Consider the following 71215-nt stretch of genomic DNA (forward strand, 5'->3'; position numbering starts at 1 on the left):
TCCACTGCTTGTTGAAGTGAAGTCCAGCGTGGGCTCTGGTGTTACAAGGTGCCCAGGACACAGCCCCTTCCTGCACCTCACAGGGACATCCCGCTCCTCTGTCTGACCTCAGCCTGCTGTGCCCACCCATCCTGGTGACCCCTCGAGCGTGCTCAGGCTTGGAAAGGCACGTCTGTGGGTGTGAGAGACGAAGCCACAGCATCTGGTGACTAGGGGGAAGCCAGGTAAGTGCCTGTATTTGGTCCCATCCCGGCTTGGGGACGCGATGGAGGGAGTCCAGTCGCGCCTGTCAGGCTGCCCGCCCCCTTCCCCCTCCCTGGGAGAGCTCTGATGTTCCCCGCGGTGGTGGAAGAGGGTGTGTGGGTGTCAAGGACTCACAGACCGGGCTCTGCTGTCAGCTAGAAATGGATGAGGGTTCAACACTTGGTTTCTAAAGAGGGTGATTTGCGAGCTGGGGTAGCGGGGCTGGAGGTGAAGGGCAGAAAGAGGAAAAAGAGATGCGGGTGAGGGGTTACCGAGCCAGGACCGACCTTGCTTGAAAGGAAAGGAGACGTGGCAGGCAGGGAAGTCGGAAAGATGAGGCAAGGGCGGGAGGGGCTTCTCAGCAGTCGGGGCCCTTTCGCTGGAGTCTGGGGCCCTTTCTGCAGGAAAGGGGGTTTGTTCTCATTTGATTTTCGGCCGGTCTTCCCGAAGCTTTGCCCTAGGGGCAGCAGCCTCCGATGAGGGTGGGGTGTTTCTCCGCCGGCAGTTTTCTCCAGTGGGGGCTGGAGACGGGATAATTAGGAAGAGGGATGTGGAGGGGTTACGGTCGGGCTGGGGGTGCGCGAGATAAGATTTCTCAGGATGGGGGGCTGCAGCTGGGGGTTTGGGGTTCCAGGGTCAGGTCACCATGGGAAACGGGTTCAGGCTCTGGAGAAGAAGAGAAAAATCCAAGAAATCGGCAAAGAAAATCACCCCCCGCCACCACCCTTGGCACCGTACCCCTCCCCCCAGGCCCCACCACTCCCCGCACCGCCTCCCCCGGCCGCCTCGTGCTGCCCCCTGCGTTGGGACGACCGACCCACGGTTCTGATTGGTCGGAGACCGGGAGGGGGAGCCGAGGGCCGGATTGGCTGGCGGGGCCAGCGCAGGGCGGGGCGGCTGATTGGCGGAGCTGGCCGAGGGGCGCGCCGCTGATTGGCTGGGGACGAGGAAGCAGGAAGGAGGGCGGCGGAGGCTCCGCTCTCGGGGAGTTTGTGGGGGAACCGCGAGCGGCGTAGCGGATCCCGGAGCCCGGCCCCCGCCGCCAGCCCGTCCGGCTGCCCGCCCCGCCCGTCCGGCCTCCGCCGTCCGCCCGCCCCGGCCAGGCGCGCCCGCCCCCCCGACGGCCCCGCCCGGCCGCGGCCCCCGCTCCGCCCGCTCGGCCCCGGCCCCCAGGAGGAGGCGCTGACGCAGCAGCGTGGAGCCCGGGAATTGAGCGCCCCCGGGGGGTTCCAGCCGCCGGATTCTAGCCCGGCCGGGGCCTGCGGGCGCCCAGAACCGCGCCGTCCGCGCCGCCCGTTCTGGTGAGCTAGGGGCCGGGGTCGAGGAGGGGGAAGGGGCGAGCGGGCGGGAGCGAGCGAGCGAGGTAGGCGGACAAGCGAAGGGGAGAGGACCGGCCGCCCGTCAGCGCGCCCCACCGAGCGCGCCTCGTCGCCGTCCCCGCCAGCCCGGGAAGGGACGGACGGACGGACGACGCGAAGCAGGTGCGGCCGCCAGCCCGCTTGCGCCACCTCCCTCCCCTGGGTCCGGAGCCGCGGTCCCGCCATCGGGGAGCGCGGCGCGCTTAGAGGTGACAGCCCTTGGGGGCCGCCCGCCTCGCAGGCCGGGGGCGGGGTGGGTGGTGGCCGCAGGGTGGCAGCTCGGCCGTTCGCCGGCGGCGCGGGCGTCCGGGACTGCGGAGGGCGGGAGGAGGACGCCGGTCGTTTGCTCGCAGCGGCGGAGCCGGCTGCCTGGGTGTGCGCGGGCGGCGAGGCCCCCGCCGCGCCCCCTCCCCCATCGCGGTCCCCGAGGCAAGGGGCCGCGGCCGGGGGCGGCGCCGCGGGATCACCCGCTCAGGGTGGGGGGCGCCCTCCCGCGCTGGGAGCTGACCGGTTACTGCTGGAGGGGGGGCAGAGAATGGGGGCTCTGCTGGGCGGGGGGGTGTAGGGTAGACCCGATCCGATCCGGCTGGAAGGAAGGGAGGCGCCGAAGACGGAAGGGGACCGGTTCGAATAGCGAGTGTGGGCCGCGGGAGGCCCGGCGGGGACCGTGCGGGGCGGCGGCCGAGTCCGAGGTGGGGCGGGGGGAATCGAAGTTGTCAGACCGCCTCCAAGTGACAGCGGGACCCTGTGCTCACGGCCCAGCCCGGCAGTGCCCTGCCCGCCCCGCCGCCTCTCCTCTGGGGCCGGGGGCCGGGTCAGGTCGGGCCCGAGGGCCCGCTCGGCAGTAAAGCGCCGGACAAAGGCGGCGCCCGAGCGGGCGCAGGTAGTGGCGTCGGGGAGGGGAGCATGTCCAGGGCATCCATCCCGAGGGGCAGGCGACACGACTGGACTCTGCCCCGGGGACTGCGGGGGCCAGGGCTCCCGCCTGGAGGAGCTATGGCATTGACTTTAGTCTCCAGCCTCTGATCTCCTCGAGGCTCTGGGAAGAGTGGGGTCGACTTGGCCAAGGCGGAGGGGCAGGGGTGGGAGTGTGTGCCCCGAGCGCCCTGGCCGGTGGCGACCCAGCTTGGGGGACACCCAGATGACAGTCCGATGAATCGCTCTAGAGCCTGTCAGCTATGAAGAATTTTCAGCTAGTCAAGTATACCCGGGCACACTCTATGGGCAGAGGTTTAACTCCACCTGGGATGTCTCTCAGTTGCCCATTTGTCGGCAGTTTTAAGAGCTCAGAAGCCTAGTTGGATTGGGACTAGGACTGGAACTAGTACACCGGTGATCCCTTCACAACTGCCTTTAGCAATTTTCTTTAGCTAAGAAGGCACCCACTTAAGGAAATGAGAAGCTGAGCTTATAAATCGAGGCAGAAATTTAAAGATGAAATAAAATAAGGTTTTTGTTTCTTTGAGCTACCTGAAACATTCCCTGTCTTTCCACAAAAAGGAGAAAAGGGCCTCGGAGGGATACCACAGTCCTTGGTCAGTTGGAGGACACTTGGGAACCACTGACTTGAGCTGTGTCTCTAACCCCACCAGTGAGCAGCTAGGCTGAATGCTATTTATTCCTTTTTTAAAAACCTACTAAGAGCTCATGTGACCCCACACCTAAAGGTTTGGGGATTTGGGATTGCAGTGACAGGGAGACTCAGGCTGTTTACATCCTGCACTTTGAGAATGTGTTCAGAGTTATACCTCAGTGGGGCTAGTTAGGAACACACCTGGAGTTGGCTATAAGCACAAACTGAGAAATCTACTTGTCAGCTATGCCAGAGGGGTAGGAGGGCATGAAGTTAATTCATGACTACCCCATCATCCCCACAGGAGGGTCTAAACCCTAGTCTGGGCAGAGTTGATACTTGTGGGAAAGGGAGACTAAAGTTTGTCCAGAGAGACCTTAATTGTGTGTCTAAAACCCAGAGAAGGTTGAAGAATCTCAACTCCTATGTGCCTTCTGTAGGGCTATGTCTGTTTTTGTTTTGTTTTGTTTTGTTTAGTTTTGGTAGCAGTTTGGGGTGCGCTGTTTGGCTGCTGAAATGTGAAGGGAAGTTGCCAAAATAGAATAGCATTTCCCTCATTAATAGGGCACTTACCTGGTAAAAGACTCATGCCAATCAGATCCATGCTTAGGAGGGCTGGCTCTGGGAAGTTGAACCAGCAATGAGGTTCTCTTTTTAATATCTTACTCCCTTTTTTTCCTTTCTGTATCCTGACTGTCCTCATGTCAGGCCTTTTGTTGTCAGGGCCTCCTTTTCTCTCCTGCTTCCTTTGGCTCTTCTGATCCAGTCTGTACACAGCTACCAAATCATTCTTCCTAAAGAATCCCTTTCTTAAGTCATTTCATTACCTACAAAATTGCCATGACTCTCCTTTTCCTGCAGTCTGATCCTAAACACTATTCTTAAAACTCTTCCCTAACTATGCCCTGCACTTTTCATTCCTGTACCTTTGTTCCTGCAGCTCCCACCCTCTCCTTTCCTCTCACTTGTCTGTAGTCTTGCTTTTCTCAGGCCAAGGTAGTCATCTGCCTCAGAGCTCAGAAGATTTTCTAACATGGTATCTTCTTGAGTAGTTTTATCAGTTGAAAATTTATTAAGGATAGGAATAATTTGAATATTGAACCTTTCTGTGTATGTGTATGCATATTCCAGTGTTTCTCATAGGATGCTGTGCACATAGTTTTTGTTGAATGAATAAGTGCAGTTGGCTGCTGAGTTGGGAACAGAAGGGAAACCTTCCCTCCACTTTGTCAAGAAATGTTCAATATGGAGTCCTTGGGGGGGTTTCTGATCTTTTCTGTAAAAGGAAAATAGATAGGGCATGTATAGGTGGCTCTAGAGTGGGAAATTTATCTTTTTCTGGTATTTCTGCTAGTGAAGAGTCAGTCCTGTGGATTGCTCACATGACACCATATAGACATGAATTGGAAAAGAGCTGTAATCCTGTTTTCCTCCAACCCCAACAGATAGTTCTCTGTAACCCAGCTTTGCTGTTCTTATGCAATTTTCCTTGTTGTCCAGGCTAAACGAATCCATATGTTTTATCTCTTCTCAATCCGGGTGTAAATGAGGAAAAAATACAATTTTGAGAGCAGAAAAGAAAAGTAACCCTGGCTGTGGCTCAGGGACAGGACTTCTAGGGTTCATTTTGTAGGAGGTGTTTGGGGGATCATCACTAATATTGGAGGCACAATCAACCCCACCTTATACCTATCAGAAAGGAAAGCTCTGGTCCCAGCTCTCTCAGCTCTCTCTCAGAATTTGTGTTCACCATCAACTTTGGTGGATCACGGAGGAAATGGAAAAAAGGTCTGGTGACTTGTTTGAGATTAAACAGTGAAAAAACATTCTTCATCCATCCCTCCCCCCCCCCATCTCCTTTTTTGCTCCAGTTTGATGATGAGTGGACCAGCATTTCCTTTCTAAGTGAGAAGGCCACCCCTCACAGTTGCCATGACAATGCAGACCCACTCCCTGTCAATTAATTAAAAAAAAAAATCCTACTGCTTTACTCTCCTTTTACTGTAGCAGGAGAAAACTTACCTCAGAAGGCCTCTCCTGGGCATTCTCCTCATCTGCTCATGCTATTTTGTGTTTTCTAGATCATGGTCCTTCCTCTCTTCATGGGGATTGTCTGAGTTCCTTCACCCTGAGCAAATTGTGCCCCTCTTGGAGCCAGCAGCTCTTGGAGCACTTATGTCCAGAAGGAGAGAAAATTCTTGTTCAGTTATTCATCAGCAATGCAAATTAAAAAACAGCAAGAACCCTCTTCTCTCTTTTCCATTTGAGTTTGAAAAAGTGTCCCATTCCTTCTCTGATAATCAGAGGTATGAGGTATGGGGAGCATTTGCTATCCATTAAGGAAATTTCAGTAGACCTGGAAGGAATTCAACCTCCCAGTATACATACTTCAAATTGGAGTTCTGTGGGGATTTGCAAATAATTTATTTTCGTTTCTCACCAACTCTCTGTCCTAGCATCCAAGAGGACTTATGTGTGTTCACTTTATATGTTCTTATTCCTCTTGGCCCTGCTTTAGCAACATCTGGCCTCAGCACCCTATCACAAGGTGAATTGTTCAGGGGGAAAAAAAAGAAAGAAAAAAAAAAACTTAAGGAAAAAAGAATCTCTGGAGTTGAGAAGTAGCCTGTGTTGAACTAAGGCTGCCAGCCGAAGCTGCTGGATTTATGGAGCATTATATGAACAGCCTGGACATTAAAGGGCCTTCTTTTTATGAATGGGTTGTGAAGAATGTAAATAAAGCAGCATCTCTCAATGGGGAAGCATTTTACATAAGCAGTATTACCCCTGCCCAAGTATTTATGGGAATTTGCTAGCATAGTCTGGCAAAGATCACTTCCTTTGTGAACTTGACATTGTGCTGGGGACCTTGGAGGGACAAGGAGATAGTGCTTTGGTTCTGCGAGCAACCCTAGCACTCCTGTTCTGCAGGTCTTCTGGCCTTGACTTGATGGGTCAGCTAAAGGTTGAAGTGCCTTTTAATGCTGAAGAAATGGAAAATACCATGTGTAGTTAAGATGCACAAAGATTGAAAGCATAGACACTTGATGTGCCTGTAGCCCGCACTTTTGCAACTCCTTAGACCTCCCCAGGACAGTGCATGGGAGGTCCTGGATGAGAAATCCTGCCTAATTTTATGGGAAGTATGTAACTGGAGTAAAATAGATTAGTTTGAATTTCAGCTCCTTCATGGTTCCCAAGCCCACTTCTTGGTATTGCCACTGATGAGCAGTAAAATGACTAAAAGGGAGCTGCAGACAACCTACTCAGGCCAGTTAGCTTCAAGCTCTCCATACCACCAAGTACTTTCCTGCCCTTGGGTTCCAGTGGGGGCTGTGGGTTCTTGCCCCAGGTGACAGTCCAAAAACAGGACTGTGGGTTTGGCGAGCAGGCCTCAGGCCGTTATCACATCCAGGCCTTGGTGTTGTGTCCTGCAAGGTGCTCATGAGATTCTACTTTCCCCAATGGAATATATATGCAAGGATGGTTATTCACCCAAATCAGTGTCCTACACACTAAAATAGCATTGTCCTTGAGATCCTACAGGCCTGATCTATCAGGGTTTGTGTCTCAGCCTGGAATTTGGAACTTGTTCTAAGGAACTGCAACCAAGTTATCTAATGAAAAAACAAATGACTTCTTAGCCAGGCAGGGACTTGAGTCTAATTCTTCTTGCCCCAATTCCTTTCCCAGTAGGTTGGGGAGGGGAGATGTTTGACCCCCCATGGGTAAGGGGATTGGATCTGGTGTCTTTCTGTCTCTCTTCTGACCCCAAAGATCTCACAGACTCTCTGCCTCCATCCAGTTCATTACTCCTGCAGAGGAGAGGGATGACCCATACTTAGATTCTTTCCAACTGTAGCTGCTTGACTAAAGTTTGGGGGTAACTTCATTGTTAATTACATTCCCGTGTGGTTTAGAAGTGAATTCTTGGTTTTCAGAGGATCTTTGTAGGAATCATGGGAAAGTTATCATTAGGATGCCACTTTATGCCAAGAGATCTGACAAGTGTGCTAGAATAAAGGATGGAGTCATGTTTTGTCTATGGTCAGGGTTGGCTGGGCCCTCCTTGGTAGTGAGAAGTGTCCCCTGCTTTGTGCCTGCAGGGACTCACAGTTTGGACAGAATGTAGAAAAGAATTCTAAAAATGGTGAAATGGTTACAAGAAGTGATCTTTAGAATAAATTCAAAGTATTGGGATTTATTTGTCCCAAAGAGGTAGCTCAAGTGCAGTGACTATGTCTCTCTGCACATTAAAGTGGCTGTCTAGAGTATGACGACCAGGTTTTACTCTTCATTGCAGTCCAAGCTGGAGGAAGAGGATTTCATCTGGAACAGGAGACATGTATAGATTCTTGGGGAAGTTTATAGACTCATATCTTTGGAGCCATTACTGCTTTTTAGGACATTAAATTGGCTTGTTTCAAAAGTGCATGTAAGACTTCATTGGGAACTTTGAGCAAACTTTTCTGTAGAAACAATTTTTAAAATTATATTTCTGTTTCCCACAGATGATTTATGTAAATAGAGTTATACCTTCAATTTCTTCTTGCTGAAAATTCAGGAAAAATTAATAATATCCTTATAATGGCAATAATTAAAGAAAAAGAGAGAAAAAAAAGTTGAATGTGCAAGTTATCTTGAATGTTGGTCAGCCATACAGCAGCTATCCTGTGAGGCTCTAGATAGAGACAGCAAGTGGGAATGTGGGCTTTGGGACAGACACCTACCGGGATGTCTCACTTTGCCTTCCTTCACCACAGCAGTTGTGGCAAGTTCTTTTAATTCTTTGTACCTGTTTATCTTTGACCAGAGGACAAACTGGTAAAAACTACTGAGATGGTAAAAAAAACTACTATGTCCTAGGCTGTAGTGAGCATAGATGAAGTGTTTTGGTGTGTGTGTGTGTGGGGAGCAGTACTGGGGATTGAACCCAGGGCCTCAGCACTTGCTAGGCAAGCACTTCACCACTGAGCTACATCCCTACCATAGATGAGATGGTGAATGTGATGTGCTGAGGGTGGTGCTAGGTACATAGCAAGTACCTAACAAGTTAGTTGTCCAGTTACAACAGACTGTTCTGCACAGTTAGGGGACAAACTTGGGATTGACAGCACTAACTCTGGTTCTTTGTTGCTGATTTTCCCTTCACATATGTAACATTCTTTGTCTAGACACAAGTGTGTCTAGCATTATACTTACTCATTTAATGGTTTAGGGTAACAAGTGGAGTATTTTCCTGAGTAACTGGGCAAGTTAGGAGAAAGAAAAGGATGGGAGTGAAAGAAAGTTTTGCTGTGTAAATAAGAACTATCCAAAGTAACCCTATTAGCTTAGGTAACCCTCATGGATTAAGTTGAAGAGGAACAGTGGACTCCTGGGATGGGGGTTAGAGGACTCTTGTCTTGGACTCCCAAGTAGTACCATTATTCTAGTTTAGAAATGTTATACAGGTTGAGCATCCCTGATGCAAACATTTTGAAATTCTCAGGTGGTGCTCAAAACTTTTAGATTTGGAAGTATTTCAGAGTGTAGGTTTTCAGATTAGGGATGCTCAAGTGGTCTATGCACATATTAAAAAAAAAAAAAAAACTCAGGACTGGAGTTGTGGCTCAGTGGCATAGTGCTTGTTAAATATGTGTGAGGCATTGGGTTCAATTCTCAGCACTGCATATAAAGAATAAAATAAAGATTCATCAATATCAAAAAATATATTTTTTAAAAAACTCAAAAATCTGGGCTGGGGATGTGGCTCAAGCGGTAGCGCGCTCGCCTGGCATGCGTGCGGCCCGGGTTCGATCCTCAGCACCACATACCAACAAAGATGTTGTGTCCGCCGAGAACTAAAATAAATAAATAAATAAATTCTCTCTCTCTCTCCTCTCTCACTCTATCTTTAAAAAAAAAAAAAAAAACTCAAAAATCTGAAGAACTTGTAGTTCTTAAGCATTTTGGATAAGGAATCAACCTGGTAGGCAGCCAGATCTTCATCCATGCAATAAGTTCTTATTAAGCCTGTGGATGGGATTTAGTGGTAAGGAGGGCAGAATTTATCTGTCTTCAGAGTTTGCATCCCGTTGTAGGTGGCACTAGTAAATTAAGTAAGAGGTAATCTGTTAGGTCACCTCACTTTGGTGGGGTCTGCCTTGTGATTTGCTCCTGCTAGTAAAGTGCTGGGAAAGCCTGATCTTGGATCTTGTTTTTCATGTTTGGCTCATTTAGGAGGTTAGCGTTCTGTTGGGAAGATCTGGGGGAGAGCCCCCATCTTGAGCTGGGCAGCCAGTTTTTCTGTTTAGGAGTCTCAGCAAGCCATCTTAGAAAACTAAACTTTTGGTTCCTGGAGTGTCCTAGTGATTGTGGGCTTTATTGGGTTTTTTTTGTTTGTTTGTTTGTTTGTTTGGGTTTTTTTTTGTTTTTTTTTTTTCCGCTAGGGATTGAATCCAGGGCCTCACACATGCTAGGTAAGTGTTTTGCCACAGAGTCACATCCCCAGCACTGTCCTGGTAGTTGAATCAACACATGCCCTTTTGCTGCTAGGCAAGTACATAGAACAAGTTGGTGAGTTGTTGGCAGGTTTTTGAAGGATGGTGTATTGGTGTATTGGTAGCATGAGGTTTCCTCCTGTTTTGCTGAGGCCATGATGCTGAGCCTTGGGGTACCTATTCCCATTCCTGATATAGATATATATATATATATATATATATATATATATATATATATTGTGTGTGTGTGTGTGTGTGTGTGTGTGTGTGTGTGGTGTGGTACTGGGGATTGAACTCAGGCATACTCAACCATTGAGCCACATCCCCAGCCCTATTTTGTATTTTGTTTAGAAACAAGGTCTCACTGAGTTGTGTATTGCCTCGCTATTGCTTGAGGCTGGCTTTGAATTCACGATCCTCCTGTCTCAGCCTCCCGAGCCACTGGGATTACAGTGCCTGGCTGCATTTCTGTTTTATTTCTCCCATACTGTTTTCTGCTCAGAGCAAATGGGTCCTGCCCCAGGCAAGGATTTGCTTCCGACCCAGCCTGGGCAGTGTGGCATCTGGGTGGAAGAGTCTGAAGGAGCCTTAGCCTGGAGTTCCTTTTCCCTCTTTTTAGAATAATCCTCTGTGGAGCCCACAGGGGTGAGTGAGGCTAGGAAAAGCTGCATTCATCTGCTGCTGCAAGACTTTAGCCTTTGTCTGTTGCCCCTTCCTCTGTCCTGCTGGGCTTTTGTCCCACAGTCCACCTGGCTTGAGGTAGGCCCTCAGTAAACATTTGAATGAAGTCCCAGCCAGATGTTCCCCCCGCAAAACTCTTTCATCAAGCTCTGAACTCTCCATCACAGCCTTGCCACACTTCTTGCCCTATCTTCTACAAGCCTATGCTCCAGTTTCTCGGTCTTTTTTTTTTTTTTAACCCTTATCCTGGTACATGTAGGGGAAGGGGAAAAAGAAATTGAGCACCTACTGTATACTAGGCACTCTGCACACATTCTGATTTAGCTTAATCATCACAACAATCTTGCTGTGTGGACAAGAAAACCAAGGCTCAGAGTCCAATCCCTTGACCAAGATGAGTGGCTTCTAATCCATTGTGGGTCTCACGTCTGTTGTGGAGGCCAGCAAATGTTGGCTGAATGAGCAAAGGTCACAAGAGGTGCTGGGTCTTGGGTATGAGTTGTGGATGCTCTGGCTTAGCTGAACTAGCGCCTGCAGATATAGTCAACCTCATGATCACAGGAGCTGTACACTGGGAAGAGATAGGGGAAGGTAGATTGCCTGAGGTAGGGACTTAGACCTTAAAAGAAAATTCCTGAAGACTAGTTTGTATTGTACATGATTTACCTTCCAATTTGTCAGAGTTTCTTAAAGTGGAACACTGGTATGACTAAAATACCAGTGTTCTCTGTCTACTGCCCTGGCTGATCTGTGTTATATAACAATGTGTAGATTGAAGAGGTGCCCTCTTGTCTCTACCCTGACTCAAGACTAGGGCATTGGCAGTTCATAACCCTGTGAGAAGAAGAGTCTGTCAACTCTGCTCATTACCTTCCTAAACTTTGCTTTCTCACATATAATGAGGGATCCGTAGCCTAAGTTAGAACTCCCACTCCCCAGTGGGATCGGTTGCCTTTATGATTACAGGATTGGGAATGTCTGGCTTTAGCTCTGGATCAAGAAGTAAATGGAGGTTCTGGATGTTTGGGTACAACCCTGAACCTCTGTGTCTGGGCTCCCTTGCTGGGCTTGTCAAGAGTGTACAGGAGTAGCCAGAGCACAGACCTATCCTTTATGGGATAGGGCTGAACCTTGCCTGCTTGGCTGCTCCTGCCTCTCTGGGCTTCCACTATGACATGTTAGGAGCAGGTAGTCTGACAGACCATAAATAGGATTGGTGCCTTCAGGCGTTGGGGGGTAAGCCCTGCTCCTTAGATGGTCACCAGACCTGAAGGCACTCAAAAACAAGCCTGTGCAGGCTGGGAGTATAGCTTATTATTGAGAGCACTTCCCTAGCATGTGGGAGACCCTGGGTTCAATCCCTAAGGCCAGGCCAGTTCCCTTTGATTGTACATCATGTTTCCTGACCAGGTTTTTTTAGGATCCAGCTTGGTTACAGGGGGAATTGAGGGCCTGCAGCAAGTAATGGTGAATAGATACTAAGGAGGTGGGGCTGGTGGACAAGGTCACTGCTTTCAGGAGCTCTGAAATGCTGAAACTGGGCACTTGCACTGAAGCCTTAGATGCTGGAGCAGGCAGAAACATACCCTCTAACACCAAGCTGGGTCTGGCCTTGTCCTTGCTCTCTGAGGAATTCACCTTCAGAGTGAGCTGTAGTTCAGGGTCTGCTCCTGCCCATCTTCTGTGTTGTAAGTGGAGCCCCCCACACTTCACTCCATTCTGGCTCTGCAAGGAAAAGGAAGCAGTGTTGCCATCTTACTTCAGGTTGGATACTTGGGTGTTCCTGTTGGAATAAGTAGCAGAGCATATTTCAGGTGCAGGCTGGGTTTTTGAGTTTTAGCAGCACAAGGGACTGTTTTCCCTGTTGAAGCTGCCCTGGGCTCCTGCTGACTCCAGCTCTCTGCTAGCCTCCTGCACAGTGATTGACCATCCTCATTACCATCCTGAAGTAAGATTGGTGTGTTTCCCTTTTAGATGAGGAATCTGAAGTTCAGAGAAGTAAACTAAGTTGATCATGAAGGGAAGAGCAAGGATTTATTTTTATGTTTATATTTTTACCATGCTGGGGATGAATCCCAGAGCCTTACCATACTAGGCAAGCACTCTACCACTGAGCCACACTTCCAGCCCTAGAGCCAGCATTTAAATCCAGGTCTGCCTACCTCAGAGCTTTGGTGCTTTCTGCTTTTTACTTTGAAGAGACTCAAGGGCTACCAACACCTTTACTGGCTATAATAAGAACAGCAGCTTCAGCTCTATTTTCCATTAAGTAATATCAACTAAATTTAAATGAAAAGGAGTGCCTATCTTTGTGCTCTTGCTGCTTTTCTTTTTTGATAGAAGATTCAAGAAACTTGGTATGTCTGACAAGTGTTACTCCTTTCACAGTAGGAGAGGTTATACCAAGAGTGAATGTGAAGGAGGGTAATGCTTAATTCAGCCCAGTTGGCTTCAGCTCTAATTGGAATGAAGTTGCTGGGGCAGTACCCTTCCTGGTCTCACAAAGGTGACATCTGGTCTGTTCTTAATCAAGAACACTCCCTCTCCATTAAAAATAAAGCAGAATTTTAAGTGTGGTAGGTAAGAACCCCAGTCCTGAGACCCTGAAAATGGTGTTGCTAAGTGTAGCCCAGAGCCAGGTATATAAGGGAAGAGCAAGGGCCAAGGCTGATGACCTCATCCTTCTTATACAGCCTCTGCTTGTGAGAGTGATCTGCGCTGTGACCATTAGGCCTCCACCCTCCCCTCAGCAGTGCTTCAGACCTCTGGCTTCCCTTGCCGGAGCCTTCATTCAGTTAGACACACAGCTTCTTGCATATGTCTACCTGCGTTGGTAGTAGTGGTGTGTTGTGGTGCTGCTGCAGCTTGAGAACAAGAAACAGGACATCTCACCTGTTCTGCATCTGTGGGGATGACTTCTAAAACTAGTGTACCTCAGGTAGAGATGGCCTGTTTGTTGACTTTCGAGTATTTGTGGGGATTCTGGATTCAACCTGTGGTTCTCTGGATTTGGGGCCTGGAGACTGACTGACCAACCACTATTCTTCATAGCAGCTGTTCAGAACCAAAGACAGACTGGTTTTCTCCAGTGAGAGCTTGCTTAATACCATCTAGGTGAGGGGTGATATACCCTGGGGAGTCCCTCCTAGGAACTTTCCTCAAAGGGGCCTAGATTACCTGTGCCTGGGTGAAAGGGTGGAAGACAGTGCTAAGGGAACTCAGTGCATCTTGTCCAAGCTGCGTCTGGCCTTGTCCATTGGCAGTGATAGAAAATTCCTGGGTCATCTAGTAGAAGTATTCTGGGCAGCAGGAGGATTCATAGGACTGGAATAGGATCTGATCTTACTGCTTTCCTGGGATCTTCTTCCCCCATCAAGCCCAAGTGAGCCATTACCTACAGGTTAGAGGGGCCCTGACGGGTCCAGAGCCCCTCCACCCAGCCCCACCTCAGGGAAAAGCTGCAGCTGAGATTCTCATAGGCACATCAAAGCATGACTCATATTTGCCCTCCTCTTCTTCTCTTTCCTGGTGTTGGAGTACAGCAGAGACCCCAGCCTCTCCTCAGATTAGTGACTTCGCCCGCCTGAGGCACCACATGAAAGTTAGGAGTTGTTTTGCAATATGCTTTGATGGCCATGGCTGTTTTCACCCATGACTGCATGCTGAGCAGTCAGATTCAGAGGAGGCTAGCAGGAGGCTCCTGTGCTTGATTTGGAAATGGGACTTTCACCCTGTGATTTAGAGGCTTCCCAGATGTCTGTCCCCTGGGGTGTCCCTCAGGGACTAGAGCATTGAATGGGAGATTAAAGAGCAATGTTCTCTACAGGGAACACTTCTTAGGGGACAGGCTCTTGAAAGTGGATAATGGAAAATAGATAATGGGCACTGTCTCTCCTTCCCACCTTTCCCTGCTTGGGACCTTTTGTGTGCTGAGAGGAAGCCTTTGACAGGGGACAGGTATTCCTGGACCTGGTGATCATATACCCAGCAAACTGCTGAGGAACAGGCCAGTCATTTCTCCCCTGCTAAGAGTTCTTCCTCAAGCCTGGCCTGTACTGACTGACTCTCTTTCCCACCCACCCACTCCGTGCTCTGTATTTGATGTCCATGTCCTCAAAGGCCACAGGCCCAGGTGACCTCAGCCTTATCCCCCAGCCATTTTCGGGTCCAGCCTGTTTGGAAATAGGACCTGTTGAAGGGCTTTAGCCCCTGCTCCACTGCCAGTTCTGTTCACTCGACCTCCATCTTTAGGCCCCTTGCAGGTAAAGAGGGTGGACCTCAGCTTTCCTTGAAAATAAGATCTGCTGCTCCTGCTTCTGCTTGCTTGCTCCTCACCTCCAGCACAGGGTGTCCTGATTTTAAAAAAGGCCCCTGGGTCTTAAGCAACCGGGGTGCTTTTGAGAGTGAAAGGAGGCATTGCTAATAAGTATGCTGAGTGGTCAAGGGCAGGGCTTACCCTGATCTGATGACAGGAAAGAGTCTTATTGAGTGTAGCAAATGCTGGGGATTTTTAGGAGCTTGCTCTTTCTATGCCTCAGGAATGAATGAATTTGCCTTCTGTGACTCTTTCTTGCCTGGGGCCCAGACTCTGGACAGTGGTAGGTCCCCACACATGGCCAGAGCAAAACATGGCACTCTGTCTCTTCTTTCCAGTTTTCCAAGTCCTCTCTCAGGGGTGAAGGTTGTCCACACTGCTTTCAGTCAGGTTCTCCTCAATTAGTGCAACATGTCTCTGGAGAGAAGATGCCCCCACCATTGGCCCAAGGCCACTGAAGTGAGGTGGAAGTGGGAAGGACTGGGGAGTCCCCAGGCTTGGAACTTTCAGGGTTAAATCCTGGCCCAGCAGGGACTGCTCCCAGCTCTGTTAGTGTGAATAACAATAGCAATGGGGAGACTAAGCTGAAAAGCCCAGGCCTGCTGGGTGGGGAGGGGTCAAGGGGTGCCTGGGGGTGGGGGAAGCATTGTCTGGCACCTCACTTGGCAGCCTCTGTGCTTTGGGTTGGAGAGTAAATAGGAAGTGAACAGCAGTAGGCTCTGACCACCAGCCCCCAGCCCCCTGCAGTTCTGACCACCAGCCCCCACCTCCCTGCAGTTCTGCATTGCCTCATTTGTACAAGCTGCCCCTGGCCTTTTTTACTCTGAACTGGGGCTCAGGTTGCCCCAAGTGTATGTCCAGGGGTGTTTTGCCAAGCTAAGCTAAGTTATGGGATCTTCCCTGGTTGTGGGCAACTCTCAGGAGCCCTGAGATTTCACCTCCCCCCTCCTGCCTGCTATCTGGCAGATTGCCTACCAAGAGGGAGAACCAAGGGACAGGGCAAGACTATAGGGCAGCCCCACTTTGTCTCCTGTGTTAATTCTTCTCCTCAAGGAGTGTGCTGATCCTAGTGTTGATGATACCCTTCCTCTGTCATTGGCACTCTTTGGGCTGCCCTTCTCTGGAATCTGAACTGAAATGGTTCTGGCTTCTAGGACTGGCTGAGACCTCCCTAGTCATGGGCTCCTCAAAGTTAGGCCTCACCCTTCTTAAGGCTTTTCTAGCAAGATCCAATTATGGTATTCCTGGTTTATGACAGAATCCTCAGGGCCTGGACTTGGCCTCCTCTACACTATAGCCCAGCAGGAAGAATCCCTCACTATATGAGTTGGAGGAGGGGCAGGTAATGCTTTGGTAATAATTTGAAGGAATAGATGGGCTCCTACCACCTGACCCCCTATCCTGCAGTATGTAATTAATGCGAGGAGAGCAGATAGAGAGGTCGACTTTTTGCTTCTGTTTCATCCTGTCCCCTGGCTCTGGGGTCTTGGTGTTCCTTGGGCTCTTCAGGGCCTTAGTTCATAGGGAACCTAAACTGAAAGTATAATGGGAAAAACCAGTCCTTGCACAGATATTGTTTGCTTGTTCCCACTGGATCTTTGTACACTGGAAGTGGGGAGCAGGTTCTAGGAAAATCCAGGTTGGAGACAGAGTAGGGGTGGGACAGATTACCACAGGTGAATCTGGATGAGCTGCAGTGGGAGAGAAAGCAGGGCAGGCCAGGGCAGGCTCCTCTCATTGCCTGCCTTATGTCCTGCAGGTTGGAGGGACTCCATGACACACACTCGAAGGAAGTCCCTTCCTGTGCTGAGTTCAGGCCCCACTGGGCACCAGGAGCCCCTGCAGATGGAAGACAACAGTATGGAACAAGGGGCTGAGGGTGCAGAGCCAGGCATGCCTGAGAGTCCTGGGCACCTCACAGGACGCCGCAAGAACTACCCACTGCGTAAGCGCTCATTGGTTCCTGAGAAGCCCAAGGCCTGCAAAGTGCTGCTGACTCGCCTGGAAAATGTGGCTGGTCCACGAAGTGCAGATGAGGCTGATGATCTGCCCCCTGACTTGCCCAAGGCCCCCAGTCCTGCCCCATCCAGTGAGGACCCTGGTCTTGCCCAACCTCGCAAGAGACGTCTGGCCTCCCTCAATGCAGAGGCCCTCAATAACCTACTGTTGGAGCGAGAAGACACCAGCAGCCTGGCGGGCACCCGCCGCAGTCGAGGGGGAGACCCCCACCGTAGCCGGGACCGTGACCGGGCCACTGGGGGCTGGTCCTCCTCCAAGAAGAGGCCTAGGCTGGGAGACCTAGGAGAGGGAAGTCCAGACTTATCCCCAGAGCCAGCACCAGATGAAAGTACCCGCAGAGATGGAGATCCAGCTCCCAAGAGACTGGCTAGCCTGAATGCAGCCGCTTTCCTAAAGTTGAGCCAGGAGCGAGAGCTACCCCTTCGACCTCCTCGTGCCCATGCAGAAGCAGATGGGCGTTCCACTGAGCCCCTGGCACCCAAGGTCCTACGGCCAAAGTGGGCCAAGGTCAATGGCAAGAACTATCCCAAGCCCCGGCAGGGGCCCAGCTCAGGGGATCCTGCAGGCCCACCAGGCTGGCAGGGACGCCCTGATGAGCCATGGCCATCTGCCACTCCTCGTGGGCCGTCTGCACAGCCTCCTTATCAGCCCCTTAGCAAGGCTCTGGAGAGCCCCTTGGGGCTGCGCTCCCACCTGCCTCTGCTGATGGGTGGTCAGGCTGCCCTGAAGCCGGAACCTGGGCGCCCAGGCGAGGAATCACCTGCCCCCAAGCAGGAACTGCATCAGCCCTCTTTCCCTGCACCTCAGCTGTCACCCCTGCCAATGCCTGGCAACCCCGCTGACTATAATGGCCTGTGTGGAGGACCTGAGCTCACTGCACTAGGCAGCTTCTACCTGTACTGTGGCCAGGATGGACTGCAGTGTGGGAGCTACTCTGCCTGCCCCATGCTCCCTGAAGGCAAGCTCTCTCCAGTGGCTTCCCCTAGTGAGGGGCTTCTCTTGGCCCCTAGCTCAATGCCCTCAGGCACCCCTTTCCAGCATCCTCCCTGGAGCTCATCTCGATACTGCTCCAGTGAGGACACTGGAGTGAATGGCTACAGCGTTTGTGGAGTGTTGCCCCTGTCTCTTACTCACATTGGCACTACCTGTGGTGGCTGCCCCTACAAAATGCCTTTTGCAGCAGGTAAGCCCTTTGGGAGGCGGGATATGCTGGGCAGTCTCTAGGATATGCCATCCCAGGAGGCTGAGCTGTGTGGTTCCAGGCAGGGGCTTCTTTGGGTCTAATTACTACTTAGAAGGCAGAAAGCTTTGAAAAAGGAGGACTCACCTAGTCTGCCCCAAGCCTAGGAGCATTCCCATGAAAAGAACCCCATATTTAGCTCTTGTGGCCTACTCTGTCCAGGCTGTTAATGGAGGTATCTTGGCCTGACAGCATTACATTGGTGGAGGGTATAGAAGGACCTGTTCTCCTTCCTTTTTGGGATTTCTATTCTTAGACCCTTAGGTATTAAAATTAGGGTTTACCTATTCCCAGGTCTTTTCCCCCCACCTCTCCTTGAGGAAAGTTAGAATTATTTTCTTGGAGTTCAGACCATCTGTACACTGGCCAAGTCCAGCAATCATGGTAAAGTTAGTGGTTTCCAGGTTCGGGAGGAATTGGTGCTAGCTATGGTAAGACAGCTTTGTCCTGGCCATACAGACCTTGAAAGAGAAGAGGTGCCCAGACATGGCATCACCTAGCTAGATGTGGATGGGATAGGCACATCCCAAGAATAGACTAGCAGAGTTTCCCTGGCATGGTTATAGTATTATCAGGGCCAAAATTTTGGTGTCTGCCTTCCTAGCAAGACCCAAGTGCCTTAGAAGTTCATGCCCCAGCTGATGAGACACCCCAGGCTAGTGGGGGGTATTATCATCTGCCTCCAGGCTGCCTCTTCACTTCTTGGGTGGAACTGAAGTGACCTAGAGCCATCCTGATCAGCCAGGCTGCCCAGCTGGTAGGGAGGTGAGGGCTGGACCTTCTTAGAGCTCTCCTCTCCCCCCACGCCCCTTCTTGCAGGGGTCTATAAAACAACTTTATAGACCACTTGGCTCTGGCCAGACTGGTTGTGTCAGGTTCTAGCATGAGTTAGAGAGCTAAGAAATGAAAGAAGCCTGCTTGGGCTTTTTCATGTCTTTCATGCCATTCCTCAAGTCTAGACCCTTACCTTTCACCCTAATAACAAGACCTCCAGTAAACATATACACACTGCCATTCTAAATGTTTTACATATAGGAATTCTCATGACATATAATTGGGCAGAGATTCTGGAGCCAGACTGCCCAGAGTTAAATGTTCTCCTCCACATTCATTTCCATGACCATGGGATAAGTCAGTAGTTACTCTGTTTCCTTAAATGTAAAGTGGGAGTAATAGTACCTATTATAGGATTGTTGCAATGCTAATACATTGATAAGAAAAACAGAAAATGCTTTATGATATTTATAACTACTGCTAACATTGTACTGAGAGGCAGAGTGACTTGCCTGAGGTCACATGACTGGTTAAGTGGCAGGTGTGGGACTCATATCCCAGCCTGACTGACTCCAGAATTGCTGCTCTTGAGCACTGTGGAGCCCTAGAGAATCTCAAGCCAGAGCCAATGAAGCCATTTCTGCTCCTTCTCCTTCCAGCTTGAGGAGAAATGGGAATGTCTGCTGGCCATTCTATAAGGTCAAGAAACCCCCTTTTCCTTTGAGCAGTCACTCTGATGAGCACCCTGTAAAGAGTTCAATCCCAACCTGCCAACTCAGTGGTCTTTGGGTACACACTTAGAAACTAAGACAGGAGCTCCAAAGCAGATAAGGGGTTACAGCTTGCTATTACCTGCCCTAATCCACTCTCTCCTTCTTCTAGAAGGCTGCAGGTCCCTGGGCCAGCTGGAATTTCCTCTCCCAGAAGCTGGCCACCCAGCCTCACCTGCCCACCCGCTTCTAGGATGCCCCGTGCCCAGTGTGCCACCTGCAGCAGAGCCTGTTCCCCATCTTCAGACACCCACATCGGAACCCCAAACAGTGGCCCGTGCGTGCCCTCAAAGCGCCAAGCCTCCTAGTGGTTCCAAGTCAGGTCTGCGCACAGGTTCTGGTTGCAGGCACACTGTGAGGAGCAAGGCTGCCCGAAGGCCCAGCCACCCCAAGCAGCCTCGTGCCCAGCGCCCACGCCCTCGCCGCCGCCGCCGCCGCCGCACTAATGGCTGGGTGCCTGTTGGGGCTGCCTGTGAGAAAGCTGTGTATGTCTTGGTGAGTGCCATCTGTTAGCTGATGGGGTAAGAGAGGCTGATGGGATACTACAAGACCTGCAGTGAGATGGTCTAGCAATTCTGACAGGTGACCAGGGGCTCTAGTTCACTTACACCTCAGGAACCAATTGTGCTGCTCTGCCCATTTCCCCAGCCTCTACCAATCCTGCATCACAAGCATTGGGGAGGTTGGGAGATGCAGTCTGGCATAGCAGTGGTTGGTACGGCCATCTGGGTATCTTTACGTCTTTTCCCTGCTTGCTCTGTCCCTTCTGTCCTGGACTGTAAGATGGAAGATTTTCTGGAGACTTTTGGGATAAGTATGTAAAGGAGAAGTTTGGATGGTCAAGGGAAATTAGTGATACAAGAACATTTGAGATAGTGAAAAGAATGTCAACCAAAATGTATTGGGCAGTTGTTAAATTTGGTGCCAGGATTGAGCTAAGTATTTTGTATGTGTTATTCCTTTTAATCCTTACCACTATCCTATGTGGCATATACTTCATGGTCCTCTAATTATCTCCATTTTATAGATGAGGAAATGTAGTCTTAGTAATAGATTAAACAATCTAGTACCACCACTTAAAATGATGGTTTAAGGATTTACATTCAGATTGTGCCATGCTGGGGGTCTTGCAGAGAGACCCAGCTGTGGGAGGGTCTGAACAGCCCCAAAGGCTTCAGTCTACTTTCCCACCCCTGTTCTGTTGTTTCTGCCCCTCTCTAGGCATGGGAATTCCCCATCCTTATTCTGTCCCTGAAAACCAACTCAGAAGCACTCTGTGCAAACACAATTTGCCTATCCTAAGGAAATTGTAGAGAGGATGTCATTCTCTCCCTTCTTCCATCCTTACTCTCAAGTGTTGCCCTGAAAGCCTGTTTGTGTCATTGGTTTGTTGCCTAGGATGAGCCGGAACCAGCCATCCGAAAGAGCTATCAGGCGGTAGAACGACATGGAGAGACAATCCGGGTCCGGGATACTGTCCTCCTCAAGTCAGGCCCAAGAAAGACGTCTACACCATATGTGGCCAAGATCTCTGCCCTCTGGGAGAACCCAGAGTCAGGTACCCCTCCCTCAGGCTAGGGACCCAAGGGGCAGCTGCCCTCACCAGCACTGTAGGCACCCAGTCAACCCTTGCCTAGAGTTTGGCCTGCCAGAAATCTCCCCCATTCCTGGCATAGAGTCCGACTATCATTCAGCTGGGGTCTGTCTGCTGCCCAGGCTGCAGCAACCTTGTGACTTGGGTTGGATCAGTGTGTTAAATTGGCCAGCAACCAGAGCCTGGGCACCTGTCTCTCTGCCTCACCTGTCAGTGCCTTCTCTCCCTTCTCCTTCCATACCCAACAGCATTCCAGGCCACTGAATGCTTGGCCTGGGAGACACTGGTGGCTGGAGCCTGAAGGATTTGGATCAGGCATTAAGACTGGATAAAACTCTAGGGTAGGCAGGCAGTCTTCTGCCTATCTATGTAATCAGGATTACCAACTCCAGCCATGACCTCTTCTGCTGTTCCCCCAGGAGAACTGATGATGAGCCTCCTGTGGTATTACAGACCTGAGCACTTACAAGGAGGTCGCAGCCCTAGCATGCACGAGGTGAGCTGACTGGCAGGGTGTGGGGATGGTGAGGTGGCAGAGTGAGGGGTTGTCATACCATTGAGACATAGTTTGGGAAGGCCGGCTGTGAGCAACCAAGTGTCAGCTTACCACCTTGGACTCTAGAGAACCTGGGGAAGACCTGGGGTTTTTAGCTTGCTCCCAACACTGTTGTAATTCATGTTTCAGGGGAATAACAGAAAGGGAGTCTTCAAGGAAAGGGGGTGCCAAAATGGGAACAGGGAAATGGGTCCTGGCAACAGGAAAGGTGAGGTGAAGCTGCACAGCATCCCTAGTAACACCTGCATTATGAGAGAGAGGAGGCAAGACTCTTTCCACCATTGCCTTGGTCTCCAGAAAACCTCTATGGAGAGAGAGGATTTGAAGCTGGGGATTTGTATAGGCTCACCTTTATTTCCTTTCCCTTTGTAGGGTACTTAACTATTAAGCCACATCTGCAGCTCTTTTTATTTCTTTATTTTGAGATAGAGTGTTGCTAAGTTGCTTTAGGGACTCCCTAAGTTGTTGAGGCTGGCCTTGAACTTCAGTCCTCCTTGCAGAATTTTTCATCAAACTGAAAAGATAGGGACCAATTTCACTTTCCTCCTCTGGGCATGGGATGGGTGGTCAGGGATCAATATGTCAGTGACAGGGACTGTCAGGACTTCTCAGTAGGATAAAACTTAGAAGGAATACAGGAGGAATGCCTAGGAGTGGTAGGTAAGGTATACTTAGACTGAATTTTCAGGGAAGTCCCCTGCCTTACTGCAGTCCATTTAGGTCAACAGTCCCAACAGAGGGATAATGCCTGCCTCGATCCTGGAGTTAGGTGCTTTCTTTCTTTCTTTTTTTTCTTCTTTTTTTTTTTTAATTTTAGTTGTAGGTGTACACAATAACCTTTATTTTATTTTTATGTGGTGCTGAGGATCAAACCCAGAGCCTCACATGTGCTAGGCGAGCACTTTACCACTGAACCACAATTCCAGCCCCTGGAGTTAGGTGCTTTCCAACCTTGATAACCAATCTCCCCTTGTCTCCCCTTGAGCCTTTGCAGAATGAAGTTTTTGCATCGCGACATCAGGACCAGAACAGTGTAGCCTGCATTGAGGAGAAATGCTATGTGCTGACCTTTGCTGAGTACTGCAGGTGGGTGGTGCCCTGTGTTCTCTGGTTGGCCTCTCCCTTCAGACTTCCCAGGGCTATTTGGGTGGCTGGATGGAGTCCCCAAGGAGATTGCATTCTTTTCTGAGCCAAATCTCACTTACTGGGCCTAATCTCCCAGAACTTTCTTCCTTACAACCTGCCTCCACCATTTGATTTTTTTTAGAAGATATAAAAGTTCTTGCCCCATTGAGGTAAAGTGATTGTAGCAGAGGTGTGCTGTGTCAGCACTGCTCTACAGTTGACAGGAGATTGGGAGGGAGGCCCTGACAGGTGTGGCTCCCCAGCAGTAAAGAAGATGAACCAGCAGTGGCAAAGTGAGCACAGTTCTCAGGATAGGGGTGGAGGCAGCACCACCCCTTGGCAGGCAGGAAGAGCCTGTCCTGGCTCTCTCTGGACAGGGTGGGGAAGGAATTGGTCTTCTGTGAAAGTGGCTGTGGTAAAGATAGCAAATGGTCTATAACTGCAGATTCTGTGCCATGGCCAAGCGACGAGGCGAGGGTCTTCCCAGCCGAAAGACAGCACTGGTGCCCCCGTCTGCAGACTACTCCACCCCACCACACCGCACAGTGCCGGAGGACACGGACCCTGAGCTGGTGTTCCTTTGCCGCCATGTCTATGACTTCCGCCATGGCCGCATCCTCAAGAACCCCCAGTAGCCTCCTTGTGCTCATACTGGGGCTGCCCATGAGCAAGTGGGGCTCAGGGCAGGGAGCACTGCTTGAAGCACAGCACTTGGTTAAGGGGACACAGGGGCCTCTGATTCTCTTTGGTGGGGGGAGGGCAGGGGCCCCTCTGGGTTCTGGGCCCCATGGGAGGGAAGGGAATGCCAGGGTATAAGAAAAGCATCAGAGCCCTCATCAAGCCCTCATCTTGGCCCAGGTACCTGTCTGTGGTCCCTTGAGTGAAGACTCACAAAGAAGCAGTCTTCCCTGAGGCTGGGCCAAACCTGAGGGACCCAGGCCAAGTAGGGGTTGGGGCAAGGAGAAAGGTGTAAGATCCTTTGGGAACCAGGCCCAGCAGGCCCTTCTGTAGCCTCCCCTGGGCCCTCCAAGGGGGAGCAGGAGCCAGCTTTACCTCACCCACTGTGACCCGCTTCTTCCCCATCCGCCTGGGACCAGGCTCTAGATTCTAGCACAGCTCTGAGTTTGGTTTTTTTTTTTTTTTTTTTTTGAGACATAAAGAGCCAGAGCCTGGCTTCCAGAGCATTGACTTCCTAGACTCGGGGCCTTTCCCTGGCTTTCCTCCTTTGCCCCTGCAGTAGCCACTGGTGCTGGGACAAGCTGACCCAGCCCTTGCATTCACGGGTGTGGTCCACTTGTGGGAGTCAGCCTCCTGTCCCCCTCCCTTTGAGGCCACCCAGTGGGTCTGGATTCCCAGAAAGTTAACTAATCAATGTGGGGCTTGTCATGTCTGGGAGGGTGGATGGGTGCTGGGAGAGGGTGGGGGGCAGGGGGCAAGGAAAATTGCTACCTGATTTATTGAAGATTTTTCCTCTTGCCTTACACTTGGAGGTTCTGGGAAACCTCTTGCAGAACTTCACACATGACTCTTCAAGCCACACCCACCTGAAATCAAACCAAAGGAGTGCTGTGGCTCCCCTCGCCCTGCCACCCCTTTACCCTAGTCTTTTTGTAGATTGCACTAATTTACATCCCAGCGAGAATCAACACTGTATCAGTCCACAGACCTGCTGAGCTGCAGCCACTTACCTAGGAGCTAAGAACTTGCATTTTCAGTTTGTTCCTATTGCCCAGAGGCCCTGTTCTCACTCATGCTGCTCCCTAGAGTAGATTGATTAGGAGGCTCAGCTCCCTGTGGTCCTTGCCTGGACTAGGCCAGACCCTGACAACTGGGCTCTCTTGAAGGGGCTGGAGACCCAGTTACTTACTATTTGTACCAAAGAGGAGCACAGTGAGGAGAGGGAATGAGGTGCAGTATGGCGTGGGCCTGGTGCTGGCAACCTGCTAGCTGAGCACTTCCATGAGGGCAAGGCAGATGACCCTGGGTCCTCTCTCAGGAAGTGTCAGACACAGGCCCAGCAAGCCTAGGAGGTGGCAATGGGTGAGGACAAATGTGACAGGTGCTGCAGAGGGAGGTGGAAGTGCATTCTGAGGGCACCCTTGGCAACCCCTGTGGGCCCTCTCGTGATCTTAGAAGACAGGTCCTCCTGATTGGTCATTGGGCTGGGTGTGGCCTGGAGGCTTCAGAGGTGAATTTTTGCTTGGGAAGCTGATCCCAAACCTGAAGGGAAGGGACTTGGGTCTCCTTGTATTGAATAAGCTGTTTGGAGGAAGGCATGGGTATAGGAAGGTGGGATAATAAAATAAAAGAGTTTGCAGAGTGGCAGTGGGGGTCCTAGAGAGCCAGCCTTGGAGTCTGCCCATTCAGGGTGCTGCCAAGGAGCCTAGCCTCACCTATAGGAGAGGAGATCAGGGCCCCTCCTCTCAGGAGGCAGGGTCTGCTGCCCAGAACTTAAATGCTTTTGAAATCTCTTAGATGTGGAAATATTTTTTCGAACCTGAAAATGCAGCTGGTAGAATTTCAATGGAAACATAATCCATGTAAAATATATTTTAGTTGATATTTTGTAAAATGCACTTTTTGTGTGTGTCGATCCTGGTTTCCCAGATCTGTATTTCAGTGTTTACAAGGGAGCGGGGGAACCTTTCCTCACCTCCCTTTTGACAGAGATTAGAAGTACTTCTTTAAGAAAATAAATAAATAAATTTGAGAAATTGTATTGATTTAGAAAAGGATCATCGCCTATGTGTCCTGTCATTTTTTGGTGGGTAAATATGGAAGGACTCGCCATTCATATTTTGGAGTCCCACTTAATTACCCTTTGCAGCATGGATGCTCACTGAGGCCAGTAAGCAACAAGGGCAGGAAAGTAGGGGGAAGGGAGACTGTGGCAAGGAGACAGGAATAGGAACTTTAAGTTGACTTTTTAAAAAATATATTTTTAGTTGTAGATGGACATGATACCTTTGTTTTATTTATTTTATGTGGTGCTGAGGATCGAACCAGTGCCTTACACATGCTAGGCAAGCGCTCTGCCACTGAGCTACAACCCTTGTCCCATGAAGTTGACTTCCTGACTTGTGGTCTGTGTGAAATCCTTGGGTTACCAACCTTCACCTGGTCAATGCCAAGGGAGCTGGTCCTTAAGTATGTTTGGTGAAAACACTCCATTCATTACCTTGGGTGACTGACTGGCAGAAACTGACCTAGGCTCAGTCTCTTAACAGCAGGCACTACTTGCTTGCTGGGGAATAAAGGCCACATTATGGGCTCAAGGGTTCGTGACTTGCTGGACCCCTGGTTCAGCCCATTCATAGTCCTGAAGCCTTAGTGTTGGCTCAAGGTGAGGCAGCTAGTTGTAATGCTGTGGAGATTCCTGGTTGCAGAGGCTGCCCAAACCTCGAGCTCTCTTTCCTTAGAGGATACTACTATGGACTGGCTACAGCTCTACCATCAGTATGTTACCCACAAGAGTCCCTTGAGATGGGTGTTAACCTATCCTCATTTTACAGGCAGGAAACTGGTGTAGAGATAAGTACCTTGCCCAAGGACTCCCCCCAGAGTAAATAAGACTCCCTCAAGGACTGCTAACGCAGAAAACTGCCTTCTAACAGGGAAGTCAGCACATGGCAGCCAAATTGTCAAGACTTTTTAATATAAAAGATGTACTTATGGGGGGGTGATTGCAGTAGAAAATAATCCTACCACCAGAATTCTATACATTTACTGCCATTTGAAGCCAGAAGCAGTGTGGTGAAGACTAAAAGTGACCTGACAGCATTGAGGCTGGTGGGGCGGGGAAGGGAGCATGTTCTGAGTTTCTCAGTATTTGCCCTGACTTGTTGAATTTTTGCTCTTGTGGCTAGGATTGGGTGGTTTTTCATGAGCTCTCTAGCTCTCCTTCAGAACCCCCTCATCCATCTGACCAATAGTAGCTTCATTCTTTTATACTCCATCTTCTATGCCTTTACCATCAACAGCCCCTGCCCTGTCCTGAGGTCAGCTATTAACCCCCTCCCATCCATTCCATGTTTTGCTCCATTAATCTTTGAAGGATCATAATTAGAAATCTGAGCCTCTTTGTTTTGCTATACAGGGAATGCCCATAGTACCTACTTGCCAGGCTAGCTGTGACGACTAGAGATAATGAATACAATACACTTAGCAGGCACTGCCTCACTACACTAGGGTGTAATTGTATTGCTACTCTGCTTCAGGACCTTGCTGGTGCCCCATACATAGGATAGTCAAGTGGGCATGCTTACTTAATCTAGTTTCACAATTCAGATTGGGACAGGCTGGCTACATTCACTGCACTCCAGGATCTGTCTCTAATATGCAGGGACAGCCTGGTGCCATTGAGCACACTTTTGGCTCCAGGCAAGGAGGCTACTTGCTGTTTCCCTGCTCCTCTCTGCCCTCCAGCTCACCTTTCAAAATGTGTACAGGTCATACTAGGGATCCAGAGGCACCAATTAGTCATTAGCCCTTACCCAGAGTGCCCCAGTTATCCCACTGCTTCAGACTTACAGGAGAGGTTCCATTTCCAGACATTTCAGCATTACGTAGTGGATAAACAGTGAAGTCCCCAGGTATTGCTAAACCCAAGGGTCACCATGGAGACGTTGGCCAGTGCCTGACAGCCTTGCCTTTCTTTCCTTGAGTGGCCGGGACCTGACTAGCTGAGAGACTTGAGGGCGGCTAAGTGGGTAAGCTCACTGAAGACTGCTTCCATCTAGAAAGCCAGGCTCCTTCATGTCCGGACACGAAAGTGCTTCGGGCCCCTCTGCCTCCAGACCCTCTGTTGGAGGAGGGGCTCCGCTAGGCCAGAGTTTGAGGCAGGGTGTGCGGGTCCTCGATCCAGCTCCCTGAGGGCACGCGCTGTGGGATGGGACTGCGACCTGGCTCTTTTCCGCCTTCGGGGTTTTTACAGGCTTTGGTCCCTCAGCCCGGGGGACTGGGGAGGCCCTGGCTCAGGCGCCCTCTCCCGGGTCGGGGTCGCGTGCACCCTCCCCAGCCTGCTACCCGCAGGGGCACTCTCCCCTATCCCCGCCCCTGGCGTGGGCCCGCCCTCGCGCCTATGTCACGGCGGGCCGGGGGCGGAGAGCAGCCGGGCGGGACATCCGGCCCTGGTCCCTTGCTGCGCCCGCCCGCCGCCTGCTCCGGTGCCTCAGCCCGGGAGCCGGCACCCCGGTGGGCCGGGGCCACCCGCCAGCTCTTCCCTTTCCCGGCCTTCGGGTCTCTGGGGCCCAAACCTTCCTCTTGCCCCCAACCCGAGCTCGCCTCCCCGGCAGCGCTCGGATGGGCCCAGCCTTCGCAGGCCCCCACACCGGGAGCACCATGTTCCCCCGCCCACTGACCCCGCTGGCGGCCCCAAATGGCGCCGAACCCCTGGGCCGGGCGCTGAGGCGGGCCCCCTTGGGCAGAGCCCGGGCCGGGTTGGGGGGACCGCCCCTGCTGCTGCCGTCCATGCTGATGTTTGGCGTGATCGTGGCCTCCAGTGGGCTGCTGCTCATGATTGAGCGGGGTATCTTGGCGGAGATGAAGCCCCTTCCCCTGCACCCTCCCAGCCGCGAGGGCGCGGCCTGGCGCGGAACAGTCCCAAAGTCTGGAGGGCTGTCCCTGGATTCTGGGGACTCGGACTTGCAAGTTCGGCAGGACGTCCGGAACCGGACCTTGCGGGCAGTGTGTGGACAACCTGGCATGCCCCGGGACCCCTGGGACTTGCCGGTGGGGCAGCGGCGCACCCTGCTGCGTCACATTCTCGTAAGTGACCGCTACCGGTTCCTTTACTGCTACGTCCCTAAAGTGGCCTGCTCTAACTGGAAGCGGGTGCTGAAAGTGCTGGCAGGTGTTCTGGACAGCGTGGATGTCCGCCTCAAGATGGACCACCACAGTGACCTAGTGTTCCTGGCAGATTTGCGACCTGAGGAGATTCGATACCGCCTACAGCACTACTTCAAGTTCCTATTTGTGCGGGACCCCTTGGAACGCCTCCTCTCTGCATACCGCAACAAGTTTGGCGAGATCCGAGAGTACCAGCAACGCTATGGAGCCGAGATCGTGAAGCGGTACAGGGCTGGAGCTGGACCCAGCCCAGCAGGTGATGATGTCACCTTCCCGGAGTTCCTGAGATACCTGGTGGATGAGGATCCTGAGCGTATGAATGAGCATTGGATGCCTGTGTACCACCTATGCCAACCTTGTGCAGTGCGCTACGACTTTGTGGGCTCCTATGAGAGGCTGGAGGCGGATGCCAACCAGGTGCTGGAGTGGGTCCGGGCCCCACCCCATGTCCGATTCCCAGCTCGCCAGGCCTGGTACCGGCCTGCCAGCCCTGAAAGCCTGCACTATCACCTGTGCAGTGCCCCATGGTCCCTGCTGCAAGACGTGCTACCTAAGTATATCTTGGATTTCTCTCTCTTTGCCTACCCACTGCCTAATGTCACCAGGGAAGCCTGTCACCAATGACATTGGATGCAGGGCCAGCAGCTTTTGGGGGCTGGTATTGACAATTCCAGCTTCTTGTCCTTCTGCTTGCCTTTCAGGAAAAACCTTGACTCTGGGGCTTAGGGCTTCTCTAGATATGTGGATGTCAGGGGCTGCTCTCAGGAGTTCTTTGCCTAGAGTGGGTGCCTAGAGTGGCTCAGAAGGCAGATTTTGACAGGAAGCCTGCTGCTTCCCAGCGGGGGAACTCTTGGAGGCCAGAATGATCCTTACTCTGGCAGAGCCAGACACCAGTTTGCTCATGAGGAAATACATCTGATCTAAATATTGGCCCCAGGCCTCCAGGGATTGTACAGTTCCTGGTCCACCTTAATTTTACCTGTGGCCAACCCCAGATATGACACCAGCAAGGAGCATGATCACAGCCAGAGTCCCTGTGGCTCTGACCCCACACTTGTCCATCCCATGTGCCTCAGGACTAAAGAGAGGACTTGTGCCTTATAAATGGCTTTTGTGCCTTTTTGCTCCAAACCCAGAAGTTCCTACACCTGCTAGATTTCTTTTCATTTTTCCACAGAAAGGAAAACTGAAGCAGAGCCTTGCCTCCTAGTTCCAAAACCAGGCCCTGGAGGCATCCAAAGACCCCTGTGATAAGCCTCTTCCAAGGGCCCTGGGAACCTCCTCTGTAATCCTCTCCTCCCTGCAAGGCTTTTGGAGTTGTGACTGTGGCTAGTATGTCTGGCTGCCACATTTCTAGTGAATTTATTTAAAAATTGTACTTTTTGATAGAATTTTTGTAAGTACCCCCATAGCTGAATTTTAATAAAGCTGTTTTGTATACAAAGTGAGCCTCTCTGTGATTCCCCCTCTGAGCTCCTATGAATCCAGTAGATCTCCTAGATGTCTGTTTACCCAGGTCAGAAGACAGAGCTTGTAGGCAGAGACAGTAAGACAAGGAGTAACTTGCTTGGGCTGGAACTATAGATATGTGTCACTATGTCTGGTTCACAACTCCTTTTTGTTTTTACAAGGTCTCTCTTTTTTTTTAAATAATTTTTTAAAGAGAGAGAGAGAGAGAATTTTTTTAATATTTATTTTTTTTAGTTTTCGGCGGGCACAACATCTTTGTTTGTATGTGGTCCTGAGGATCGAACCCGGGCCGCACGCATGCCAGGCGAGCGCGCTACTGCTTGAGCCACATCCCCAGCCCCTCAAGGTCTGTCTTTTTTAAAACTATTTATTTTTTAGTTTTAGGTGAACACAATCAATATCTTTATTTTACATTTACGTGGTGCTGAGGATCAAACACAGTGCCTCGTGCATGCTATGCGGGCACTGTACCACTGAGCCACAACCCCAGCCCCTCAAGGTCTCTTTTTTTTTTTTTTTTTTTTAAGAGAGAGTGAAAGAGGAGAGAGAGAGAGAGAATTTTTTTTAATATTTATTTTTTTTTAGTTCTTGGCGGACACAACATCTTTGTTGGTATGTGGTGCTGAGGATCGAACCCGGGCCGCACGCATGCCAGGCGAGCGCGCTACCGATTGAGCCACATCCCCAGCCCTCAAGGTCTCTTTTTAAAAAATATTTATTTTAGATGTTGATGGGCCTTTTTTCTTATTCATTTATTTACATGTGGTGCTGAGCATCAAACCCAGTGCCTCACACATGCTAGGCAAGCACTCTACCGCTGAGCCACAACCCCAGTCTCACAACTACTTTTTTTTTTTCAGTTGTAGTTGGACACAATACCTTTATTTTATTTATTTTTATGTGGTGCTGAGGATTGAACCCATCACCTTTCACATGCTAGGCAAGCACTCTACTGCTGAGCCACAACCCCAGCTGCATCACAACTACTTTTTGAGTAAGAAGGGCCCTAGAACAGTTTCAAACAAAAATGGGATTTGCTGTGTGAGCAAAGAGAGGTTGTTTGCCAGGTGCAGTGGCACATATCTACAATCCTAGCAGCTTGGAAGGCTGAGGCAGGAGGATCACAAATTCAAAACCAGCTTCAGCAACTTAGTGAAGCCCTAAGCAATTTAGCAAGACCCTGTCTCAAAATAAAATATAAGAAAGGGTTGGACATGTGGCAGTGGTTAAGCAACACTGGGTTCAATCCCTGATACTAAAAAAAAAAAAAAAAACCACAGTTATTTGTTGGCATTGAGAATAACAAGGAAGGGGCTGGGGGTGTAGCTCTGTGGTGAAGCACTTGCCTAGCATGTGTGAGGCTCTGAGTTCAGTTCCCAGCACTGAAAATAATTGGTAGGAGGGCAAGGAGATGATTTTGGTTCAGAGGATATTGTGGGAAATGTAGAAGAAATACAGTTGGAGAAGGAGAGGATAGACCTCAGTCTGTCCTGTTCCTCCCCTACCCTAGAGAAATCTCAAGCCCTCCAGAGGAGGAAGAACAGTAGGCTAGGCCTTCAGAGCTCATGCAAGAGGTGCAAAGTCAGAGATGGATCTTTCCTATATCATGCACTCCCCCCAACTCCCTCACCCCTTGTGGGGACTGCTGTACTTTTGGGATGACCCTGTTGTGAAAGGTGGAATAGGAGGGAGAGAGGGAGGGCACCCTGTAGATGTCATCTGTACCTAGCCTTGCTGTTGACCTGGCTTTGGAGAGGAACTCTAACCCCATTCCCCAAATTTGGAGGTGGGGGTATCTGTGAGCACTCTGCCATGACTCTCCAGGAGAGCTTACCTGATTCCCTGGGTCAGATGTCTTTCTCCAAGGTGCCTGAGTAATATTATTCTGAGTTTTCATTTCTTCCACTGCATCACAGGAATAACTGGTATCTTATGATGATTGCTGGGAGAATCAAGAGATAAAATGAGTAAAAGGACCCATCCCAGACATGGCTCAGTGATGTTCTAGTTGAACACATGATTCATCAGAGACCTGTACAGAGCAGATAGAAGCCAGGGGACTGTCCAGTCCAGCACCAGAGAAAGGAGATGCTTCTGGACAGAGCCCCTTTAACCCCTGAGTTGATTTTATTTGCCAGTGCATGAACTTTGGACCCTCAGGAGCCTTCTGCCCTATGCCACTCCCTGCTCCATTCTCCTTGCCTAAGAACTATAGCAACTCCAGATCCATAGCAGCCAATCAGGCCCTTCACAAGGGCTTCAGTGGGGAACCTGTCTCATCCCATTTAATCCTCAGAAAAGCCAATGCCTCAGATTTTATACTGTTTTGTAATGTGAAGACTGGCAGAGGGTAAGTAACCTGCCCAAAGTGTCCAACCCAGGTTTGTGTGCTTCCCAAATAGGAGGAAGGGAGAGATAGACACACAGATAAAGAGAAACTGAAAGAGCTAGAGTTTGTGGAAATAGAGTTGAGGGACTTGGAAAGTGAAATTAGATGAAGGGTAGAAGGGGTTATGGGAGGGGCACTGACAAACTTCCTTCCTCCACTTTTTCTTTTGCAAAGAATACAATCCAACTCAGCTGAACTGACTGATTCCTGCCCTGGGAGAGTGGAAAACAAATGAAGTCTCTTAATGGGATTAGTTTATTGGTTATTCACCCCTAGGCAGAAAAATGGTGATGGTCAGAGTATCCAGATGGCCAGAACTGGACACCTCTGTTATGAGCAGGAAGGTTTTAAGTAAGAGGAAAGAATAGGGACTGGCAAGACAAACTGTGACCTACAGGGACATTATTTTACATAGGGTCAACCCCTGCGGAACTTAATTTGTGCTCTACCCTTCCTTTCCAGAAATTGGACTTATTAAAAGAAGCTGCCAAGGAGGTGGCAGAGAGTGGTGGGGTCCAGCTGGACTTGCCTTAGACTGGGCATCCAGGCCAGAGCTGGAGGGGTTGCAGGCTGTGGGCTACAGGGCCTTCTCAGGGTGGACATTGGAGCTGTATCTCTTGGAATTCCTTCTTGTTACTAAGTGCTCTGATCCCCCTACACAGAGCCAAATCCTATGCTATAGACTGGCCCCTCAGAGCACAAGAGGCCCATTTAGAAGTCATTCCATCCTGGATAGCCCAGTTTCCCTGGGCACAGGGGAATGAGGCTAGTATTGTTTAACTTCTCTCAAAGCTCAGGACCTTGAACAGGGGAAAGAAGGGGAGCCCCAAGGGGCCCCTCCACTTCTAGACTCAAATCCTCTTTCATTTCCCATAATGTCTGTAGTTAGTGCTCCTTAAATTCTGAGGTCCTTTCCTCTCCACCTCTGGCCCTTCCCTCAGGAGGTCACACCTTACCTTACTGGTCCATGAAGGTCAGGGGAAAGAAGTCAGGTGTGGTGAAAGAAGAGCACTCACCTTCTATAATGCAGGGACCCATCACCAGAGGGGGACAGGCTCCCAATTTCTCCCAGGATGACCCATTGCCTTTCTTTTCAATCCAGCCATTGCTTGATTTCAAGCAAGGGGATGGTGTTCTTTCTGTTCCCAAAAGGAAACATTAATAATTAGCAAGAGCTCCTCTGAATTGAGAGTCTTGTGCCAGTGCTTTATATGCATTATTCTCTCCATTCTTTTTTTTTTTTTTTTTTTGTTTATTTTTATATGGTGCTGAGGGTGGAACCCAGGGCCTCACACATGCTAGGCAAGTGCTCTATCACTGAGCCCCAACCCCAACCCATCCTCTCCATTCTTACAACCAGCACAGTAAGTAAAATTATTCCAATTTTATATATGAGAAAATTAAACCTCAGTAATTTTCCCAAAGAGATGGTGGGTTTAGAATTAAAACCCAGTCCTAGCTGGGTGCACTGGTACACGCCTGTAATCCCAGCAGGAGGCTGAGACAGGAGGATCAAGAGTTCAAAGCCAGCCTCAGCAAAAAGCAAGGCACTGAACAACTCAGTATAAATCCTATCTCTAAATAAAATACAAAATAGGGCTGGGGATGTGGCTCAGTGGTTGAGTGCCCCTGAGTTCAATCCCTGGTACCCTCCAAAAAAACTCCAGTCCTATGTGGTGCTCCCCCAAAAGTGAACATGCTTGCTGCATTTGCTGATGAGCATTGTGTTCATTTTCTCTGATTTTGCAGCCTCCAGCCTCCTTCCCAACAAAAATGATTCTATCCACAAGACTCTCCAGATATTATAAAGTTCCGAAGGTTTAGGAGATGTGGCTCAGTGGTTGAGCACCCTCAGGTTCAACCTGGTACCAAAAAAAAAAAAAAAGTTTCCCAGGTTTACCTACTATAAGAATCAACCCTTTGGTACTGCTGGACCTAGACCATGAATGTATTAGACTGTCAGTTTGGGTCCTTAGAGAAGCAGATGTGAACACAATTATACATGCAAGAAAATAACTGTTAAAGATACAGGGGAGGGCCAGGGTTGTGGCTCAATGGTAGTGCACTTGCCAAGCATTCATGAGGCACTGGGTTCGATCATGGCACCACCTAAAAATAAACAAAGTAGGGGCTGGGGATGTGGCTCAGCCATAGAGCATTCACCTAGCACGTGCGAGGCACGGGGTTCGACCCTCAGCCCCACATAAAAATAAATAAATAAAATAAAGGTATTGAGTCTAACTACAACTAAATAAATAAATAAACAAAATGAAGATACAGAGGAAAGAAGCAGGGGGAAGCAGGAAGAACCTACACCTGGGGAAGAAGAGAGGAATGGAAGAATCAGGAGGGAAAAGCATCAGATGACAGTGGGACTCTCAGCCATGAAGTCTCAGCCAGGCCAGTGGGGAATCCCATGGAAAATAGTCTATTAGAAGGCCATCTCCATGGGCAGAAATGGCTCAACCCAGCCTGTACCCCAGCCATGCTCCCACTTGTCTAGAAGCAGCTAGGGAAACAAGAACACTGAGGCAGGAAGAAAGGCGCAGAAGCTGCTGGGATGCTTTCAGCTCACTGCATTGTCCCTGCAGGTTCTCTTAGAGAGAGATCTGAGCAACATGCCTTTGGGGCCACCGCACAGAACCAAGGTGCTGCTGACTTATGAACACTGGCCCCCTTTGGGTTCTGTTGACATAAAGACCTGCGCAATCAGAAAACAGCTATTGGTTGAACTTGCAAGAGCCTCTAGATGTCTGAGAGATCCTGAACTAAACTTTTCCATGACCATCTTCTGGCCTTACAGTTGGGTTTTCCCCAGGATGCCCATGTGATAATTTTCAAGGTGTTTTCTCTGCAAGTTTACCCAACTCACTGCAGGTTTTAATTATGTTTGGCTTTTGTCTTTGTCATTAATTAGTCAATATTGATGATGGTCTTCATCTAGCTTCCCTTTCTCATAGGCTCACAGCCTTTCAGCTGGAGTAAGGAGGGCAGATTCATCCAGAGGTTGAGTCTAGATGCTGGTGTAGTGGACCTCCCTGGGGACATAGTCCAGGCTTCCTCCCAACATGATCCTCCAGCTTCACCAAAACTCCAGGGGGAGGCTGAGAGGGAAGGGAATTTCCCCAAAGGAAGCTCCCAGGGTCTGCAAGCATAGGAGAGTGAGAGCCAGACACACTATGGTATGCTCCTACCAGTTCTAAAGCTGCTTACTGTCTGATCCTACAGAAGAGTCCTCACAGATATAGAGAATCACAATCCCAGTTTTGCCATTGAGGGGATAAAGAAGACCAACTTCAGACCAAGTCACTCACTGTCCTCCAACCCTCAGCAGGAGAGCGTGACAGTCTTGGCCTTGGGGTGCAGCTTTGGGGGACAGAAAGGGATGAGAAACCTCTGTGATGCTATTCCTGCGCATGAGTCGGCAGTGTCCCTACACCTGCTGGGTTGCTGCCTCACTGCCAGCTTGGAGATGAAGGGAACCAGATACTAACCCCCCAACAGCCCAGGGAACAGGAAGCCATCAAGCATCCATCCACCTTATTTATTTCTCTGTTCTTAGCCCTGGACTCCAGGGGAAGCATGGTCTTACTAGTCTAAACATTGCAGCCAGAGGGCCATCAGAGCAGATAAATCCATGTGAGCTAGAGATCAGGCTGGCCCCTGAACATGCTGTTTGCAGGGCCACAGATTGCCTGGAGGAAGGCACTTGGAGTAGAGGGGGAGGCAAGGCTTTCTGGCTGAGGGGCTGTGTAGTCAGTTGACCCCTGGCAGCATAGTTGTGGCTCCTCTATTATGAAGTTCTAATGAGACTCTTCCACAGAAGCCGCTGGACACAGTAGCAGTCCAGTCCCCTGGAAGATCTCCTGCAGTCTGAGTGCAAGTGTCCAGTAATAAAAAGAGAGCTGTTCTGACAGATGAAAGAGAGAGTGAGTTAGTCTAATTAAGGCAGAAAATCCAAGAGCGAAAATTCAGCCCCTCTGCAACTTTTGGGGAGGCATCTTTGATTTATATCCGGAGACTACCCTCAGCCCAGGCATCCACAAACAAAAAGATGACTAGATAGAGGAAGGACAGGGGGACTGATGGCCATAGAGTAGGAACAGAAAAGGAAGGGGACTCATAGTCATAGCTCAGATGCTGACCTTCCCTGAGGCCTTTCTCAACCATTGGCCAGTTTGCCCTTTATTCCTCTGAAGTCCTATGCTTCCTACTATATACATATTTCTAGAACTTTCAGTGCTTTTTTTTTTTTTTTTGGCAGTGCTGGGGATTGAACCTAGGGTCTTGTTATTGCTAGGCAAACACTCTACCAACTAGATCTCCAGCCCTTAGAAATTTCAACCCACAGTAATATTTGTCTGTCTTTGCCTTACAGGCTGGGGCTTGCCCAAAGGCAAGAGGTAGGCCTTGTTTCTCTTTGTTTATGGTACACAGTAAGTGCTCAATAAAGGTTGAATCAGTAGAAAACTGGATGGCTGGACGGATGGATGGCTAAGTGGTAAATGATTGGAAGGATGGGTAGATAGTAGTAAGGTGAATACAGGAACTTCTGCAGAAAGAGAAATCAGGAATCAATGGAATATGGTAGTTGTCATAATGTATCTTAAAAGGAGGCAGCCACTAGAAGGAAGAAGATGTCACTAAGGAAGCAAGAGGAGGGGCTTGCGGCCTGAGATGGGAAGAAGTGGGCTGGGTCCTGGCCTTGCTGAGATACAGGAGGGTAACACCTGGATTGGCAGGAACATAGCTAGGTGAGAGACAGATATCATGAGTGGTGGAATCAAAAGAGGAACCCAGAAGTCAAGAGATGACCAGAAGAATTCTCCAAGGGAGCACCTTTCAGCCATCAAGGGGATTCTTAAAGCAGAAGTTAAAGAGAGCCACCTCATTTATTCATAATCCATCCATTCTACAAGAGTGTATTTGTCTTAGCCTGATGATCATAAGTAAGGGAGTCATGATGATGATCTTGAGTAAGTCCCTTCTCTCAGTCTTCTCACAAGTCATCTTCATCATTTTGGGGGGCTTGCAGACCATATAAGGGAGGGAGTTGTACAGTATCAAATTGCACAGACAGAAGATGGAGCTGTCAGTAGTAGGAGAGCTCAGGAGTTGGGAATTCCTGGATTCAGAGTCTAATGTATTGCTCAGGCACTTAACTGAGCTGCTAAACCTTTCTGAGCCTGTTTCTCCACAAGTGAAATGAACAAACTAACATCTATCTTGCCAGTGTCTCTTTGTGTGGTGCTGGAGATTGAACCCGTGGCCTTGTGCAGGGGAGGCAAGCCCTCTACCAACTGAGCTATATCCCCATCCCCTAACACCTATTTGAAGAGTTATTATTGTAAGATTTCAAAAATAAGTCACTGAAAGTGCCTAACATTCAATAAATAGAAGGTAATATTTAATAGAAAGGATTAATTGCAGCTGTGTATCTGTTGCTGCTGGGTGGCTGGTATCAGGACAGAGGCTGCGTCCCCCAGAGGAATGGCCACCTCCTTCCCATTCTCACAGAGGTATCATCTGCCCTCCAAGTTCCACACCTGGGGGGCTGCCTCCTCCCAGCCCTCAAGCATCCTTTCTAATCTCTCATCTTCAATGGAGAAGTCTGAAGGCCAGGCGATGGATCTGGCTGATGAGCTGGACCAAGTGAGCCCAGACAATAGAGGTGAGCATGGTGCTGCCATCCGTGAGGGCGTGCCTCTCTGTTTGTCCAGGAGCCTCGTTCACACCTCTTGAAGGGCCAGACAGAGTGAGGGAAGCTCGAGCATCCTCAGTTTACGCCAAAAGCCAGTCATTCCACTATTCTGCAGCCTTGTTCTCTTAGTGTAAAAAATCATCCCCACATGGACACACAAGTCAACTAACATAATAAGGAGCCAGTATCTACTGACTGCTTCTTTGTGCCAGGCCCTATGCTAAGCCATGTCTGTGCACATCTTTTCATATATATATATATATTTTTTTTATTTTGAAAATGTTCAAACCTACATAAAAGTTATAAAAATAGTACAATGAATACCCATGACCTAGATTCCCCAGTTAACATTTGCCACATTTGTTTCCTCTCCCTGAATATGTATGTTTTGTTAAACTATTTCGGAATAGATTAGAGACATTGTGATTCTTTACCCCCAAAACTTCAGCAGGTGTCATCTAGGGAAAAAGACATTCTGCTATGCAACCCAGAAACCATCATCAAAAGTAAGACATTTTACTTAATACAACAGTATTTTATAAGTCCACATTCAAATTTTTCCAATTGTCTGAAAATGTCCTTTATAATAAAAAAAAATCTAGGATTTAATCAAGGATCATGCACTACATTTTGATTGTCATGGCTTCTTAGTCTCCTTTAATTTAATGCAATTCTAAGCCAGGTGAACTGGTACACACCTGTAATCCCATTGACTCAAGAGGCTGAAGCAGGAAGATCACAAGTTTGAGGCCAGCCTTGGCAATTTAGTAAGACCCTACCTCAAAATAAGATAAAAAGGACTATGGATGTAACTTGGTGGTAAAGTGCCCCTCGTTTCAATTTCCCAAACCAAAAGCAAAAAACAAACACAAAACAAAACAAAACTATACTTTTTTTAAGAAGGTGGGAGTGGTTTCAAGTCATCAATATTTTAAAGTACTCAAGTCAGTTGCTTTGCAGAAAATTCCTCAATTTAGATTTTCTGCTGGTTTCCTCATGTTAGATTCAAGTTGACCTACACAATTAATGCTCATAGTGACTCTGACAGATTTTATTACTTAGTTTGGCCAGGTGGAGGCCAAGGTTCAAGGAGGCCTGTCACACAGTCTACCCTGGGGGCTGGATGCAGAGAGCTTGGTTCTTAAGCCTGTGCTCATACCCCATGCTGCAGGGGCAGCTGTGAAATCTTATCAGTAGGCATCTTCTTCTGAAGGATTCTTTTATCAACCTCTTTTAGCACCTTGGCCAGAATGAAAAGCAGATTTTGTCAGGTCCTGGTGTAATAAGGAGAGGGCTGCCCAGGGGAGAAGACACCTTCAACCTTCTCTCTGCGGTGAGCCTGGCCTCCATTGTCAGCCCCTTCTGACTCCTTTAGACCACTCTAGAAATTTGATTTTTCTGCCCCCTTCTAGACCTCCAAGGGAAGTGATGCGTCACATCACACACACACACACACACACACACACACACACACACACACACACACCCCACATGCCACACACTACTGAGGGTGTAACAATCCTCTGGATACAGTCATCACTGAATTCTGTCCCGTTGCCTAGCAACTCTAGGACATTTCAGCCCTTTCCAGGCAGAGGGTGGGTGGAGGGGGCAACCATATGACTGTCTGGTCCCTTATTGCTCTGGGGGTCTCCTCATGGTCTAACAACCTTAGCTCCTTGCAGTCTGGGCAGTCGCTCTCCTCCTCACAGAGGATGAGCAGTCTCTTTAGGGCCCTTCCTCCTGGCCTGGGAGCCACAAAAATGCTCTCTGGAATGTGAGGTTCCTCCCCCTGAGGAGTGATTAAGAGCTAAGAAGAGGATGCACTCTGCCTGCTGCAGTGACTGTGAAGAGGAAAGAATGAAAGAAGATCCATCAGCAGCACCTGTAATCCTAGCGATTTGGGATGCTGAGGCAGGTGGATGGATCACGACTTCAAAGTCAGCCTCAGGGGCTGAGGTTGTGGCTCTGATAGATTGATAGATCACTTGCCTAGCATGTGTGAGGCACAAACTGAGTTTGAGCCTCAGCACCACTAAATAAACAAACAAACAAACAAACAAACAAATAAATAAAACAAAGACTCTCACTTAAACAAACAACAACAAAAAAACAACCTAAGCATCTGAGTGAGACTCAACTTAGTGAGACCCTGCCTCAAAATAAAATATAAAAAGGGCTGGGGAGCTGGTTGCTATGACACATGCCTATAATCCCAGCAGCTCTGGAGGCTGAGACAGGTAGATCAAGAGTTCAAAGCCAGGGGCTGGGGATGTGGCTCAAGCGGTAGCGTGCCCGTCTGGCATGCGTGCGGCTGGGTTCGATCCTCAGCACCACATACAAACAAAGATGTTGTGTCCGCCGAGAACTAAAAAGTAAATATTAAAATTCTCTCTCTCTCTCCCTCCCTCCCTCCCCTCACTCTCTCTTTTAAAAAAAAAAAAAAAAGAGTTCAAAGCCAGCCTCAGCAATGGCAAGGCACTAAGCAACTCAGTGAGACCCTGTCTCTAAATAAAATACAAAATAGGTCTGGGGATGTGGTTTGGTGGTTGAGTACCCCTGAGTTCAATCAAAATAAAATAAAAAAGGGCTAGGGATGTGGCTCAGTGGTTAAATGCCTCTGGGTTCAATCCCAGTACCAAAAAAAAAAAAAAAAAAGAAGAAGAAGAAAGGTGAAGATCCAGATGACAGCCTCATCATGCCAGGGTAAAGAAGCTTCTCATACTTAATAGTTCCACAGAGGTTCAGAGAACTGCTGGCCAAGTGTGCTGGGTTTGGGTCTTAGCCATACCTCTTTATGGAAGGCCTGAGCAACTCTTTAATCATCCAAGCCTGATGTTCTAATCATCCAAGTTGATAAGAACAGATATTACCCTGGATCTTAGCCCAAAGGCCAAGAAGCTATTAATCTTGAATGCATGTATATAACTTTAACCATTTCACTTAGGTTAATGTCAAAGTTAATTAGTTAATTGGGATAGGTCAATGGTTCTTACCTAGGGTCCTCAGTTCCTCTTAGGGGTCTGTGGATGAAATTCAGGGAAAGTTACATCATTTTCACTAATCTCTTCTGAAATTTATGAAATATATCATAATATTTTAGTAAATATGTGGTTTTATGAAATATTAGTAAAATTTGTGACTTTGTCTATAGAAATAACATTTTTATATCACTTTACAATTGTTGAAATATCATTTATGCTTACCACTACTTAGAAATTATGGGAGTTATTAGACCTGTTGCTAGATCTTAACCTGTTCATAAAGGAGTACATATCAATATCACATTTCTATTTTTTAATATTTTGATAACTAAATTCAATATAAGTGACTTTCTTTGAAATCTTTTGCATCTTTCTTTCTTCCTTCCTTCCTTTTGGTACTGGAGATTAAACCAAGGTATGCTTGGCCACTGAGCTACATCCACAGCCCCTATTGAGGGTATCTAAACAAATTATTATATAATAGTCCTAGGAGTCTGAACAACTTATAACTGAGTACTGAGGACACACCATTTCAGTCTCTATATTCACATTGCCAAACAGCCCAACTAGAATTGCTCAATTCTTTTTTTTTTAATATATTTTTTAGTTGTAGATGGACACAATACCTTTATTTTATTTTATTTTATTTTATTTTATTTTATTTTATTTTATTTTTATGTGGTGCTGAGGATCAAACCCTGTGCCTCACACATGCTAGGTGAGCGTTCTACTACTGAGCCTCAGCCCCAGCCCCAGAAGTGCTCAATTCTGATTAGAAAAAAAGAGAGACTTGACGTGGAAATGACAATGATACTAAAAAAATAAAAATAAGAAAATGGTGGAGAAGTTAAGCCATTGATGCCTAAATGCAAAGAATCTGTCTCTATAGTTGGCACCATAATCAGGTGGGCAGAATTCATCTGCAGCAAACACAGTATTGTGTGTCACATAAAAATGATGGTGTTAACTTAAATTGTTTTTTTGTAATTGTGTTTGGATTTTTAAATTTGTTTGTTTTTACAGTAGTATAATACTGATTAGCATAAGTATGCTTAGCTTCATATGTGTACTTACTTGAGTAACAAAGCAACACAAGAGATGTGGCTATTTCCCCCCTTTAACCAGGGAACATCACTCAAGGATGAGAAATGTTGAGCTCTGGTATTTACTGATAACTTTGTATTTCCTTCTGTAGTTCACCCCTTTTTCATTTTTTATTTTTTTTAAGAGACAAGATCTTAGGATGCTGCCCAGCTGGCCTCGGTCTCCTGGATTTGAGCACCCCTCCCACCTTCACCTTCTGAGTAGCTGGGACTACAGGTGCTCTCCACAAAGCCTGGCCCCTCCTTCTTTTGAAAAATGACTGCATTAGGGTCTCAAGCATTAGATGACTTCAAAGCTTTCACAGGGTTTACAGAACGATATCCTAAGCTTTACAGGATCAAGTAGCAAATTTCCTGATAATTTCTGATGACATCAAGTGTGGTCTCCTGGTTTGTCCAGAGTTGCTTTCCCACATTATGAAGGCTGCAGCAAGCCGGGTGGCTTTTTGATGGCTCACATCACTGGTCTGTTTGACTTTCTCCAGACATGCCTTCCTGGTAGAATAGCACTGATCATGAGGTGGGGGATCATACTTCCCTGAAGTTAAGGGGATGGTCCAGGCTGAAAGTAGTGGACACAAAGTATTCCCCTTCTTAATCCATTTCTGGAAAGCATTGAGTTATGTTTACTATAGTTACATAGTTATCTCAAAATTTTAATCTGTAGAAGGGCCTATCATTTTTAGCATGAAAAATTTTAAACTTACGATGTGTCAAAGGGTCCAACTATAAAGTCTGTCTCAAAGAAGTTGAAAAGTGGTGATTACCTTTGACCCTGTAGAAGATCAAATATCAAACTATTTATTAGTGTTGATGTTTTAAAATGGCACAGCCCTGGTCAGACTCTCAATCCCATTCAGTGTGTCAACATCATTCCCAGAACTTCAGGCTCCTCTTTTTCCCATCTCAGCTATTCCATTACCCTTCTACTCACTGTGTGGGACTTTTCCATTTGTCGTGGTGACCTTATTGTGTGTTTCTATGCTTCTCAACAGCCTTCAGGGTGGTAGCCAGCCTTGATAGCCAGTGCAGTGGCCCTGTGGCTGGGCCCTGTTTTGGGGGTAGTTTCCTCCTGACCCAACACTGATTCTGAAAAACTGAGCCTTGAACATTGAAATCCCAAAAGATCAAAACCCTGAAAATTACTATCCCCAAAGATTAAAATCCAGAATGTTGAAATTCTCAAAGCCAAAATTACTAAAACTGCAACTCCCACTGGAAAATATAGGAAGGCATATATAAGAGGGGTAGAAAGCCAAATTCTGGGGAGAGATTAAGGCCTCTTCAGTTTTGTACAAGATAATTGCCAAGACTCAATAGTGTAATACTTCTGTCCCTTCACACAAAGGGCCATATTTACCTTCAAAAAATGCCCTGAAGAGAATAAAAAAAAATTTCAACAAACTCTGAGATCTTCTGAACCAAAGACACTTGCTGATATAGAGGTCCCTCCAGTGTTAACAAAGCACATTAAATGGTTCTTGATTAGGAATTTGACTGCTAAAGACTATTTACCTCTAAATCCAACAGAAAAAAAGTAACTCAGGTTTCACTTTAGATAATGGACGACACTTTCAAAACTGCCCCCACTGCTTTTTTTTCAAATATATATAATTCAAGCTGCTGTTGGATCTGAAAACTCTGGAATTTATCAGCTTATTTGTGTATTAATGAATGGAAAAAGCAAAACACATTGTAAATGCTTACTTGAAAACTTGGTGGATTTTGCAGAAGAAAATAAATTTAATTTGAATCCTCAAATCATGGCAGGTCTGGAATTAGGAGTAATGAAGTCTTCTAAAATTGAATTTCTAGAGGTTACCAATGAAGTTTGTTTTTTCCATTTATCCCAATGCACTTGAGAAATTCAGATGAGTAGTTTGACCAAATGTTAAGGCAGCAAGAAAAACTTCAGTTTAAAAACACTTCATGGGCTGGGGATGTGGCTCAAGCGGTAGCGCGCTCGCCTGGCATGCGTGCGGCCCAGGTTCGATCCTCAGCACCACATACCAACAAAGATGTTGTGTCCGCCGAGAACAAAAATAAATAAATAAATATTAAAAATTCTCTCTCTCTCTCTCTCTCTCTCTCTCTCTCTCTCTCTCTCTCTCTCTCTTCTCTCACTCTCTCTTTAAAAAAAATAAAAATAAAAATAAAAACACTTCATATTTTGGGGGGCAGGTGTGGTGGCACTACCTATAATCCCAGCAGCTCTCAGGAGGCTGAGGCAGAAGGATCAAGAGTTCAAAGCTATCCTCAACAACTTGGAGAGGCCCTAAGCAACTCAGTGAGACTCTGTTTCTAAGTAAAAAAAAAAATTTTAAAGTACTGGGGAGGGGCTGGGATTGTGGCTCAGCGGTAGAGTGCTCCCCTAGCATGGGCAGGACCTGGGTTCGATCCTCAGCACCACATAAAAATAGTAATAATAAAAGAATTGTGTTGTGTCCATCTACACCTAAAAAAAAAATATTACAAAAAAAAGTACTAGGGATGTTGCTCAATGGTTAAGCCACTCTGGGTTCAATACCTGGTATTAAACTTCATATTTTTGCATTGGCATTCCTTCTGACAGATGAAATTCCATTTTTGTTTTGTTTTGCTGTGCTGAGATGGAACCCAGGGCCTCTCTCTGCTAGGCAAGGGCTCTACCACTGAATTGCAGCTCCAGTCCCACGGGCTTTTAATGAATTAAAGCCACATTTGCCTGAAGAAGCCAGCAAAGTTACTGAATGGTTTGAAAATAATTATGTACACAGTAGGATAAGAAGACACTTAGGCAATGGAGTTGCAGTTCCATCTCCAGTATTGTTTCTGCCAAATGTGTGGTCTGTATATGAGTACATGCAGAATGAATTTCCACAGACCCAAAACAACATAGAAGCATGACAGAAGATGGGGAAATTTAATAGGGAATGCTCATGTCAGTGTATATCAAATCAGAAGAATTTCAGAAAGAGGAGCACCACATGGAAAATGAATGTATTCTCCGAGGAAAACCATGCCTTACAAGAAAAAAAAAAAGCAGCTATTCCATCATGATACAAGATTCCAAAATACAGTTACTATTGTGGAAGTCAGTAGCTGTTATGGACTACCTCCATAATATACTTTTTTATACTTTTTAGCTTTTTTCTTATCTTCATTTTTTAGTTTTTTTTTTCTCCACTATTTTAAATCATCAGTGTCATTTTTACAATTCTCTATTGTTATGGTTTGGATCTTAAATTTCCCCCAAAAGTTCACGTGTGGAAGTCTTGGTCCACAGGCGATGGTAGAGGTTGGGGCTAGTAGGATAAAAGAGGACATTGGGAATGTGCTCTTGAAGGGATACACTGGGACCTTGACTCTTCTCTCTCCTCTCTCTTACTCTCTCTGCTTCCCAGTGACCATAAGTTAAGCAGCTTGGCTCCACCATGCCTTCACCACCGTGATGTTCTATCTCCCCTCAGGCCCCAAATGATGGAACCAAGAGACTACAGACAGAAGCTTCTCAAACCATGAGCCCAAATAAACCTTTCTCCTTTTATTTTTTATTATTATTATTATTTTTAAAGAGAGAGTGAGAGAGAGAATTTTTTTTAATATTTATTTTTTAGTTCTCGGCAGACACAACATCTTTGTTGGTATGTGGTGCTGAGGATCGAACCCGGGCCGCACGCAGCATGCCAGGCGAGCGCGCTACCGCTTGAGCCACATCCCCAGCCCAACCTTTATCCTTTTAAATTTTACCCCAGATATCTTGAGACTGAAAGCTGACTAACACAGCCATGTTGTATATTTCATTTTTACATTGATTCCATTATCCGGGATATAAATTGTGTAAAGACTCTCAGAGCAGGGGGTTTTTCCTTTGTTTGTTTGTTTATTTTGTTTTGTTTTTGTCTTTTTCAGAACAGGGGACTTTGCTGAAAAACTGTATTATCAGAATGTTGATTTTGAAAGCCCTGTGAGTCTATGTAAATGTTTCCTCAATAAATGAAGAGATGTCCTTTTTGTTAAAACATCTGCATTTATGAAAGATAAAATTTCTTGAGAATTCTGCTTTTTTGGGTGACTGAATATGCAATGGTGACCTATTTTTTTGTGGGGGGGCGGTGCTGGGGATGAACTCAGGGTCTAGACATGCGTTCTACTACTAAGTTACATTCACGACCTTCATTATAAATTTTGATTGACCCTGTCAAAAGACTCAGGATGACCAGAAGTGATAGCACACACCTATAATCCCAGCAACTTGGGAGGCCATTGGGAATGTGCAAGTTCAAGGCAAGCTTTGGCAATTTAGTGAGACCCTGTCTGAAAATAAAAAAGTAAATGTAAAAAGGGCTAGGAATGTGACTCAGTGGTAGAGTACTTGCCTAGCACGGGAAAGGCCCCGGGTTCAATCCCCAGTACTTAAAAAAAAAAAAAAAAAAAAAACACCTAGATTGCCTTTCACAGTTATAAAGGCAGATGCACGTGATTACCAATTATAGTAAAATGTATTTATTCAGTTTGCTTTTTTTATCTACTTCCTTACAAATATGGTTTGTCTTCTCATTATCCATAAAGCCATCACTAGTTTAACTGAGTGTTTACACTGGCAAAAAGTATGCATACTGTTATTGCCTATTTTGTTGTGTAAAGTGCCCTCTGTGGTGTTCTGTTGTGTTTTTGTATGTTTCTCAAGTAAATTCCTCTTTAAAATATAAACGTTTCTTTAAAAAAAATTCTTAAATTATCTTTTTCAGACTTATATTTTCTGAAAATTGATCTCGTGGGATTTCAACATTCAGGATTGTGGTGTTGAGGACTGTCTTTCAGGAATCTGGCCCAAATCCCTCTGAGGTGACTTCCTCCCCCAAACCCCTCCTGAGGTGACTTTCTCCCACTGTGCTGGGGTGTGTGCCCCCCCCCCCCGCCCCCCAGGTTCTACTATTGTGCTGTGGCGTCCTTACTTGCAAATGAAAGTCCCTGAGCCACCAAGCCTGAATCTCTGAAGTCAGATGGACTCTTCCTGTCATTCAGCTCCTGAAGGATCAAGAAGGCTGTTTTACATTCCTTTTCTATCATGAATTTGGAAAATAAGTCTCCTGGGGCCTGGCTGAAAGACTCTGCTTGAGGAACATCATCCAGAACAACAATGAGGCAGTTTCTAGAGCAGGGATCAAGAAAGTTTTTTTTGTTTTGTTTTTGTTTTAATTACAATAAAATCACAAAATATACATTTACCCTTAACAATTTTTAAACAGTACAGTATTGTTAACTATATACACCTTGTTGTATGGTAGATCTCCGTAATTTTTTCATTTTGCATGATTGAAATTCTGTACCCATTGAACATCTTTCCATTTCCCCCTCCCTGGAGCCCCTGGCAACCACCATTCTATTTTATGAGTTTGATTCCTTTAGATGCCTCATATAAATTAAATCATATAGCATTTGTCTTTTTATGACTGGCTTATTTTCCTCAGCATAATGTCTTCGAGATTCATCTATACTGTGCATTTGACAGTATTTCCTTCTTTTCTTAAGGCTGAGTCATCTTCCATTGTGTATATACACCACGTTTTCTTTATCCATTCACCCAACACTGGGCTCTTAGGTTGTTTCCACATCTTGGCTACTGTGAATCATACAGCAATGAATATGGGTGTGCAAATACTTCAGGTCTCTATTTAAATTCTTTTGGATATACACCCAAAAGTGGGATTACTGGATCATAGGACAGTTCTATTTTTAATCTTTTGAGGAAACCTCATAGTGGCTGCATCATTTTACAATCCCACCAATAGTGCATAAAGGTTCTAATTTTTCCACATCCTTACCAACACTTGTTTTTGCCTCTTTAATAGTGACCATCTTAATGCATGTGAAGTTATATCTCATTGTGGTTTAGATTTACATATCTTTGATGATAAGTAATATTGAACATCTTTTCATGAATTCATTGAACCCTATGTATATCTTCTTACAAAAAAAAAGTCTATTTACATCTTTTGCCCACTTTTTATTTTTTATTTTTTTTGAGAATTTTTTTAATATTTATTTTTTAGTTCTCAGCGGACACAACATCTTTGTTTGTATGTGGTGCTGAGGATCGAACCCGGGCCGCACGCATGCCAGGCGAGCACACTACCGCTTGAGCCACATCTCCAGCCCCTTTTGCCCACTTTTTAATCAGGTTATTTGGTTGCTATCGAATGGAAGGAGTTTTAAAAAATATTTTCTGGATATTACTTCATTATCCATTATATGCTATGCACATGTTTTCTCCGATTTGTAGGCTGTCTTTTCATTCTCTCCATTGCTTCCTGTGCTGTGTAGACGTTTTCAAGTTTGATACAGTTTCACTTGTTTATTTTTGCTTTTCCCTGCTTCTGTGTTTTCTTTTTAAATATTTATTTTTTAGTTGTAGTGGAACACAATACCTTTATCTATTTTTTAAATATCTTTGTTTTTATTTATTTATATTTATGTGGTGCTGAGGATCAAACCCAGTGCCTCATGCATGAGAGCTCAACCACTCAACCCCAGCCCCACAATACCTTTATTTTACTTATTCATTTTTATGTGGTGCTGAGGATCGAACCTAGGGCCTGATACATGCTAGGTGAGTGCTCTACTGCTGAGATACAACCCCAGCCCCGTGCTTCTGGCTTTATATTCAAGAAACCACTGCCCACTCAGGTGTCCTGAAGCTTTTCTTCTCTGTGGCCTTCTAGGAGTTTTATGACTTCAGTTTTTACATTCAGGCCTGTAATCCATTTTTTAAAGAATTTTTTAAATGGGGCTGGGGATGTGGCTCAAGCGGTAGCGCGCTCGCCCGGCATGCGTGCGACCCGGTTCGATCCTCAGCACCACATACCAACAAAGATGTTGTGTCCGCCGAGAACTAAAAAATTAAAAAAAAAAAAAAAAAGAATTTTTTAAAAATATAAATGTAAATTTTTGTTTTATTTTATTATCAAACATTGAACTCAAGGGCACTTAATCATTGAGCCACATCCCCAGCCCTTTTTAAAAAAATATTTTCTCGGACTGGGGATGTGGCTCAACTGGTAGCGCGCTCGCCTGGCATGTGTGCGGCCCAGGTTCAATCCTCAGCACCACATACCAACAAAGATGTTGTGTCCGCCGAGAACTAAAAAATAAATATTAAAAATAAAAATTCAAAAAAAATATATTTTTTTTCTCTAGAGACTGGGTCTCATTGAGTTGCTCAGTGCCTTGTTAAATTGCTGAGGCTGGCTTTGAACTTGCAATCCTCCTGCCTCATCCTCCTGAGCTGCTGGGATTACAGACATGCACCACCATGCCCGCTGTAATCCATTTTAAATTAGTTTTTGTATATGATGTACAGTAAGTGTCCAGCTTTGTTCTTTTGTATGTGGATATCCAGTTGTGCCAACACCATTTGTTGAAATCACTATCCTTTTCCCATTGTGTAGTGTCATTATCTTTGTAGAGGATTATTTGGCCATATATGTGAGGGCTTGTTTATAGGCTATTTTGTTCCCTTGGTCTATAAGTCTGTCTTTGGGTCAATAACAAACTGTTTTGATTATTGTAGCCTTGTAATATATTTTGAGATGAGAAAGTGTGAGACCTCTAAATTTCTTCATCTTTCTCAAGAAGGTTCTTGGCTACTTAGGGTCCTTTGAAATTCCACATGAATTTTAGGATTTTTTTTTTTTCTTTCTGCAAAACACGACATTAATAGTCCAGGGTTTCTTAAGGTATAGTCTTAAAGTCTTTGGATGGCATTCAGGGCACTGAGGACCCTGTGAATCTGACTGTCTGCCACTGAGCATTTTGCATTTTTATCTGCTCCCTGCTTAGACATGAGGGTTCTCAGAAGACTGCAAATGAGGCTCTTGATCACACATTCCACAAAAGTCAAGAGTGATGGCCATGAGCTGAGCTGTCGATTTGTCATGATGCAAGAGGGAATCACAGACAGACATAAAATCCAAAGGAGCTCATGGAATACAAATTGGGCTTTTTTGTTACTTAATATTGCTGTGGTTGGATTTTTCAGTTAGCATCATTGACACCTTGGGGAAAATATTTCTGTCTTAATATGTACCTTTGTATAAGACTTTGTCATATAGAGAACATTAACAGATTATTTGCAATAGCAGTGTTTTGCCCTAAATGTCGGCTTTTCTCAAAACCTGTCCTCTTTTTCTGTTTGAGTCTCTGGTGTTATATCATCCTTGATGATCAGTCCCTCAGGAATAGAATGATATAATTTTTAACTGCCCCTGCCTTTATTGTGTTAGGTGTGGGATTCTGGTGATGAATTATTTTCATGCATGTTCCCTGGTGGTATCCAAGTGGGCTGGGAGCAGTTTCACAATTGATTGACACATTTTCCTTGGAATCTTGTGGTTTTGTTTGTTTGTTTTTGTTTTATATTTTGGAGGCAGGGATAGAACTCAGGGCCTTGTGCATGCTGAACAAGAACTCTGCCACCGAGCTACGTTCCAAGCCCTTCAGCATATTGAATTTTTAAGCCACTAATGGGACAACAAATTTCTTAAAAAATCATGGTTAGGAAAAATCAGACATGTTGTCACACATCTGTCATCCCAGCTACACAAGGTGGCTAAGGCAGGAGAATAGGAAATTTGAAGTCAGCCTTAGCAACTTATCAAGATCTTGTATCAAAATTAAATTTTTTTAAAAAAACGGGGGGTGGGAAGGTTTGCAGATATAGCTCAGTGATAGGGCACCCCTGGTTTCAATCACTAGAACCACACACACACACCAAAAAAAAAAAAAATTAGGAACTAGGGATGCAGCTTTGTGGTGGTGTTTGCCTAGCATATGCAAGGCCCCAGCTTGGTTCCCCCCACACACACACTGCAAGAACAACAATAAAAAGAAAGAGATGAGGTCTTGCTACATTGCCCAGGCTGACCTCAAATTCCTGGGATCAAATAATGTTCTACCTCAGTCTCTTAAATAGCTGGTACTATGGTGCATGTCACATGCCCCACTTATCATTTAGGTATGGTAAAAACTTTCAAAATTCTTTCTATTGGTTCTTTGAAATGTAAGGTAACTTATGTGTTATCTACAATCACCCAACTGCACAATAATAGTTCACCAGAACTACTTTCTTCTATTTAACTGCAATTTATTGCCCATTGATCAACATTTTCCTATCTCTCCCTCTCTCCCCCTGTGCATGGGTTTGTACACGCACACACACACCTTTTCATGTATTTGTGTGTGTGTGTGTATATACACACACACACACACACACACACACACACCCGTACCCAGGTTTGAACCCAGGGCGTTGCACATGCTAGACAAGCTGAACTATATCCCCACCCTTTTTACTTTATTTTGAAACAGGGTCTTACTAAGCTGTTCAGTCTGGCCTTGAACTTGTGATCTTCCTGCCTCAGCCTTCTGAATAGTCAGGATTACAGGCATGCACCTCTATGCCTGCCTTTGTGTAAGTAGTTCATATATACTGTTTTGTATGAATAGTTTTTTCTACTATGTATAAGCTGGGCGTGGTGGCACACACCTGTAATCTCAGTGGCTTGGGAGGCGGAGGCAAGAGGATTGTGAGTTCAAAGCAAGCCTCAGCCATTTAGCAAAGTGCTGAGCAACTTAGCGAGACCCTGTCTCTAATAAAATACAAAATAGGGCTAGGGATGTGGCTCAGTGGTCAAGTGCCCCTGAGTTCAATCCCTGATACCCCCCCAAAAAAAATACTATGTATATAAGCTTTTATAATTCATATATAATTACTTGTCGACTCTAGAAATGGAGAAATTAGATTCCTAAAGTTTTAAATTATAATAAACAAGCCTAAAAATTGGTTAATTCTTTTCTCACTTATCTAGTGTTTTAAATCTGGTGTGTTTTTTTTTTTTTTCTTTCCCAAGTATACCTAGAGGGATTTGGAGGCTTAGAATGTCTGTAAATATCACGCAGTTGAGCTGTATGCCACAGAGTAGAAAACTTTACCCTTTGTCCCGTAAGCATGTGTTCTTTCAAGGATTTCTTTTTCTTTTCATACTGGGGGATTGAACCCAGGGGCACTTAACCACTGAGCTACATTCCCAGCCCTTTTATATATTTTATTTATAGATAGGCTATTGCTAAGTTGCTTAGGGCCTCAGTAAGTTTCTGGGGCTGGCTTTGAACTTGCAATCCTCCTGCCTCAGCCTCCAGAGCCACTGAGATAACCAGCCTGCACCACCACACCTGGCTATCCGGGATTTCTGTGTAACAGTTAAGAGTACAGGTGAGAAATTGATCAGATTTGTATTTATATCCCCAACGCCTTACTTGTCTATATGAGTTGAGTTATTCATTTTTTGCAACCTCAGTTTTTGGATCCTAAAAATGGGATTTGTTTGGAGATTCAGATGGGATGGTGTATGTAATGCCCTATAAATTGCAGCCATTTGTGAGTCCTCACCATCACCATACTGAAAATAACTGAGAACTAGCAGGCAGAATCAAAGACTACTTGTTTATTTTAGGGGCAGCAAAAAATCTTCCTGCCTTCTGTTTTTGTAATGGTTAATTTTATGTGTCAACTTGATTGGCCTACGAGATGCCCAGATATTAAGACAAAAATTATTCTGGGTATGCCTGTGAGTACATTTTTGAAGAGATTAACATTTGAATGGGTATAAAGAGTAAAGCAAATTGTTTTCCCTAACATAGGTGGGCTTCATCTAATCAATTGAAGGTCTGCATTTAAAAAAAAAAAAAAAACAAACAAACAAACAAAAAAACTAACTCTCCCTCAAAAATAGGAAGAAATTCCTCCTTCCTTCCTGACTGCCTTGAGTGGGACGTGACTCTTTTCCTGCCTTCCTACTCCAACTGAATCATTAATTCTTTGGTCTCAAGCCTTCCAGCTTTCAGATTAGAATACACACCATGAGCTTTCCTGGTTCTCAAACCTTTGGACTAGAATTGGAAATACATTTTTACTTTCCCAAGTCTCCAGTTTGTCCACTATAGATCTTGGCATTCATTGGGTGTTGCAAATGTTGACATTCTGTCTTTTCTTTTTTTCTTTATTACCACATAAACCAATCCATTATAATAAATAAATCTTGCCAAATGGAGTGGCATATGCCTGTTATCCCAGAGACTCAAGAGGCTGAAGCAGGAGGATCACAAATTTGAGACCAGCCTCAGCAACTTAGCAAGAACCTGTTTCAATACACAACCAGTGAAACTCCATATCATGAACAAACAAAAGAGTGAGATCCTAATTATAATAAATTATACTCCATGTATATATAATATTTAATATGTCAAAATACACTCTACTGTTATGTATTCCTAAAAATAACAGGGAAAAAATTCACAACTTAAAAAAAAAAAAAAAAAGAAACTGTCTCAAAAGAAAATAAAAAGGTCTGGGGATGTAGTTCAATGTTAGTACTTGCATAGCATGCAAAAGCACTGGGTTCAATCCCCAGCACTACAAAAACAAGACAACCAAGATGACTAGAGAAACAACCTAAGGAGTTGTTGTAAGCATTAAATATACAGTTACTCAGAACTAAGATTGAGTGAGGTAAAAGAGAAAGAAAAAGAAAGAAAGAAAATGTGTGTAAGGGCCATATGCTTATATAATATAACTATAGAAATGGGGGAGAACAGGGAAAGCATACAAAAGAAACAATTTTAACTGCTGTCAGAAAATGTGGTGGTAGTTTATCATTATTCTTAAACTATTTTGTGTGTGATGTGGGATAAAGCAAATTATTAACAACCTGATGTTCCAGTTGGATTTGGTAGTGCATGCCTGTAATCTCAGATATTCGGGGAAGAGAGTGCTGAGGCAGGAGGATTGCAAATTCAAAGCCAGTTTTGCAACTTAGCCAGATCATGTCTCAAGAGGTAATGAAAAAAAAAAAGAAGAAGAAGAAGAAAAGCTCAAAAAGTGTTAGGGATGTGGCTCCATGGTGAGGTGCCTGTGGGTTCCATATTCAGCACTGCAAAACAAGACAAAAACACAAAAAAAGTGATGTTTTAGTCAGGCACACACCTGACTAGAATAATCTTAGCTACACAGAGGTTGAAGCAGGAGGATGGAAGTTTGAGGCCTGGATAATTTAGCAAGACTCTGTCTCAAAATAATTAAAAAAAAAAAAAAAAAGGCTAGGGATACAGCTCAGTGATGGAGCACTTATCTAGTATGCATAAGACCCTGGATTCAATCCCAAGTAACACACACACACACACACACACACACACACACAGTGATTTTCTGATTTATCTTGCCCTGTGCCCTGGAGTTGAGAACAGGGTTTGGGGGAATGTAAGGAAAGAGATGTAAGCCAGGTACAGTGGCACAGAGACCTGTCATTCCAGCGACTCGGGAGGCTGAGGCAAAAGACCAGCCTTAGCAACTTAGCAAGATCCTAAGCAACTTAGTGAGATCCTGTCTCAAAACAAAACAAAAAAAAAAAAAGCAAAAAGGACAAGGGATGCAGCTCAGTGGTAAAGCACCCCTGGGCTAATGTCTAGTACCAAAACAAGAAAAAAGAAAAGAGGGCTGGGGATAGAGCTCAGTTGGTGGAGTGCTTGCCTTGCATGCAGAAGGCCCTGGATTCAATCCCCAGCACCACAAAAAGAAAAAAAAAAAAAAAAGAGAGATGGAGAAAAAGAAACAGAAGAGAGATGGAGAGGTTAAGTGAAACCCCAGGAGTCCTTCATTCTTCTCCTCAATCCGGAATGCCATGGATCCATTTTACTGAGATTCCCTTGTAGGATTTCCCGGACCCCCAGTTCTCACCCCAGTAGCCATGTTTATGCTGGTAGAGAAGGGTTGCAGGAACTCCTGACAACCTTCTTGTCCCTGATGCCACTCTCTTCTCAAGGCCTGGCTGCGTTCTGTATGTGGGCTCTTTGTGTCTTTACACTAAATCCCCCTTGTCTGCTTAAGCGAGCTTGAAAACTTGTTTCTCAAATCAGTTTTCTGGAGAGTGCTAGGAACCAAACCCAGGTCCTTGTTCATGTCACATAAATACTTGACCCTTGAGCTACAGCCCTAGCCCTTCACCTGTTAATTTGGAAAGGGTCTGATTCTTACTGAAGTATAAACATGGCTAACAAAACTTCCTAAGATCAACAACCCCAACAACATAGAAACCTCCTTTAGTCCTGAATTTTAATTAGAAGCATTGGTAGGAACTCATGGGATATTTTGCATCTACTAGGTGATACATAGAGCTATCTATCTGTCCATCCTAGTTACCTTAACTCAAGATGCACAGTAACAATGACCAAAGCAGTAGCAGCGAGTACCCAAATTGTAATCTTGAAATTCCATTTCCTAGAAAAGAACTTAGAGCTTCTTAGAGAAATGATTGACTCCATGTCTCAACAGTAAGTGTACAAGATAAGCTGGGACACCTTGTTTTTTCAGATAGCAAGAAAGTGTTCAACCACCCTGGGGGTCATGTCAAAGACACTGGAGCCAACTTTAAAAGGTTCCACCAGCCAAAGATGGGACCATTGTAACCACAGTAAATGTAGCTGTTTAAAACCATGAGCTGCATTCAAATCTGTGAGTCCATATTGTTAATTTAAAAATAGCCATCTTCAGAAAATGATATTCATGGGCTGGGGATGTGGCTCAAGCAGTAGCGCGCTCGCCTGGCAGGCGTGCGGCCCGGGTTCGATCCTCAGCACCACATACAAACAAAGATGTTGTGTCCGCCGAAAACTAAAAAAAAAAAATATTAAATAAATAAATAAATTATCTCCTGGGTCTGTTCACCTTTACCATACCCAAATAATAAAACTATTTAAAAAAAAAAAAAAGAAAATGATATTCATTATCTTGAAAATCAGTAAATTAGGGAAAGAATTAAGCATTTGCCTTTCTGTTGAACTTCAACTCTAAGTAACCAAAAAGAAGATAGGTTACTTTTAAAATAATGTATCCCAATTAAAAACAATAAACCAACCATAGGGGTGGGAGTATAGCTCAGTGGTAGAGCCTAGCATGCATTCCCTGAGTTCAAGCCTCAGTTTGGTTAAAAAGAAAAGAAAAGAAAAGAAAGAAAGAAGGAAGGAGAGAAGGAAGGTAGAGGAAGAATAGTATATCACCATTTGCAAGCCCAGTGAATTGATGGATCTAGGAACTGAGTATCAGCAGCTACTGACATCATAAGACCTGAGATAGACAGATTTTGTCTTCCTCCATGTCACCATCTGAAGCTTCAAGGAGGTGCCAATTTGTAGGAGAGGCAGAAGACAGAAATGCATTTCACAGAGCTGGGTAGATGTGAGAAGTAAAACCCTGAACCATCAACAGAAGTAGCTACCATTTATTCAGTGTTACTACATGCCAGACATTGTCCTGGCTTTTCATGAAGATCTCACTTCATTTTCATAACAACCCCATGAAGGAGGTACAATTATCATGCTTATTTAAAAAGAGAGAGAGAGAGAGAGTTTTTTAATATTTGTTTTTTAGTTTTTCAGCAGACACAACAACATCTTTGTTTGTATGTGGTGCTGAGGATTGAACCTGGGCCACAAGCATGCCAGGTGAGAACGCTACCGCTTGAGCCACATCCCCAGCCCCTATCATGCTTATTTTACAGATGAGGAAAATGAGACACAGAGCGGGTGAGCAATTGTCCAAGTATACACAGCAAAATTCTGGCCACCGGCTCCAGGCCCTCTCCCTTATTTAAAAAGCTGTGTGCTTGCTAGGCTAGGATCGAAAATTCAAAACCAACCTCAGCAATTTATCAAGGCCCTGAGCAACTTAGTGAGATCCTGTCTTAAAATAAAAAAATAAGGGTTGGGGCTGTAGCTCAGGGGTAGAGTGCTTGCTTCACATGCCGTGAGGCCCTGAGTCTGATCCTCAGCACCACATAAAAATAAAAATAAATAAATAAAAATAAAGGTATTGTATTCATCTACAACTAAAAAAAGTATTTAAAAATTCAAAATAAGGGCTGGGAATGTTATTAAGTGCCCCTGGGTTCAATCCCTGGAACAACAACAACAAAAAAAAAAATTGTGTGCTTTAAAAAAAATTATATAAGATCTAAGATAAAAATAGCAAGTGTTCTCATACACAGACACAAACTCTTGGAGTCCTAAATGTTATTTAAGAAGATATGTGCTAGGGGGCTGGGGATGTGGCTCAAGTGGTAGCGCACTCGCCTGGCATGCGTGCAGCCCGGGTTCGATCCTCAGCACCACATACAAACAAAGATGTTGTGTCCGCTGAGAACTAAAAAATAAATAAATATTAAAAAAAAAGAAGATACGTGCTATATAAATGCTATATCCCAATATTAAAATTGGGATAGGATGGGGTGTAGCTCAGTGGCGAGGTGCTTGTCTGTCATGCACAAGACCCCCAGAATTGGGGAAAAAAAAAAGATAGTAGGGGGGAATGAAATGAGTCAGAAGAGTTCAGTAGGATCCTGCCCCTAAATTTGTTTTGGGTCTCCGCCAACTAACACTCTTATTCTTTATGAAAATGAAGGCAGTATGAACAGAATCAATACTCCTTAACATATATGCTCCACAGAGGTGTCTTGCTAGGATGATTATGATTATAAGGTCCTGTGTTGACATGGAAGTTGTCAAGATAAACAAAAAAACTCTGGAGGAAGCTTTGCGAAAGCCAGTGTAGAAGATCGTATGGCGGGTTGACTTCAACAATTTTTTTTTTTTTTTGGTACCAGGGATTGAACTCAGGGGCACTCAACCACCAAGTCACATTCCCAGCCCTATTTTGTATTTTCTTTACAGGCAGGGTCTTACTGAGTTGCTTAGTTTCTCACCATTGCTGAGGTTGGCTTTTTTTTTTAATCTTACTTTTTTTTGGTGGGGTTCTTTTTCTTGTCTTTTTTGGAACTGGGGGTCGAACCCAGGGCTTTGCGAATGCAAGGCAGACGCTTTGCCACTGAGCTACATCCCAGCCCCTGAGGTTGGCTTTTAACTCAAGATCCTCCAGTCTCAGCCTCGTGAGTCGCTGGGATTACAGGCATGTGCCACCACGCCCAGCTCCACATTTTTTTCTTAACCAGGGATTGAACCCAGGGGTGCTTAACCACTGAGCCATACCCCAGCTTTTTTTTTTTAAAGAGAGAGAGAGAGAGAGAGAGAGAGAATTTTTTAATATTTATTTTTTAGTTTTCGGCGGACACAACATCTTTGTTTGTATGTGGTGCTGAGGATAGAATCCGGGCCTCTTGCATGCCAGGCGAGCGCGCTACCGCTTGAGCCACATCCCCAGCCCATACCCCAGCCTTTTTAAAAATATTTTATTTAGAGACAGGGTCTTGCTGAGTTGCTTTAGGACCTCGCTAAATTATTGAGGTTGACTTTGAACTTGAAATTCTCCTGCCTCAGTTTCCTTAGCAGCTGGGATTACAGATGTTTGCCACTGCGCCCATCTGGTAAAGGGTTTTGAATCTAGATGCACTTCACCACTGAACTACATCCCCAGATCTTTTTATTTTATTTTTGAGACAGGATCTCACTAAGTCACTGAGGCTGGCCTCGAACTTGGAATCCTCCTCTGTCAGTCTAGAGTCACTTGGATTACAGATGTGGGGCACCACTGCCCACGGGGCACCTTTTTTTATGCATCTGTTTTTCAGCCAAGCAAGCTCCATCACCAACCACTTTGCTCATGTCCCCAAGAGTAGGAAGAGCCCACTTCCACCTCACAGTCTCTCCCCCTCTCCTTCCTTCTCAGACCCAGCCCTGAGATAAAGCCAAAAATATGGGTTCTGTCTGCGTGGGCCGCTCCTCCCTCCGGCAGCACCCTTTGTCCTCTTGAGGTTTTTCTCTCAATCTCCTTCAATCCCAATCAGGTTTCTGGAAGCATCTTCTACACCTGGGAGTGAATTAAATCCCCCAGTTGCCTCTGGAGGACTAGGAGCATTAGCATTTACATTTTATCTCTAACTCCTATTAGAGGGATACTGGATTTACAGCAGGAGAGTTTTGTGATTGTAATTTATTACTACCCCCCCCACCCCTGTGCTAGGAAATCCTTTCCGCTAATCTCTATTCATCCCAGGTGGGAGGCTAAGGTCTGCTCCTGGTGCTGAATGTCATCTGGTCTGATCCACAGGCATACCCTGGGTTGGTGCATCTGCTTCATTCTCCTTCAGACACTGGGGGAGATACTGGTAATCTCTGCCACCAGCTGTATTGAAGTATAGATGACAAATAAAAATTATATATATTTAAGGTGTACAACATGATTTTGGTTCGAGGTGCTGGGGATTGAACTCAGGGGGGCAGTACCACTGAGCTATACCCCAACCCTTTTAAGTTTTTTGTTTTGAGACAGGGACTCGCTGAGATGCAGAGGCTGGCCTTGAACATGTGATCCTCTTTTCTCAGCCTCCTGAGTTGCTGAGATTACAGGTGCAACGCACGCACGCACGCACCACTCCACCCAACCAATGTATTTTGATGTACATATGTCTAACCTTATACATTTATACACTGTGATTACTACAATCAAGCTAATTAACATATCCATCACCATATAGTTACACATGTGTGGTGAGAACATTTCAGATTTGCTCTCTTAGCAAATTTCAAGTGTACAATATGTTATTATTAACTATAGTTACTGTGCTGTATGTTGGAGACATCGGTATTTATTAGAGTGACTCTAAGGCAGATATTTGGGCAGCCCTGGTGTCTTTTAAACCCAAGAAGGAGCTCATGAGTGGGAAGAAGCAAGTTCCAGATGTCTGAACATAGATAACTGTCACTGTCAAATAACCATCTCTGCAAATGCTTCCCTTTAACAAATGCGCGGTCTAGGAATAAACCCATTTCAAGTGCGCCTGGAGCTGTTTTTAAGAAAGTACCAATGTTCTCCTTGCGCAGCATCTCTGCTGTCAGCGTGATGTGCCGTCCAGGTACTTGCCTTAATGAACACCAATTTGAAAGTTTCAAACACTTCTCTATTCGCCTGACATGTATTTCAACTTTTCAGGACTTGCTTCTTTCCAGGTAAAAAGGATAAAATAGAAGGAGGGGAACCTGCCACTAACACGGAGACTTCAGGTGTCAGATATTAGGATTAGATTTCTTAGAATATGCACAGACATCAGAAAAATGTGCTGACTCTCAGTCAGTACCAAGTGAATGTTGTCAATGTCTTCAGTTGGGTCAAAATGTCTGAAGTTCGAAATCCAGAATGACTGAAATGACACCCTGCTTCTGACATCAGGCATCAAAGCTGTGGGTTTTAGTGTGTTCAGTCCCCCACTCCCCGCTTCCCTTGCCGTTTCCGTTTGTCCACTGCACGAAGGCCACATGCCTGTGTTTCCACGGCAGACCTTTCCTCTTGGCGTTAGGGTGGCCTCAGTGCTGTCCGCAGTGTCACGGCAATGCTGAAGAGATCTGGGAGCCCATCCGATCCTTTCTGTGAATCAGGAATGCGTACACCCTTCACTGTGGTGAGACTTTCCTGCCACTTCCTGCTCCTAGAAGATCAATGGGCTTAAAAAGCCCCCCTCCCATTGTCTACTGAACCATCAACACATACTGATCATGCTGTTTAGGTTTACAGGTGCATACCCCAAATGGAGAGCATTTGTCTTGTTGCAGCGTGATATATGCAGCAATCCCTCCAGAATCAGTGCTCCACAGATTCATTAAGGGGATACCAATTCTGTTTTAGTAGGTAGGGTTTCCCATTGACAAATGATGTCTCTCTTTCCATTGAAATATGACACTTGCTTCAGTGAATTCTAATGCAAAGTTTCCAGCATCACAATTGCCTGCTCTAACAGAATAACCAAAGCTTCCAGAAAGAGTTGTTGGTGCTCATTGTCCCCACTTCCGAACTTCCTATTTATTCTTTGACTCTGGCTCCCATGCTCCTAGAAACATCTTTCCCTGTGGTCATCAGTGACCTGTGACTCACTAGATCCTGTGGGTACCTGCAAGCTTCCCTCAAACTCCCAGATGCACATAATTCTGTGGAACACACACTTTGCTGAATCACCCACCTCTCTTAGCTTTCTGAACAGCCCCCTCTACTGGTGTTCCCTCTCACTCTGATCCCTGCTCCTTTGGCTCTTTTTTGGACTCACCTAGGTCCCTGGGTGTTGAGGCGAAAGATCTTTCCTTGGAATTGGCATGGCTGTGCACGCCTGTAGTCCCAGAGTCAAAATAAAATAAAAAAGGGATGGTGATGTAGCTCAGTGACAAAGTGCCCCTGGGTTCTAACCCCAGTACCAAAATAAAATTTTTTCCTGGGCCCCTTTCTCTTCTTGCACCGTGTTCTCCCTCAGCCATCTCATTATCTCATTCACACCTCATGCTTCAAGTACATATATGCCAATGATCTCAAGCCCAGGCCTCTTCCTCCAAGCAGATTCATGTATCCAGCTGCTAATTAAATCACCATTTAGAGGTCTCAAAGGTACTGCCAACTCAACATGTCTCAAATGTATTGTTTTTCCCCAAGGAAAAGAAGGAGTGGGAGAAGGGGGGTGGATAAGGAAGAAAGGGGAAGGGGAAGGAGGCAGGGAAGGAGAAAATAAAAAACAAGGGAGCTTTGCTTTTTTGTTTGTTTGTTTGGTTGGTTGGTTCCAGGAATTGAACTCAGGGATACTTAATCACTGAGCCACATCCCCAGCCCTTTTCATTTTTTATTTTTGGAGAGAGTCTCGCTAAATTGCTTAGGGCCTCACTAAATTGCTGAGGCTGGCTTTAAACTTGTGATCCTCCTACCTCTTCCTCCCAAGCCGCTGGGATTACAAGCATGTGCCACTGCACCTGGGAAATTTTGCTTTTTGTGCTCTGTATCTGTCAGAATGAAACTGACCATCACTTATCTAGTCCCATAGGCCACAGACCTGGGAATCTTGCTTAACTTCTTTTTTTTAATTTTTTTAAATTTTTTAATACTTATTTTTTAGTTTTCGGCGGACACAACATCTTTGTTGGTATGTGGTGCTGAGGATCGAACCCGGGCCGCACGCATGCCAGGCGAGCGCGCTACCGCTTGAGCCACATCCCCAGCCCCGCTTAACTTCTTTTTCTCCAGGCAATCATCTATCCTTCTGCTTTGTCTCCAGAATGCCTCCACTTCCCTATTACTCTATCCCCCTAGTGCCACACAGTTGAGGTGATGATTAAGGTCATCTGTCCAAACACTCCAGTAGCCTTCTTTTTTTTTTAGTACTGAGGATTGAACTCAGGGACACTCAACCACTGAGCCACATCCCCACCCCTATTTTGTATTTTGTTTAGAGACAGGGTATCCCTGAGTTGCTTAATGCCTCACTTTTGGTGAGGCTGGCTTTGATCCTCCTGTTTCAGCCTCCCAAGCTGCTGGGATTATAGGCCCAACTTCCAGTAGCCTTTTTTCTATCTCCCAAAATCTTTATTGTCCACATTCCAATCCAACTTTCTTACTTCCTTCAACAGCTTCCTTCCTGTCTTGGAATAAAGACCTGCATACGCATGAAGTGAGTTAGACCCACATGGTTCAGCGCATCTTCCTCCCCAACCTCCATTTTCTTGAATACTTTCTACTTTCTTGAATACTTCTGGTCCTCAGCTACCTCTGCTTCCCTCCCTACCACAGGGCCTCTGCACATGTTGCTCCCTCTCTCTGAAATGCTGTCCTTCCCCTGTCTCTTCTTTTGCCTAGTTAACTCCTTCTTGCCCTTCAGAGCTTCTCAGTTGTTACTTTCTCAGGGAGCCTCCCTGACCTTTTCTAGTAAGCCCATCTATTGGCCTGTCATAAGCACTCATGATGAGATGTACCCCATCTTTTTTTTTAATATTTTTTAGTTGTTGATGTACCTTTATTTTTTATTTATTTATATGTGGTACTGAGGATCTAACCCAGTGCCTCACACATGCTAGACAAGCGCTCTGCCACTGAGCCACAACCCCAGCTTAAGATGTACCTCATCTTGATGGCTCTCTGTGAGTTATTACATACCTGCAGTATAATTATTTAATGTCATTTCTCCATTATCCAAGAAGTTTCATGAGGATAGGAGCTGTAGCCAGGCACAGTGGTGCACTCCTGTAATCCCAGCTATTGGGGAGGCTGAAACAGGAGGATCACAAGTTTTAGGCCAGCCTCTGCAATTTAGTGAGATCCTGTCTCAAAGTAATAATAACGATAATAGTAATAATTATTATTATCATTATTATAATGTCTGAAACTGTAGTTCAGTTGTAGAGTGCTCCTGGGTTCTAACCCAGTGTCTAGTTCTGTTGACCTTTGTATCCTTAGGGAGACAGCTATTGCAAGGTACTAAAATGTTATCTGTTTAACAATAGGAGTGCTTTTTAAATTTTTCTTTAAAAGGGTTCTAGGGTTCTATTTATTTATTATTAACATTATTATTTTTTGCAGTACTGGGGATTGAGCTCAAGGCCCTGCCCGTACTAGGCAAGCCTCTACTACTGAACTACACCCCAGCCCTTTTTTTAAACTTTATTTTCAGGCAGGGTCTCACTAAGTTGCCGAGGGCTTGTAATCCTCTTGCCTTAGCCCCCCATCCAGACATGTTCTTTTTTTTTCTTTTGGTACCAGGTATTGAACCCAGAGGTACTCAACCACAGAGCAATATCCCAGACCTTTTTAATATTTTATTTAGAGACAGGGTCTTGCTGACTTGCTTAGGGCCTTGCTAAATTGCTGAGGTTGGCCTTGAACTCGAAATCCTCCTGCCTCAGCCTCCTGAGCTGATGGGATTATAGGCATGAGCCACTGCTCCTGGCTTCTCATGTTCTTTTAACGGATGTTTCACTGGACAGTAGATCTACAAAAGGGAGGAACTGGTGGTTACCTAAAGAGTTGGAGCCCAAAGTAAGTGATGCTTCTGAGGTGTAACCTATGATTTAAGTCTTTCTTTTTAATTAATTAATTAATTTACTTATTACTTACTTTACAGTAGAATGCGTTTTGATACATTGTACACAAATCGAGCACAACTGCTCATTCCCCTGGCTGTATGAGGTGCAGAGTCATTCCAGTAGTGTAATCATACATGTATATAGGGTAATAATGACTCTCTCCTTCTATCCTCCTTCCCATCCCCACAGCCCCACCCCCCCCCCACTCCCCTCTACACATACCAAAGTCCCTTCCTTCTTCCACCTTGATTGTGCCAGGTGGTTATTGTACTTGTTAGTCATGTGTGCTGCTGAAAATGTCCTCCAAGAGCCTGCCACTTGTTTGAGAGGCCCTTGAGCCTTGTTGACATATATCTCCCAATCTGGACACTTTTCAATAATGTATCATCGTATTTTCAGAACCTGACAGCCTGGAGGTGACATAGTAAGTATGACAGAAGGCAGTGATCTCTAATGACGAGCCCCCTACACATTGGAGTCACTGGGTGAGATCTCAGTCCCCAAGCCCTTTCTGCGCTGGGTCGACTCTACTTGCTGTCAGCTGAAGCGGCCGTGGCTTCTACCATTCTCTGTGGCTGACATTTTCTTATTGCTCTAGCCACTCACTGCCAAAAAGAGACCAGGGCCACTGCCCTGACTCTTGTGACATTCAACTGCAGCTGCCATCCCTGTCAGTGCAAGGGGAGGGAGGAATAGCTCCTCCACTGTCACCAAGCCCAGCTCTTTTGAATCTGGGCCAACCCCAGAGAGTCTAGCCTGTGAGGGTGTTCCCACTGCCCAGCCTTCCTCTACCCTAGGAGGATCTGCTGCCCAACCAGCTTGCTTCTCTGTGTTTAGGGTGGCACTTTTCCACCTTTATTATATAGGAGAGCTGTTTTTGGACTCTTCACAGCCCAATTCGAATACCAGCATCTTCTCTGCCATTTCCCCTGGTCATAGAGTGGAACTTTGTTTAAAGGATATTCTTGGGCTAGGGGCACAGCTCACAGCAGAGTACTCTCCCAGCATGCATGAGGCCCTGGCTTCAGTCCCCAGCCCTGCAAAACTCAGATGTTCTTGATAAGAAGCTCCATTGTCTTGGACCCTGGTGGCTCTGACATGATCCCTCTGCCCAGACTTCTCCCTTATCCACTATCCATCATGCAGGGTATGTCTCCTCAGCTCTGTTCTTACTTTCTCAGGGCAGCCTCCTCGACCTGCAGGCCAGATCAGATCTCTCTGTGGTTTTCTCCCTGATCACTGTGTTCCTCTTCTCTGTAGCTCTTACTGCAGTTTGTAATTCTATATTTGATTTAAATCTACATCCCCCTCTAGATGATCATCCAAGGGAGCAATTCCGGTTTTTTGTTTTTATTATTATTATTTTTTTTGTTTCCTCTTTCTTGCATCCCCAGCACCCTGCACAGCATCTGGTCCAATAGATATTTGTTGAATAATTGAATGAGCTATGATTCGCTTCATTCTGAGACAATCTTTTGAGAACTTGTCTTTGCTAAGCCCATTTCTCTACAAAGACAAGTAAAATGCTTTGGGGGACAGTCACTAACCAGCAGTCATTGCACCTGAGAGCATCATAGTATTTCTACTTGGGAGTTCGATGCTGCAACCACATATTTTATTCAAGTATTTCTTTCAAGGTGGTAAAAAACACTCTGTTACTGGCTTGCGGGCAGTCAAACCAGCTCTGAGGGAAGAGATCATATTACAACACTACAGATAAGTAAGGACTCCAGGCAGGGAGGAGGATTGAGGACACCCAGCTCTTGCTTGGGGGACATCCTACTTCCCCCCCTTCGGTTTGACAGACTGCAGAGGGCTTAAAGAAGAGGGGTGAACAGTTCCAGAACCCACTGAGGATCCCTGAGGTCATGAGGTGGTTCTTGGGAGGTGTCTCAGAATGGGACTGTGTGGTTTGACTTCTAACATTTCCGGGTTTGCTTTGTGGTTTGTTATGTCATCACACCCTGTGCTGTTGAAAGATGACAATAATATGCTGGGCCAAAAGATGAATCAACACACCTGAGATGTAGAGGGATGAACTTGGACTTGGACTTGGACTTGGAACAATCATTTATGTCATTGGTTCTTAATAAAGAATAAACCTTGTAGGTGCAGTGGCACAAGCTAGTAATCCCAGCAGCTCGGGAGGCTGAGACAGGAGGATCGTGAGTTCAAAGCCAGCCTCAGCAAAAAGTGAGGCACTAAGCAACTCAGTCAGATCCTATCTCTAAATAAAATACAAAATAAGGAACTTTTGGCCAGCAAAGTAGGCAGGTGGAAAGAACATGGGCTAGTTGTCCAGGTAGGGACCACTCCTTCCAGTGGAACATTTGCTACCAGTGAGCACTGTGCTGAGAGCTTTTTGCAGCATTTCCTCACCTAATCCCACAGTAGCCCATGAGTGTTCTTATTACCACCAGTTTTCAGATAATGAAATCAAGTTCAGTGTAACAAATGTGCCCAGGTAACACAGTTAGTAAATGTCAGAGTCAGGATTTGAAGCCAGTTCTGTTGAACTCCACATGGACCCACTTAACCCTGGGATATATTGGCCATTAGGAAAGTTTGAGCTCTGGCTCTTCCTTTGCAGCTGTATGTCTTGGGGTCACTTCTATAAAAATTTTATTACCTGTCAAATGTGACTTTATAATACCTATGGTAGAGGGTTTCTGTGACGATTCAATGAGACCATGTGGATTAAGTTTCTGAACTTGGAATGTGGCTGGTTTGAATGAGATGTGCTATAGGTGCAAAATATAAATTGGATTTTGAAGACTTAGGATGAAAAAGGAATGTAAAATATCTCAGCAATTTTTCATATTGAATATATGTTGAAATGTTAATATTTTTGGTATATTGGATTATATGTGACTGAAATTAATTTTGTGTATATAAATTATATAAATATATATCTTTTTGTGTATATATATCTTATGTATATGATTTTGGGTATATATATCTTATATATATATATATATATTTTTTTTTTATATATATTTTATTTTTCGGCGGACACAACATCTTTGTTTGTATGTGGTGCTGAGGATCAAACTTGGGCCGCACGCATGCCAGGCGAGCGCGATACTGCTTGAGCCACATCCCCAGCCCTTGTGTATTTCTCTTAACTTTTTTTTCCCCCTGTGGTGCTGGGGATTGAACCCAGGGCATTGTGCATGCCAGGCAAGAACTCTACCAACAGAGCTACATCCCCCATTCCTCTCTTTACTTTCTTTTAACATGGCTATTAGAAGTTTAAGATTACATATGTGACTCACGTTGTATTTGTATTGCACAGCACTGCTCTAGAGGACTATAAGTATGATTTATTATTGTTATGGTAATTTCACTCAGAACAGTTTTCCATTTTGCCCCCAGGTCAGTACCGAGACAGAGTCAGACATAGAATGAGTCCTCATTTTTCTATAAATGTGAATTTTAATGAATTTTTCAAAAAACTGTTTGTTTTCATCTTTTGAATCTATTCTTTACGATTTGTGGTTTACTGTTGTTATTCAAATAGAAGTAAAAGGAAGTCTCTATGTCTGGAGAAATTAACCCACTGTAAATATATACCTGACAATTGAAAACATCCTGACTCAAGTTTTTTTTTTTTTTTCCTGTGTGAGACAAGCTATGTTGCCCAGGTTCCAAGCAGATCCTCTGCCTTAGCCTCCTAAAACTACAGGTGCACACCACCACAGCTTCTTTTTTATTTTTGAAATGCTGGACCTCAAGCCCAAGGCCTCACACATGGTAGGCAAGTGTTCTACCACTAACTACATCCCCTGCCCTGACCCAGATGCTTATTATGTTAATTAGAGAGTAAGCTGCATCCCACAGAGCACTGCAATCACTTTACCCTTAATACACAGTGCAAAAAAACCCTTTTACCTCCTTCAATTACTTATTGGGTATTGCATTTCAATTCATAATCATGTCTAGATCATTATAAATTGTTTCCAACTATTGTGTATGAAAACCTATCATTTTAACACCAGCCCAAATTTCATCTTCATTGCTTTTTTTTTTAATTTTGTTACTTTTAAAAAAATATTTATTTTTTTAGTTGTAGTTGGGGACAATACCTTTATTTTATTTATTCTTATGTTGTGCTGAGGATCGAACCCAGTGCCTCTCACATATTAGGTAAGCGTAATACTGCTGGACCACAAGCCCAGGCCCAACTTGTTACTTTTTTTTTTTTTTTTTAGTTTTTAGTTTTTGGTGGACACAACATTTTTATTTTATTTTTATGTGGTGCTGAGGATCGAACCCAGCGCCCCACCCATGCCAGGAGAGCGCATTACCGATTGAGCCACATCCCCAGCCCCCAATTTGTTACTTTTGACCCATCATTCCAGCTTAGATAATTTCGGATCTTGATTTTCTCATTGAATCTTATGCTATCCCTTTCAGCTTTGAGTTTGTCTGCAAATTCCTCTTTAGACCTTATTGTTCATTCAGGTTATTAAATACTAAAAGAATACATGGCTAAAAACAGCAGTCAACTAAATTATAACCTCTGTAAGGACAGAGGGATCAAATTTATATAGCTGAACTAGAGGACTGATCTCTATTTCACATTAAAGTTATATTCCAGAAAAATCCAACAAGTTATGGATTTTTGCTTAGTTAGGATAACACTAGTTGTTATATCACACAAAAATCAAAATTTCAGAAATTTTTCATAGTGTAATTTTATTTCTCCCTCCCATAACAGTTCCTTGCTAACGTTCCTGATAGTAGGTCTTGCCTCCTTCTAGTAATTCAGGCTCCGATGATTCCTCCATCACATGACTCTGCCATCTCCTAAGGCTTGTCACCCTCTGGAGCCAAACAGCACTCGGAGAAGGCACTCAAATTTCTTGAAATGGCCTTAAAGAGGTACACCATTACTTATACTTACATTCCATTGACATGAATTTGTCGCAAGAATGACCCTAGACATAAGGGAAGCTGCAAATACAGTTGCTGGATGGGAAGCCCTGGGAAGCCGTTCCCAGCAACACACACTACTATGAAAGGGGAGTAAGCGGTCTGATATATAGCTCTCCACCTCTGCTACAATAAATACATGGAAATTATTTTCATGGAGGTTGAATGCAAAATGTTAAAGATATGTTTCCAGGCTTAGCCATCCAACACTACCCATTATCACTACCCCCAAAATAGCACTGAAGAGCTGGGGGCATGCATAACTCAGTGGTAAAGAATGTGCTTAGCATGCATGAGGCCCTGGGTTCAATTCCCACTACCAAAATAAATAAATAAGTAGCACTAAAAATATATTGCATGTGGGCTGGGGCTGTAGCTCTGTGGTAGAGTGCTTGCCTCACACATGTGAGGCACTGAGTTCAATCCTCAGCACCACATAAAAATAAAGATGTTATGTCCATCTACAACTAAAAAATAAACAAATAAATAAATACATTGCATGTGATAAGATTTGTGTAATCACTCATTATACCAGAAGCAATATTCAAAAAAGTCTACCCCTAAGATGGAGTAAGTTGGGAAAAGGGGGATGAAGAGGGAGTGCCAAGATGGCCGATATCCACCTCTGCTCCATGAGTGGGGTAGATGCGGGAAGAGGGCATGGTGATTCAGTGTTGGGGCGGCTGTAGTCTAGTCTCCTCCACATTGCTCTTCAAGTTAAGTGTCAACTATTTTCCTCTTTTTTTTCCCCACCCTGTACCTTGGATTGAACTCAGAGCCTGTGCATACTAGGCAAATTCTCTACTACTGAGCCATATCCTCAGCTCTCCTCTTTTAATTTTATTAACAAAAATCACCTGGTTACTTATATTGCTCTCCCTCAGTCAAAGATCCTAGATGACTTACCAGCTAAATACCTTGGAAAAATGGCCCAGTACCCAAGCTATCCTATAAAAATGTGCAAAATTATGTGAAATGTTAAAGGGTAAACGTGAACAATGACCCCCTCAATTTCTTTATATTCCTCACAGTGACTGGCAGTGCCTTGCCACAGCAGGCACCTGCTAAATATGCATTGATTTTTGATGGATTAAGGTGAATCTGGAATTTGTTATTATTGTGCCTTACCTGAATATTATGTGCTAAAATATTTATTTTAATAGTCTTATATATATTATAAGCATCAATCCTTTTCAAGAATGTTCTTTCTTTAATGTGAAAGAGGTGCATTCTATAAAAATGTATACTAAGTTGAGATTTCCCCAGGTCTTTAGTTTTAGATCTCCTAATCTAGTTCTGAACTTGGTGATTAGTCAAAGAACTAAATTTCGGTTCTTTGTATTAATTAGAAGATAATAAATAAAAGTGTCTAAAAATATCTGAATATGGACATTCATTTGATTAAAATAACAGTAATTTTTGCCAGACCCTGTGGTGTATACCTGTAATCCCAGCTACTCAGGAAGCTGAGGCAGGAGGATCACAAATTCAAGGCCAGCCTAGGCAATTTAGCAAGATTTTGTCTCAAAAGAATAAAAAAGGCTAGAGATGTAGCTCAATGGTAGAGGGCCCCTGGGTTCAATCCCCACTACAGGGGGAAGAAACAATCCACTTATTTTGATCATATAACACTTATTTACATTATGTATTAATGTGGGACATCAATATCATATAATAAATGCCTTATTTTTATATCTTATAAAAATATGTTTTGGGCCTGGGAATGTAGCTCAGTGGTAAAGCACTTATCTGGTATGCATAAGGCCCTGGGTTCAATCCTTAGTACTGCAAAAAAAGAAAAAAAAAAGTAAATTCTGTTGTTTTTTATAAGCTCAGTCTCCTCTCTCTAAATGGGAAGATCTATCGATATGTTTCCATCAGTCACAGAAGAAAAGAATGATACACTTAACCACATAAAAAAGAAAAAATATCCCTAGATAACAAAAATACTAAAAGCAAATCACAAGACAATGTAAAATTTAGGGAAATATTTGTGACTGTCACAGAAAGCTAATCCATTTATATCAAGAATTCTTAGAAATAAACAAAACCAAACCCCAAATTGATAGCACAATTTAAAAAATGAGCAAAGGCTCTAAAAAAATCAGACATAGAAAAGAAACACAATAAGCTTTGAATATATGAAAAATTGTCCAACCTCATTTACAAGATAAGAGTAAATGAAA

The 71215-nt window shown here is 45.6% G+C and overlaps 2 protein-coding genes across 3 annotated transcripts; both read left to right on the forward strand.

Annotated features, from left to right (window-relative positions):
- The first annotated feature begins 1383 nt into the window (after positions 1-1383).
- Bahd1 (bromo adjacent homology domain containing 1) lies at positions 1384-25459 on the forward strand. 2 transcript variants are annotated; one of them, XM_026392159.2, is made up of 7 exons: positions 1384-1544; positions 16412-17854; positions 19568-19950; positions 20854-21013; positions 21469-21545; positions 22591-22691; positions 23176-25459. In XM_026392159.2, the coding sequence occupies exons 2-7, from the start codon at positions 16426-16428 to the stop codon at positions 23363-23365; spliced, it is 2340 nt and encodes a 779-aa protein (XP_026247944.1). In that variant the 5' UTR covers positions 1384-1544; positions 16412-16425; the 3' UTR covers positions 23366-25459. The 2 variants fall into 2 exon arrangements, with proteins under 2 accessions (XP_026247944.1, XP_026247952.1); XM_026392167.2 differs by having other exon boundaries at positions 22600-22691.
- Positions 25460-27859: 2400 nt separating this feature from the next.
- Positions 27860-29978, forward strand: Chst14 (carbohydrate sulfotransferase 14). The gene has a single exon (XM_026391626.2). The coding sequence runs from the start codon at positions 28032-28034 to the stop codon at positions 29199-29201; it is 1170 nt and encodes a 389-aa protein (XP_026247411.1). The 5' UTR covers positions 27860-28031; the 3' UTR covers positions 29202-29978.
- Positions 29979-71215: the final 41237 nt, after the last annotated feature.

Source organism: Urocitellus parryii, chromosome 6, assembly GCF_045843805.1.
Source record: "Urocitellus parryii isolate mUroPar1 chromosome 6, mUroPar1.hap1, whole genome shotgun sequence".
NCBI classification, from domain to species: Eukaryota; Metazoa; Chordata; class Mammalia; order Rodentia; family Sciuridae; genus Urocitellus; species Urocitellus parryii.

Coding starts and splice junctions, on each gene's coding strand:
- Bahd1 (XM_026392159.2), top strand. CDS start 16,426: ATGACACACACTCGAAGGAAGTCCCTTCCTGTGCTGAGTTCAGGCCCC. Junction 21,546..22,590: donor GCAGCCCTAGCATGCACGAG/GTGAGCTGACTG, acceptor TCTCCCCTTGAG/CCTTTGCAGAATGAAGTTTT. Junction 22,692..23,175: donor ACCTTTGCTGAGTACTGCAG/GTGGGTGGTGCC, acceptor CTATAACTGCAG/ATTCTGTGCCATGGCCAAGC.
- Chst14 (XM_026391626.2), top strand. CDS start 28,032: ATGGGCCCAGCCTTCGCAGGCCCCCACACCGGGAGCACCATGTTCCCC.